Here is a 72,089-nt window from a genome sequence, read left to right on the forward strand (position 1 = left end):
AGTCTGAAGTAGGTTTTCCAAAACAGGAGGTCATCTCAGTACATCTCTTCTTGCGACTTGAGCTTGACCTCATGAGATTTGACAGTCCTTTTGAACACCCAATTTCAAGGGGGAAAAAAATTATTTTAGAAGTTGAGTTTACTCTCATGAACATTGACTGCCTTTGAAACCAGAACTCCCTAAAGGCAAGGAAAATATTTTGTTACTTTCACTGTAGCTTTACTCAATCAGCATGGAGGGAACTGCCAGACTTAAAGTCCTTGGCAAAAGGAATGAAACTTGCCGAATGAGATAGTAGAGGATGAAAAGGACTTGCTCTGAGCAGGCGGCAAAGATGAGAAGGATCATAAAATTGATTGAGGCTTGAAGAGACAAGAAGTTGGGAGTTCAGAGGAAAAGAAGTGTCTGAGAAAGGGACCAGAAGGAAATGTAGTTTAAATGCACCTCAGGTGTGGCAAGGTTCTAAAGGTTTAACCTAACTGATCATGCTCCTTAGACCTAGAGGCATATCTTAGCAGCTTTGTGTTCAAGATTGCGCAGCTTTAAATCACTGTACAAAGAAATCACTGACCATAGGCTTTTGTGATCAGTCAGGGTTACAGCCATACCAATGATCCATCAGACAGAAAATAAATAATTTTCAAACTTGGGTCAAAGCATAAAAACAAGTTAACATCTTCAGGTCAAGATATACTTAGCCTGAGTGGGATCAGTGTAGAAGACTGAAAAACATTTCTGTTTCTTTAAAGGGTTCTAAGATTTTTTTGGTGGGAATTGTCAGTTACTGAAACTTGTGGGTTCTCAAAAAACCTCCATTTTTTTTTCTCTTTCTTTTAGGTCCAAAGCAGAATCTGTGAGTGAATTTGATAATTTCTTGGCTCAGCTCCATTATTGGGATATTCCAGTATGAAAAGTGTGTTTATGTGACTCTTTTTTTGGCTGTTGTTGCTTCTAAAATAAATCATTTTATTAATATTTCACAGTATGAAAAATAATTTTTTATTTGATGTGATGCTAGATGAGAGGTTTGCATTGTCTTTGCCTTACAGAAGGAGTTAAATGCGAGGCAAACTGTCTCCACAAGGCAATTCTGCTTGACTAGGAAATTTCCAAATAAAACTGCACAGCATAGAGGCTCAGATAGGAATGATGTGATTTGGGTGTAGTCCCACTGAAATGGGACAGAAAGGGAAGAGGAAAGGATGTCAGTGGAGTTTGGGAGAGGGGTTATGGTCCAATGGCTGAGCAAGTTACAAGGCACTATTAAAAGCTTTTAAGGTGTTAGCCTATATTTAGGCTTAGCCCAGAGCCACTCAGGACTGTGAGCAGCAAGGCTTTGTTATTTCAGGAGACTTCAGACTTCTCTTACATGAAGAAGGTGAAACATAAAAGGATGGGGAAGTCAGTAAGAACATGTTAGAGCACTGACATTGTGGCCCTGAGGAAAAAAAGTCAGGAGACTTAAAACTCTGAAGAAAAGTAAATAACAAATCTGTCTCCTAACTGGATTATCTGTGTCTGATGGCAGGACTTTGCATGTTCTTTGAAAAGAAGCTGCCTTGCATCGAGGTATTTGGGAGTTTGATCTGTCTTAACAACCTTAGTGTCCTGAATCCTGGCCGTTTCAGATGAAACAGGGAAGCAGTATGAGTGAGCAATCTTTGTCAGATCTGCCACTTCCCAGCTCTGTCCTCTGTTCTCCCCAGAGGAGTTTTCCCTAAACACCCCCAGCACGCTGACAAAGTCCCTAATGAATCAGTTTGTCCATGTATCTGTTGGATCATTATCTCCTTCTGAACCATTGTCTATTGTCACAGCTTCCTTGTGGATTGCCCATAAGCACTTCTGTCTTTTCCGGGGGATCAATAATAAGGTGAACCCAAACCCCAATATCGAGGAATTCAGGACAAAAGTATCTGCAGTTTTTGATGGGTTAATTTTGTGTGAGGGTGCTTTTTGAGATAAGGTATCATCTGTGCATGTCACTAACTTTATGGTCGATGAAATATTATCTTCTGTAGGATTTAAATTAGTTCCACAATTCTTTCACTCTCCAAATGCTTTTCCTCAGTGTACTCATGACTTCAGAAAGATGTTGAAAATCTCTCTCTGAACTGCTCTGTAATTATTATTTACGTATTATTTACTCATCCCCACCTATTGGACCCTTACAAATAACAGGGCTTCTGGTGTTGTTTTCAAAGGAGGTCCTTTTCTAAGAAGCACTAAAAATATATTATTTGCCTAAATTTACACTTATTGTCTACTTTCAAATTTGAAGAACAATTTCTTTTATGATACTAACTTCAGGTTGTCATTTCATGCTTCCTGGTTTTATCTAATTTATTAGTACATTTTGTGCAGGCTTTTTCTTTCAGTATAAGTCAGTACCTGTAATTAAAGCTGTATTTAATTAATGAGTAATTTGTTGAATTAAAAAAAAAATGTTTCTGTTTTTTTTTAAATACTTGCATGGTGAATAGTTCTAAAACTACCTTCCATGCTATTTGCAAATGAATCATACATGTTTCATGACTCAGGTAGAGAGACATGTCCAAAAGAGGTCGGGTTTGATGGCAGATTGCTTGATTTCAAGAGTAATGCTTTGTCAAGTGTGGTGGTGTTTTTCTGAGGTGCAGAGCCTTCGATGATACCAAGTTAGAAAGTCAACTTTGGTTTTGGCAGCATACATTTGTTAAAAAAAAACAATCTCTCTTTCTGGAATGGCATGTTACCAATTTTTCTTCAGGAGAAATTTAATTTAACTTAATTCACATTAATAATGATTTTGCTATTCAACAAATATGTATAAAGTAATAAAAAAAAATGAACAAAATCATTATCCAGTTATCAGATGCAATCCCCTAGGTGAGGACTCATTCAAAGCATGTGTGGAAAATGCCACCATTTTTACATTATGCTGGTGGCTTCTTAATTATATTGAAGGATGAAGAAGCTCCTCCAATGATTGGGGCTGTTCAGTCTGCAGAAGAGAAGGCTCTGAGGTGACCTAATTGTGGCCTTCCAGTATCTGAAGGGGGCCTACAGGAAGGCTGGGGAAGGACTTCTCAGGATCTCAGGTAGTGATAGGACTAGGGGGAATGGAATGAAGCTGGAGGTGGGGAGATTCAGGCTGGATGTGAGGAGGAGGTTCTTCACCATGAGAGTGGTGAAACCCTGGAATGTGTTGTCCACGGAGGTGGTTGAGGCCCCATCCCTGGGGGTGCTTAAGAGCAGGCTGGATGAGGCTCTGGGCAGCCTGATCTAGTGTGGGGTGTCCCTGCCCATGGCAGGGGGGTTGGAACTAGATGATCCTTGTGGTCCCTTCCAACCTTGAATGAAACTATGAAACTATGATCAGGAACATATAATGTGTGTTCCAGTGCAGCGTTTGAGAAACTACACTGTCTTCCCTAGGAGCCTTGTGTTGGATGGAAAGGGTTTTGAAGAAGAACAGGGGTACTGGGAGAGGAAAGATGAAAGTTGACAAGAGATTAATTTTAAAAAGCAATGGTTTGTAGCAAAGACAGTAAGGGAAGTAACTAACTGGGCAAAATTAGAGATTATAAAGTGAAATGCTTTACAAGGAGCAAAAGTTATCAGGGAAAGTTTTTGTGGGTGAAGTGAAGATAGTAAATTTTTAGAAGCATAGCAACTAGCACAGTTGAAAGGAATAGTGTACGTTCTTCTACAGAATGGAAATCTGTTGTTATTTAAGGCTTTATTCCTATTAGTAGTTTTATGTTTTGTTTTGTTTTGTTTTTTTTCTGTCCTTAAACAATTGCAATGTATTAAAAACATTACCGCTTCCCTTTAAATTATATATACATTTTCTTCTCCAGGTATTCAAGACATTAACATACTAGGTGATACATTTTCTTACTGTTGATGTTCTAACTCAAAGCAAAATGAACAAACATAGAAAATGGCCAAAAAAAGAGCTAACAACAGCAACAAAAAATCTATTAGTTCTTTGAATTATTGTTCTGAAACACCTGTATTCAATATTTGATTAGTTCAAGCTTTAGAATCCATTTGCTTTTATGGAAGGAGTTGGTGTGTGTGTGTTAATGCAAGATTTATGAGAAAAATGAAGTTGAGTTTTGTAAAAAATGACTGAATAGAGTAAGTATAGCAACTGCTTCCCCAGGACATAAAATTTGCTGTAGATTTATAATTGAGCAATAGATTTATGGAAAAGGGCCAATATTTTTCCTTCTTTGTACAAATATTAAGGCTCATTGTTGCCTAGAATATAGAACCCTCCAGCACTTGCATGCTGTGTTACAATTTTAACTGTAAATACAAGATAGTATCCTATTTATGAATTCCAGTTGCAAAAGCTAATTTAATTGGTGTATGCCAACTACTATTGCTTATTTCACACTTCAATAGGTAAAGATGCATTAATAATCGAAGTTTCAAACTGTAATTAACGTTAGCTTTAGGCTCCTGACAATGAAATGATTACATTTTTATGTATGTCTTGATACACAGAGTTAATCTAACCTGTGGATGAATAACGAAAGGAAGGCACATTTACTCTCTAATGCAAATCCCTGCATGTAATTATGTGTGCTCTGCAACTGCCAAGCACAAAAAAAGTAAGATACTAGCAGCAGTAAAATCTGGATGGTTGTCCCTCATTCATTTACTTCAGCCCTGTAGGTGATAACAGTGAGCTGTGCTTGATGTGTTTCACCTCATTTGTTTCCACACTGCTACTTCACGTGTTGTTCAGTTACAGAAAAGGGCTGTTTTTTCTTCATTTATATGAGTTTGGGTAAGAGGTGACAGGGTGGTTGGCTAAAGAACAAAGATGTGATTTTTCCATCATGCCATCCAAGTTTGAGACACAATGCCCTACCACTGTACCTCCAGTGAGTCTTTCAGAATCCATTTTATGACCTTTCCCTTGAAGCTACAAAGTAGCCTTCCAATTACTTTTATAAGTACTTTTAATGTGGATCAAGGAACATGCAGCTATAAATCAACAGAAAGCAGGATCTGAAAACACGACAGTGAGGCAAAGAATCTGTTTCTAAATCACTGGATCAGCAACTCTCTTTCTTTACTGTGGTCTAGTGTTGATTAAACCAAGCTAAACATTAGTAAGATATTTTATTGCCCTTTATTGTCATTACAAGAAGTAAGTAAGCTAAAAGCCAAATATTATCCTAATGCACTTTGCTACAATAAGTGTTTGTAATGAAATTACAGTGGTGATGTTTATAGCAGGGCAGAAGTTTTCAGCAATAAACCAGGAAGAGGGTGAAATTGAAAGAGCAAAGCTACTGTGAGCCCTGTTGCTTTGGCAGGCCTGAAGCTGGATTGCTGGGCTCTGGAAGCCATGCAGCACTGCCGTGTGCCTGCCCCTCCTGCAGCTGCTGATGGCAACCTCATCATTTTGCCTTTGAAAGTGAGAAGTGTGCAAAGCAGCTGAATGTATTTGTCAGTGAAAAATGCATTTACTGCCACATTGTAAACAAATACAACTGAAAAATGTTCTGATTAATTGGTACTTATGAAAGAAATATTGCTCTTTTTAATATAAACTGGAAACCCCGTTTGGCTCTTTTAGTAGGAAGTGGGTAAAAAGTAGTTTGAGGAGCTCCATATTCTGTTAAAGGGCATTATGTTTAAGAGGGCAGTTCATATTTATTCTTTCATGCATAGTCTTTGTTCTTTTCAGTTCTTGAATGTTTTCATCTATATTCCCACTGACACCTTTTGTTCTCCCTTTAACTCCTCACCCAATCTTTGTACTCCCACAGACTTTCTCCCTTAACATTCTTTCTGTGGGGAGCAGTGGACACAAATGCTTTCATTTAGAAATTCCTTCTGGGACCTTCTCAGTTCATGACAGGAAAAAAAGGGGAAACTAAAGGGGAAGTCAAGCAGGATAATAAGCTGGGAAATTAACATATGTCCTGTGCTTCTGAATTCTCCTCACAAATGAAATGGTGCCCACCTGAAATACTGAAATGCAGCTCACAAAAGGCTGAGCGGATATTCAAAAATAAAAGTGATGCTAATGGTTTGTATTTGGCTCCTTTTTAGTGAAGCAGAAATGAATAGACTAGTTTGAATCACATTATGTACATACTGTTTTATCCAGGCTCCCCAAACCAAATCATAGGTAGCTGCATCACTGCAATCTTTTAAGAACCATTTCTGAGCTGCATAGTCATGCAGAAAAGTTTGGTGAAGGCAGTGTGATCCAAGAGTGATAGCTGAAGTGTCTGCCTAAACTTGCAACAGACAGAAGCTGCCCTGTCTGCTGGCCTGTGCTGATGCCTGCAGCAGGCTGCTTGCAGAGCTGTGTTCTACCAGGGCTTTCCTGGTTGTCTGCTTCTCAGGAGCCCATTCTCAGTGTTTTTCCCATTTAAAAATCTGTTTTATATATGGATTCGGTACATAAAAGCAGTTAGTGCCTGATGCAGAGCTGGCCAGATTTCCTTGCTGAACTGGACAAATGGCAAAAGCTTCCTAAAGAAAGGAAATTCTCTCATCATATATTGCACCAGAGAGAATGATGGGGAGTGGTGAGAAGCTCTGGGAACAGATTGCTGAGGTGACAGTACCTTTCCAGGAGTGCTGTATGGCCTTTCTTAGCATGCAGAGGAGCCTGTGAAGTTTGTCGAAGAAATCCCTATCATCTTATGTCTTGTTTGTAGTAGCTAGACCTCCTGATAAACCCCATGGCCTCCAGATCAGCACAGTCCTCTTTCAGATAGACGAGACAGCACTGATTTGAGAGACGCATCTGAATTTCTTGAGAGCCATAGGAAATTCAAGACTAGGCCTTCCTGAACTATTGTATGAACAGATCAATACCCTGACATTTGTTTAACTGGTGGGAATCTGAGTAGATGGTATTTGGTAACATGCGTCACTTTATCTTCCATTATTTACTTTTTCAGCTAAAACTACATTTCACTCTGTTTTGCCGGTTTCCAATTACATCTGATTCAAAACTACGTTACTTTAAATAGGGTAAATTAACTGATGTTAGTACAAAAGACAACCCTCTTTCTTCCTTGTATTGGCAGGGCTGGTGTAGTACTGATCCTCTGATGAGTTATCATGATATGGAAGAATGTTCTTGCATTACAGCCTAAGCACAGTCAGAGTTAGACTGGAGAAATGAACCCACGGCACTCGGATGGATGCCATTAATAATATATTATGCCAATTTGTAATCTTACTTTCTTCTCTTTTTCTGTGCTTCAAAGGATAAGAAAAAAAAGTAAGAATCAATACAAATATTATCGTGTCATGCCATACAGTACTCCATGGATGGCATTCACAGTGTGAATGCACAGAGAGTGTTCTGTGCACTGTGTAAATATAAATCTGGTATTAATGCTTCAGTTGTAGTTTATTTCTTCTTTTAAAAAAGATTTTCTTTTTTCTCAAAACCTTATGGACTAAAGGTTTTTACTTCTTGTGAAAGTCGAAGAGCAGAAAATAACATATATATAAGATGAAAAATAAAACCAGGATTGCCGTTTCTGATATCCTAGGGTAGCATTTGGTCTTTCTTCTAATTGTAGATATTGAGGAACACTGTATTTTAAAATGTGTGTCTATAGATATATTCCAAGGTATGATATTTAAGGTTATTGCAAATAATAATAATGTTAACTTAGGATATTTACCAGTTCATAATTAAAGAGATCTCTTCATCAGTAGAAATTGGAGGAAGCATATGATATATTTTCCCAATGACAGTAGTCACATCTGCCTGTGTTTGGGAGAATTCGTCTGCCTTTTGGGGATCAATCATGTAGGAAACTCTCATTTTCCAAAGACTACTGTGTTTTGCATGTTGCTGATTTTTGCTCATTTTGTTGAAGAACAACCTAGTTTGTGACCCAACCAGCTGTATTTCATTCAAAGCAAAAAAAAAGGGATGAGGCAGGGATGGACTAAAATGTTTCTGTTTGTATATTTTCACACCCTATCTGTATAAAGATGTTCAGGAGACATAATAGTAATTATTTTTGTCATTCTGATTTTGCTTCTTTACATTTAAATAAACAAGAAAGGGCTTTTACAAATTGAATCCTGTTCTGTCAGCGTGACTTGAGCCACTTTTGACCAAAATTAAATACAATTAGTATGTCTATCCTTCCTGACCTGGTCATGGACTTTCATCATGTAAGGCCCATTTGTAGAACTGAATGAACTGGTTTTGATGGAGGTTAAATTGACACTGAAAAATGCATTTTAAAAAGTAATTTTAATTACAGTAATGTGTAAAGGGAAAGAAGGCATATATCGCTCAGAATAATGCTGCTACTTTCAGATCTACTCAGATTTAAAAGGAAAATTCAAAAACTTGTGAAACTCAGCCTTTGTTATTGCTGTTTTCAGGTTTGGTGGTTTTTTTTGTTTGTGGTTTTTTTTTGTTTTGTTTTGTTTTGTTTTTGTTTCCAAAAGAAATTTAGTAATAATTGCCTGGTTAGTTATTCATTGCTGATGTGAAATATTTTATTTCCTGACATTTTGATGTCTCCAGATTTCAGTCCAGAACTGACAAGTGACAGATATTCCATGCCTCATTTGTACATTGAGCTCCCCCCCCCTCAAGCATGCCATTGTCTTAAAATACAAATATGGAAATCAATATACAGATGCTTTTAACAAAGAGAGCATTGTGAAGTATCTGCTGAATTAGCTTCTGTGGAATCATCTGTCACTTTACTGACAGCCAAGCTTTTAACTATGATGGCATAATCTAAAGTGTTCAGTCTAAAAGTTGTGTTAGATTTATAATGTTTTAATTGTGATCTACTTTGTTACATTTTGAGCAAGTCAGACCAGATGGTATGAGGAATATATTAATTAAATTAAGGAGATATTGTAAAGAAACACGAGCCCTTTCCATCTTCAGAAAGGTTGAACATTCCTTTTCATTCTTGCATTTATATTTAATCATTCCAAATGTCATGAATAATTGCACTTCTTTAACAACACTAAATACAAACACCCTGCTTTTTTGAACTGAAGCTTGCATGGGGAGATGCTTTAAAAAAAAAAAAAAAAACAAACAAAAAAACCCCAAAAAAAAGAGTTTATTTTGAATTAGATACTTTCCACTTTCTTTGTTTAATGAAGCTATTTGCAAAATGTACTTCAACTGAAAAACAAAGGTACTCTATGTAGTTCTATGAAATGGACTCATTTCATATCATGGCTAATAATAGATTCCTAGTCAAATAATTAAAGTTGTTCAAGTGAATATTTTGTTAGTGGGAGTCATCTTTTTTAAATTCAGTATGTGATTCCAGCTCTTTATACCAAACTGTTGCTTCTGTGGCTGTACAATAATCAGAGCTGTTGCAATTAATTAGCACTATCTACCTGTCCCTACCCTGAGGGAAGCCTGTAGCACAGACACATTCTAGGGGATTACGTAGCTCAACTGTTTCAGGATTTCCCTAAAGTCGGCATTGTTAGCTTTAAATCCTGGGCAGAGCTCTGTGTGTGTGCATGTGTAAGTATGCTTAACTTGATGTATAGCAGCGGTCACATCAGAGTCATCAGGATGGTTTACCTCTGTTGAATACTCCTGGTTTGCTATTTTTAGATCCTTCCAGCAGAATGGATCTCTGTGACCCTTTGTATCTGCAGTATCTCTAAAATGATTGCTGTTTTTCTAGTGCTACCATCCCAACACATTTTGCAGATGCCTCTTTCCCAGCCGTACTGTTATCATGAGATGTTGTACTGCTCCTTTGAGCCGGTAGCAGGAGCAAGGAGATAAGCAAGAAGATAAGGGAGAAAAGTTCCATGGTGAGCATGAGAAAGGAGTTTAATGTCAATATTTCCCCTCTTTCTTACAGTAGCTTATCTCTGTCACTAGTAAGAAAGTGCTTTTCTTTTTGTGCCCTTTCTGCGTTGTTAGCAGGGTCGTCTCTGGGCCTCTGTTGCTGCTTATACATACTGGCGTAAAAATGTTTTTATAAATTGGATAATTCTGAACCAAGTAACAAACTGGAAAGCCAAGAAGCTAAAAATGGCATTGGGAAAGTGAGAATGGAATATTTAGTGTGGTGTTTGCATTTGCCTTGTGTTTATTAGACTAAATTAGCCTGTGTTTGGGGGCTACATACATATATTTTTTAACAAGTGTCTTATGGCAGTTTTAAGACTGGTAGCCCCTAACGTAACTTTATGTCAGCATTCCTCTTCCTAATGACTGGAAACTGATCCTCTGGATTTTACACTTGTCTATGTAAAATACCCAGCCCTCCAAATGCTATGTTTTTATACTTGCACCATGGAGTATGCATTTGTTGTTTCAACTAATCAAAAGGAACATGTGTATACAGTCCAGAAAAATACATTCCTGAGATAATAAGTACTATATGCACATCATAAATCTGTCCTCTTAAAACAAACAAACAAACAAACAAAAAATAGGAAATGGCACAGAAGATTCCAATTTTCATTATGGCTTTTAGACTATAATCATTTCAGTCTATTCTAAAGCCACAGTATGGATGATGAGCAGTTGAAATCCAATTTGAATTCATAATACTACATTTAATTTACACTACCACCTGTCAATAGGAAATAGACTGAGCCCTATCTCCTGAGATATCTGTAGGGAATGCTCATTTATAATTAACCTTTCTCTTTCTTTTTTTCCCCCCACACCAAATGTTTGTCATTGCAGTGTATTGTTTATGCTATTTCCCAATTTTGTAGTAGTTCCTCACTAAAATGTAGGTTTTGTCTAGCATTTTCTGTGAAATGTAACAGAAAATGCTTGCTGACATTTTTTCTGTAGTTCACCATCCATTTCTTTTTCCCTTTATCTGTGCTCACATTAACAGGTAACCCACAGTAAAAGTGGAACAGCCTTGGCAAATTCTTGTAAGTCTAAGTAATATCACACACTTCTAGGTCAGAATATCTAGTAAAAAATGCTACTAGTGCAGCTTTGGGTTTTTTGGTGTTTTGGTTGTTTTTTTTAAATGATGTCACAAAGAGATGAAATGATGATGAAAGTGGTCATTGGCTCAGATTTCACCTAGTCATTATTCTCATTAGACTATAATTTTGGCTTCCTCTTTAGATGACAACACATGATGATAGGTGACAACTGTATTGAATTCATATTATCACGCTTAACACTTTCAACTAGCATTTTCCAACAGCTGAAAGAGTAAATGCTTGTCATCTAAGATGCTCATATAAACGCTGTTCATATCTATGTATCCACATATACTGTGGATAATACACATGTCTGGCAGTTAAAATCCAGGAGATAAAATATAAGTTCATCTGAATGCAAACATTTGAGATTCAGGGGGAAAGGAGCATACAAAATCAAACAGGTTAATAATTTTCCCTCCATTTGGCTTTATACTTAATTCCAGAAGCAATAATGTTTTTTTCAGTGTTGGCACATCTAAGAGGATTACACTAGGTTGACAAAGCTCCTGAGTCTTTCAGAATTTTTCTTGAAAAGCCATATCCATTGATGTTTTGTCATGCATTAACATATTTCAATGAAATAAGTAGCTTCATCAATAATTTCTTATGAGTTCTGTGATGTTTTACCCTTAACACAGGAGTCCAAAAAAAAAAAAAAAAGGCTAAATAGAATAACTCTTTAGGGAAAATTACTTCTGATTTTCCCTATAAAGCTTGGAAAAGAAATGAAGTTCAAATGGTATACAAACTGTCTTGGCTCCCTCTCAGCCTGTACTCTGAAGCAAACTGTGTTTTGCTCCTTAGAGCATTTTCATTTGAAATGCAGCATGACTTTCATAAAGGAATGCAATTTAAATCCAGCAGCTTCTCTTTATCTTGGTGTTGGGTTTTTTTCCTTCCCCAAATCAAGAAATCCTTCCAGTTGAGACTCCCTGTTAAGCTAACCACTATTATAGCTCCCTGGATCTTCTCAACCTATCTTTCAGTACTGCAGCAAAAGCACTACACAGTCCTTTGGATCTTTCAGATGGTTTGATTATGACCACTGAACATGGATTGTTGTTTTGAGATTATTATTGTTGTTCAGCAGTGATTTTCTGTCTATAAGTTGTCATTAGTAGCTAAAAAGTTGATTTGATGGTGTCCTGTGATCTTGAGTGAGCTTCCTCTTTACCTTGTGGTAAACCCTTATGTGTGTCATGTATAATGGTAATGATGTTTGCCCTTTGTAGTATGTAATTCTGAGAGTAAAGGGGAACGTGTCTGTATTTGGCACCTGTACTATTTATTGTGTTTAGGATGATCTGGTATCCATACAACCTTACAAATTCAAAGTGGATGCATACATACTACAGAAATATTTCCACCTCAGAATCCTGCTGGTAACCAAAAAGCTGGAGGAACTACTTTCTTTCCTCTGTTCTCACACACCTATTTTGCACTCAAGAAGGCAAAAAAAGGGCAATGAAGTTTTACTAGAACACAGACTTTAAGCCAAAAGTAAACAATTCCCCCACCTCCATGCCTCATCTAAGCTCTGGAATTTCGGTCTCTTGTGTTATTTCAATGGGCCTTGAAAACTGTAAATATTAGTACTGCAGTCTATATAATGCAAAGCAATCAGACAAAGGCAGTGTATCCTTCAGTTTTCCAGTATGGGAAATTGTTTTCCCATCAGCAATTATGTTAATGACATCTTTTAGGAATTGAAAAGTATAGATTTCAAAATTGTAGACTGTCTTTCTGAATATAATAGCTCTTCTACTCACATAATTGATCTTCTTACATTGAACAATGGTCATTTATCAGATACTTATCCAACTTAAGCTATTCTGAGTTTTGAAAGTAATTTTGACTCATTTATTTTTCTTCCCACTTCCTGGTACTGACTGTTGTTTGAAGGAGAACTAGCCCACACTGACTTTGTTACCTATTGTTGCATGTGGCTTTCATCTTTGAAATTGATGAATGAAGCTATTATCTTCAGATGAATCCAGATTCATCTGTGGGAGTAGCTGAGCACATATTCTGTGTCCTACACATCTGCCTTCCCAAAGTTCAAAAAATGCTTCTTCCATTGAATTTGAACTAAGACACCAATATAACAGGGCTTGCTTATGTGTGTGTGCCTTAAATCACAGCAGCTTGAAGCATTAATTGCAGTGTTAAGCTTTACAGAAAAAAGCAGAAACAAGGAAATTCAGACAAGGTAAATGATATTTTGTGTGAAAATAAAGGTTTGCTATTTTACAGCTTGCCAAATACATAGCTTTAACTTCTTGACCCACATATTAAATGCCTAGACATGAGATTTCCATGTTTGCCAACAACTATTAGAGTTAACCTGTGAAATTAGAGTAGTTATATATGCAGATGCATAGTTACACTCTTGTTACAAGTATTTAGCTTATTTTCTACTACTGTTACTTCATTGTGATCTGTTAAACCTGAAAAGAAAGAAAGCTGCAGCTCATGTTCAGTACATGATGGGTTTAGCTAGTATGCATCTTAAAGCAGAACTTCTCTCTTGGTGTCATGGATTGAGTTGAATCTGCTACTACTGTTTATAACATGCTGCAGTCATGCTGGCTTCAAAAATGAAAGTGCTAACTGGAACAGAATATTACAGGGCTTGAAGTTCAGCTTGCAATATGGGAGGCTTCCTTTTCCAGTTGCAGTTTCTGGGTTCCAGGTTCTTGGGTGTTGGCTCTTTTCTGCAGGGATGGAAGGAAGACGTGGGTGTGGCGTAGCACAGGTTTTGGTTTTCTGTTTTATGTATTTCACTGTGCTGCTTCTGCAAATAGGCTGAGCGAAGGTAATCATGCATTGTATTATTAGATTAATTAGATTATTAGCTAAGGTAATTATGCATTGTGATTATGATATCTTATGCTATATTAAACTCTCATCTCTTCATCTTAACCCTGAGTTTTGTGTGTTACTTTTTCCCTCACTTTCATGTTGGGGGAGCAGGTAGGCTAGTCCTTGCGCTAAACCATTACATTTGGCTTGACCCAGAACGAGCCTGTTACCTCTATGCACTGATTTATAAATAATGTATACAGATGGTTTTCTGCTGGTGGAAGAAAGAAAAACTGATTTTACTAGATTATCACTAGTGTATTTTCCTCTTGACATTCAGTATTACAGAAGAGAAGAAAGATGCCTCTTTTGTGTTGGGTAAGATCAGCACATCTGCTGACCAATAAGTTGGTTTTCCTCAGAAATTTCTTTTACCCTGAAATATCACATTTATTATGATTAAATAAGGGGTGAATTTCTCTCCATGATATCAGCACTATCAAAGATATAGCTTACAGTAGTGAGGACAGGGATCTCTGTGGGTATGTAATGGACCTAATGCATCAAAAGTAATGGTGTGAGTGATCTCACACAATTATTTCCAAGGGGTGTTGAGTCCACATGCTATCAGCAGTAGTGTGCAGATGCAACAAGAAACCTGAGACTATAATTTCCACATCCAATTCACATAATGGATATGGAAATAGAAGTAATTTCAGATAGTAGATAGATATTCCAAGCCAATAAAAAACATATATAGCTCAATTTCCTCTTCAGCACTGTAATAGAAGGTAAACAGCCATTCAGATACAGTGTGTTACTCACATTGCTCAGGACACATGCAGCGTTTTATCTTTGAAAGAATTAGAGACTGTGCAATGTCGAAGGAATCTTCCTAAACTCAAAAAGAATTCTGTCTTTTTATGCCCTGTTCTGATTTAAAATTTCACTGAGTATGTGGGGAGGAGGGCAATCTTCATTTTGATGAAATATTTTGGTTTGGGGTTTCATACTCAGTGATAGCTTAACAGTCTTCAACAGAAACAGAACAGAAGAAATGGAAAGAAGGCATCTGACTTGTAGAACCAAAACGATCTTGTTTACTGAAGTAAGCTTGATCAGAGAATGTAAAGCCTTTTTTCTTAAGGATAGAAAGTATTGCCTCTGGTTTACTTATTACTGTTGAGTGCATTTCTATCTTTAGCTTACTACTTGGGCTGAAAATACAGTATTTTTGCCATTGTGTAATAAAGTCTTCCTCATTGCAGAAGTGCACTACCTGATCTTATGGGCATTCAGTATTTTATGACTTGATCTCAGCTTCTTCATTACTTATAAATCACTGACACTTCATAATTAAACAATTAAAACAAGTAACAATTAGCTTATTACCCCCATGATCCACTGCACAATGATTGCACTGGAGAATTCATTTAACGTAATAAAATGAAGAACATTAGAAATCATTTTGTGCAGAGCTAGCATTAGTTTGACAATAAGCTTTATGGTGGGTTGAGTACCTTATTCTCTAATAAAACCAAATACATTTTCCATTATTGCAAGCCACTCACATAAATCCAGCAGGGCAAATGGTGATTCTAAGTAAAGAGTAAATAGTCATTGTGGCACAATGTTTCCTTTCGAGTTAAAAAAGCAAAACCAGTTATGTTTGGTTTTTTTCTTTCTTTCCCATCTTATGCAGGCAGAGAATTGTTTGTTAGGTATAACTTCAAGTTACATTAAATAACTAACAAACTTTTAAATGTAGCTCAGCATTAGTGTATCATCAACATTAGCAGTATCAAAATTAGTGAAATTCATTATGAGTCAGTGATGTACATAGAAATAAGCTGAGGGTCATGAAAATGAGAACCTGGTGTTGTATCAATGTCTAATTTCAAAGAGCAATTAAAGACTTTTTCTTATGTCTTCAATGGACTGAGAAACATTTAGATGAAATCTTTTCATATTTCAGCTAAATTAAGAGCAGAATCAAAGCCTGGTGAAGTGATTAATTTCAGCAGCTTTGGTGGGCAATATCTTCTCCCCTCTTGAATATAATACTCTCTCAATATTGTGTCATGGGAAACCATTAGTCAAGTGCCTTAACAAATAATGTTAACAGCCTGTAGTCACTGTAAGCTCTACTGACCTCTACCATCTACATTCTCCTAAGTGCTTTTTAGTGTGTGAGATCTAATGCCTCTTATTTCTTCAGATATTATTATAGTAGCATTTTCTATATTGTTTCAGATGCTTCACTGAAATAAGTTTATCATTTCCATGTCTTTATCTCCTGTAGTATTGTTTACTACTTTTCCATACCAATGCCAATGTATTTTATTCCAGACCTGACACTTACAAATTACTTTTTAGAGATGGTATATTTAGAGACCTTCGGAACTGGCAATTCCTTTTTAAATCTACCATTTTACTTATCCACTTCCACTGTAAGCAGAATCCAAAGTCAATAGATCTTGCAGATCCTTCCCAAAAATATGTGCATCTTGGAATTGATTGCCTTAAATTATTTATTTAACTATGCTAGGTGTGGAATTTATCCTCATATTACAAGGTACATGGGAAGTGTTTCTGCCAACTCCTTCAGGGAAATAAGACCTTTGCTTCTGTTCATGTGTGCTGACCTGTTTGGGACAGAGGCTGCTGCTGGTTTACTTTCAACAAAAGTGCACAGAATAATGCACTAAGGAAAGGTGAGTGTGTGGCTGAGCTAATATGGAGATGAAAAGAAGCTGCTACAAGAAAAATGCCAGTAGGGTTCACTGCCTTCTCTGTTGACTAGCAAGGAGTCAGAGGCTGAATTCTGATTCCATTTCAGAAAGAGTAAAACAACAGTTTAGGAGACAGTCAGGGAGGCCTTCGATGTGCCATGGCAGCAGGGCTGGTTAGAATTCTTTTCCAATGTATCCCTCACTTCCTGAAAACCATTCCCAGAATGTTGGAGTGTTTGTTGTCCAGAAATTTTGTTTCAAATATCTTACAGTCCTTCAGTATCTATTGTATTATTCTCCCCACCAGTCAACTGAGTTTGAAAGCTCTACCCTACACCATCCTGATACATAAAGTGACATTATAGGCGCAGAAGTGACAATAAAAAAGAATTATAAACACGTGATTGTAATTAGTTGAGGATTTACTGTAAAGCCTGCATTAAAGTATGTTGTGGAAGGTGTTTTGAGTGATTGCATTCTGAATGTTTTAATCTTGAAGAAAAATACATCAAACTATTATTCAATAAGCAAGACATTTAAATTGATTTGGTAATTGTTACTGACATCAGGACAAAAGAATAGAAATGTGGATGTTGAACATAACAGTTTATTCTAACAGTTTGTTCCTGTTAGAATCATTGTTGCAGCTTATTAGAAAAAATAAAGTTTCTCAACAATACTGGGAAGTCAAAACTAGATTAAAGGGAAGTAATTCCCCTTCTCTGACTTGTATCATTCTGCCTATTTGGAAGAAGGAACATTTAACCTCTGTGTTAGCAGTGATAATAATAGTGGGTAGTACATCACCATCTTTCAGAGGAAGCTCACAAAAAGCTGTTTAAAAATATCACAAGTAAATAATGCACAATCAGTCACATTTTCTGCATGCACTGACATAGAAAAAAAAAAATAATTAATGAATCTTTCTATCAGTTAGAAGAAAAAGCTGAAAAATTATTCTAGTCCTTTCTGCAATATAGTAGATGAAGAATAACTCGTGTCTTTTTGGATAGGACATGGAAAATGTGTGTATTTTTTCTTGCATATTCTCCAGACTCTGCATTTCTGATATTCTTCAAGTAAATTCCTTGTCGGGATAAATTACAATATTTATTGAAATATTTCCTGTTTTCTGAAAGCCAGGGGGTAATCCTGGGACTTTAATGACATAGGGTGAGCCCTGCTCTAATTTTTCTCCCATCTCCTGAGCAGGTGTTTGCACCTTAGCAGTAAGCTGCAAGTGGTTTCCCTCTCCCATTTATCAGTCCAGTTTTAGAGAACTACTCATCAGTAAACCCTCAATGGAGTTGTATCCTACACCTTGGATTCCTAATCTGTTTTACTTTTAGATGAAACAGTAATGTTTGTTTCCCTTGGGCAATGACAGTAATGGGAACTGGTTATTTCAAAACAGAAGCTATTTGGGGTGGGATTTTTTGTTGTTTTGTAGGTTTGGGGTTTGGGTTTTTTTTAATTATAAGATAAAAACATAGAAACCAGGAGAACACCTTTCATGTCTTTCTTCTAAATACTAATCCTTCTTTGCCCATGGAAAAACTCAGCTCTGAAGAATCATAACCAGTCCATCTTTCTTTATCAGAGTATCTCTCTGCATAATTCCAGGAAAATAATTCCATCTTTGGTCCAATCAAAAATAACTTCAAATCCTTCATTGTTTACTGATTTTTACCCCTTCTACGTATGTGTGGATCTTCATTTAGTCATCTGCTGAAAACTGAATTTCTGAAATTATCAGGAAAAAAAGGCATGCTTGATTTTATTTTTTAATTTGCGTTTGCTAAAAATTGAATAGTTTATTAGACACTTCTCAATTTGTGGAATAAAATTTCAATTTGCTGGCAGGTATTGTTTGTGGTTATGCATCATGTAGACAGCTTCAAGTGTTCTCATTACATAAACCATTATATCTACTATTTTACAAATCTCCAGTTCCTCAACTAATAAGTTGTGAGGTCTTCATGTTTATCTTTGAGGAGTCATAGCATAGATTATTCTTTTATATGTCTTGGTTCCATAGGATTTTATCATGTCCTTCTGCATACACGTAAAACTAACCATAACTATGGAAGAGACTGTGCACAATTAGACCAAATGTCCATATGGCCAAGTCCAGTACTTGTAAGTGGTACCTGTGTCTAAGTCTTATACTTTGGTGGTGGCCAACAGCTGCGGTTTGGGAAGAGCATGAGCACAGGGCACGCATGTGCCTGTAGTTGTTCTCTCCAGAAGCGGTCCAAACTCCAGCCCTCCCCTCGAAGATGCTTTGCTTTTCCTCAAAGAAAACTTGAACAACTTCCCTAAAGAATTAGCTGGTTACAGGAAATACCTGAAATGATCTCTTTAGATTGAATTGTACTTTGAACTGTGACATTTCTGCCTTCCAATACATGTCAAGCTTTAATGAACAATTATAGCTTCCCTCTGAAATATTTCTAGGGTTTGGAGTTAATAGGTGTATACGACTGTCAGCAGATGAGTTCTGTTAGCACCATTTTCACCAAGGAAGCTGCTTTTAATTCTTCATTGATTTGAAGTATCTTAAAGGTTTTATCCTCCTTGGTTCATTACAGCAATAGAGATTCCAGGAACACATTTGTCATTAATTTGTTTTATGGTTTTGTGAATAATGTGGATGAATGAGCAGCAGATCAGGTCCTTGAATTAGGTTTTTATTCTGAATGTATATATAACTGCATTAACAAACTCACTAATCTGCACTGAACCTTCTCATTTCTCTAGTGTGTTACATATTTTACTAAAAACTTCATTTTTTTTTTCTTTGTATTTGCCTTGCAAAAGCGGTGATTGAGCATGGTCTGACAAACCCAGTTCTATATACCAGCCTGTCTTCATGTAGTCATAGGCAATATTTGAAAAAAAGACTCTGATTTCCAAGCAGAAGGTGCTCATTAGAAACATTTGAAAGAATTGTAATACTGTATTATTTGGTGGTGAAATACAGAAGTCACATTCGATACAGACAGTATAATCAATTTTTCTGTGGAATGTATATCAAGAGAATCAGACCAATCACATAACTTCTTCTTTTATCTGTTTCTAATAATAATATTTCCTCATTGAGCTCCAAAAAAAAGCTCACAAAATAGCTAGAAAGGACAATTTTCTGAGAGTCCATTTCATCCCATTGTCCAGATTGTAAATAAGGACATTAAACAGTATTGGTGGCATCATCTGTGAATGACACCAGCCATCCAGTGCATTTTCTGCCAGCAACCAAAATCTGACCCTTCCAGCCTGATAGTTCAGCCAATTTTCATCCATTTATCCCTTATTTATCCAATCCATATTTTGCCAGTGTGGCAGCAGGGAGTCTCTCAGACACTTTTGTCAAAAGCCCTGGTGAAGTCAGTCTGCATAACATCCACTGTCCTCTCCTTGACTACTGTGTTTTTCAGGTTGACTGGGCCTGATTACTCCTTGGGTCAACTGTCCAGCTCCTCTCACCTCTCTCTTCCCTGTCACCTGCTATATAGTTCTGAATATTTATAAAAATGAGAGCAATATTTTAAACTTTTTAGATTACACAGTACTGTAGTAGGGTGGGGTTTAGTATGACTTCTCTGCTTCATGCTTCAGCAATACATAGTTTAGCAAGGATCTAATAATGTATAACGGCGTTATACAAAATTAATGTAATAAAACCTTGGAGCAAATTGTCCTGCCTATGTACAATTAAGAAGAAGCAGCCTTCAGAATGCTAATGCTGTTGGAGATCAGGGATGTGTAAATGGGTTGTTAAGCTTTACCTAAAATTGCCTGTGAGTCTTAAAAAAAAACAACACAACAAACTCACCAAAACCTACACTTAACCAGACTTAAACAGAAATAAGGGATATAAAAAAGGATGATAAAGCTAGCTATGGAATTTGTCCTATTTCTTAGATGATTAAATTGAATTTGATTTACTCATTAAAGTTGCTGAAATGTGGTTGATGTAAATCTTTATGATTGTCTTTACTAATGCTGTCCATCTCATTTTCAGAGAAATTTGGAGGGAAACATGTTTTGTAATATCTTCTCAATCAGTGAAGCTTTCTTATGCATTCTAAGTCAGTCGTGCAGCAACCCAAGCAAATCCAGTGCACTTAAATGCCAACATACAGGGTTTTTTCAGATCAGAAATATTTCTTCTGTCTTTTTTAAAAAAAAAATATATTATTAAAGCAATATAAGCAAAAATATGCTAGTAAGGTTATATATTGACCTCCTAAACAACTGAAAATGTTTGTGTTCTGTTAAATATTGGAATTGAACAATCCAGTATAATTTGTCTTTGTGGATGCTCTTCAGCTGGAAATAGTAAATAGTAAGCTGCCTCAGCATCTTTCTCTAGTTTTTAAAATGCTGTGTTCATATTGGAACATTACAAAGGTAATACAAAATGTTTCAAGCTGTACTTTGAAGCTGGTATTTCTTTAAGTATGATTTTTGATTATCCTTACAAAGAAATTTTTTAAAGTACTCTCTCAGAGGCAAAGACTGGTTGTACTTCCCTACATTTAATGAAGTTTAAATGATAAGCCTTGAGAAACCCTTGCTCTTCCAGCTCAGTACAGTGTTGACCTGCACTTAGAGCTTTGCAGGGTACAGTAGCTTCATCTGACCAGAGTGGAGTTTGTATTATTTAACTCAGGGGACACAGAAAAAGGGATGTGAAGGAGCAGAATTCGTTTTGCTTTGATTCTTTTCCTCCTCTCCACTCTGTGAACACAGTGTGATAAAAAGATTATTCTACTCAAGACTGAAGTAGGGGTTACTTTTCATGACCACATAGCATGAAAAGTTTTTCCAGTGCTACAGACTTTTAATGTTGCCAGTGACAATGTTAAGTCAGTGGATACTGGCTGTAGCCAAGCATAAAGCAAGAGTTCGATGTGTCAAGATGTCCAGAGTAAATCCATATGTGTGGATAAAGTGTCAATAAAGTTCTGTTAGAATTTTAGATTAGTAAAATCTATCTGCTTTTGGAAATCCTTTGAAGATGATCTAGGGGAAAGATATGATGCAATTTTAAGTACTGTAATTTCTTATGAAACTATGGGGTAAATCATGAGGCATGGGATGCAAACAAGAATCTGAGATGGACACAATAGCAGGGCTACCAAGATGATGACTTTCATAATTACTTTCTACAATGATCAAGCAATTGAAGCTATAAAAGCTTCCTTTGACACATCTAATGCAATGTTCTTGGCATAAAAATGAGAGTGAGATATTTTCATTTACCCTGTGAAGCCACAAGATATTGCAGAACCATAATAAAAATGTTAGTCCTGTGAAAGCACATCACAACAGTTTAATTTGATAAAATGTATATGAGCTTGTTCCTCCTTTTATCAATACTATACTGTTTTGATGATTTCTCAAACACAACTGTATAATAATTGCATGTCTGGAATGGTTGAAAGCATGAGACAAATATAATATATAGCAAGTTTTCCTGGAATAATTGTATACTGCCATATGTAATTGGTTAAATGTTCTAGAAAGCACACAAGACATAAGCAAGCAGACATCTTTAATTAAATAAAAACACTACCCTGCTGATACTCCTCTTTTCCCATGAATTTTAGGAGTTCATTTTTATGATTGCATTGTGAATGCTTTTTCCTCTCAAGGATAGATGTAGAACTAGAAGCACTGGATATCATGCTGTACAGATAGCCCAACTCTGGAAGCAGAGCTCTTTCCCCAACACATTGTGCCTATGTTTTGTGTGGCTATAGCTCTGCTGTGCCTAGATCAGAGGTGCAGTGTCTTGAAATGTTCTGTACCTATACTTACTAATTCAGGAAACTCTGTGGTGTGTGGCATTGCTGAGTGTCACCTATGGATGCCAGGGTTCGGTGAGTTAGTTGCATAGTGTCTGTCTCCATTCCCTACAACCGTCTGAGCAGTGGAGAATTAACTGACTGAAAATTCTTGTAGCCTCAGTGTGTTTCAGAAGGATCAAAATCAGAATTTGTCAATAAACAGAAACTATCACTTAAAATGAGATGAAAACTGTATGTTCCTACTTTGTGAAGGCAAGCCTCATATTCACAGTCTTGATTTGGGGAGAAGGCAAAATGCAAAATCTGACGTGACTTTAGCATGAGTGTCAACACATGCCTGTGTAACATAGCTGGAATTTGGTATGTTAGTGTAATGGGGTGCCAATTGAAGCAGCTGTCCACCCAAGTACTCCACCTCATCTTCCTTGTAGAAGACAAAGCTGACATACAGAGTGAGAATATGAGAAGTTTCAGTTTCCAGCTAGCACAGGAACATTTTGGAAGAACACCTCTTTATTTCTTCCTCAGTAAAATGAGAATTGCCATTTATCTTTTATGAGAATTGTGAAGATAAATTCACTCAAGGTTTTAGGTGCTTGGAAATTTTGTATAAATACCCTGGGAAAAAAATCATTGAAACCAATCTATTAGGACATACTTAACAATGGCTTACAATGGATAATTATCTGTTGCTTCACTGCTACTGGGCAATTACATTGCCAGTAAACTAAATGAGTCCATCTGTGGATTATGTGTCTCCAGGATATTCAGTTAAATGCATAACAGTATATTTTTACTCATGTGAAGCAGAAATACCTAGTGGTTAAAAGACTGAATAATGTATTTAGAGGTGTGGTGTAGATGCAGTTCATTGCATAACTTTCATCATACCATCTTGTCTCCCTTTAGCTGAGGTTCCGAGTGAGTTAAACACTGTGATCTTCAGTACACACTTTGTGATTAAGAGAACTGGCATTGCCTCCTTGTAGATGAATGCTTTAGATTATTTTGTGTGTGTCTGTAACCTAGTTGAGCAGTCAGCATGTGATACAGAGCTTTATGCAGCAGGAAGAAGTGGGTGCTATATCAGCATTCTGAAGAAGAAAACCTGAAATCCTTTTAATTTGCCTTAAAATTTTCAGAAGTGGGTACTTATCTATCTAGTTGCATAACCCAAAGCTGAGACTTCAAAATGTTTAGTATGGCTCAAATGTGCATCAGTGTAGAGGTAATTAAAACAGTCAGAAGAAAATTTCTGACAAGCTGACATTTTCAAAACAAATAAAGATTCTCCAGATATTTATAACTTTATGTCAATGACAATTTATAGTCCATGTCATATTACAAGATTTAATTTGTTTTTGTTGTCATACTATATTAGCTTGAAAAGACTTAATATTTCAGCAGCTGCTCCATTGCTCCAATCAGTACTGAGAAAACATTCACTACGGAGTGTAAGCAATATGCCAAGCATGTCCTTTGGATTACTCGCTGCTCACCCCTAGGTGAGGATCTTTCTTGTGCACAAAGTTAGCTTCTGGAAGTAACAGAACACCTGCCAGTGAAATTTGGAGGAACAGTGCGGGGAGCCTGCAGCTTTGGTTGCTGCCTGCAGTTGTATCTAGTAATGACCTATGGCCCTACTGACTGCTGAATTGTGGTGTGTATTGTTAGCTGTATCCTTCTGTTCTGAATAATTAAAAGGGCAGGACTTGTCCCTCTCAGGGAAAAAAAAAAATTCCTATAGCACCAGGAATCAACCTTGAATCATGGTCTTGAAAGAGCAGATCATAGAGATCATTGTGGTTTTTATCCACTAGGCTTCTGTATGCCCACCCTGACAATGGTACACACTGTAGACTTCATCGGAAATTCTTTCTGGTGTCAAGAATTGGCAGACAGCAACACTGCTGTCTGTACCTTGCTTCTAATATATATTTGTGTGAGAGTTACTCAGTAAAACCGATGCTTTGGGGTCAGATTTATTCTTTTTTTTTTTTTTTTAAATCTATCCTGATCATTACAGATTTCTTAATTATTTAGAAAGCTTAATTAGAATATCTTTAATTTTGAGTTCTAATTTAGATACTCTTGTGATGGTTATGAAATATTCGATTGTGTTGAACAACCAAAACATGTAGCATTCCAGGATAAGAATATGGCAATGTTACAGGAAAGATCTGATTGTGATAGCATTGCTAAGCCTTTGCTTTTTTTCAGCCCTCTAATTATCAAGATTCTGCAGCAGTACTGAAAATATGACACCACCACTTGGATTGATAAATCGGAAATGACACAATTCAGAACAGTGCTTTGAACCTGTACCAGAGGTTAAAACTATTAACAGTGAAGTAGCTTACTGAAATTAGACTCTACTTGAAGTAAATTGATGTCATTGATTTGTATGACAGGCTATAGTGCTCAGCCTTTAGTGAGAGTCTCTATGTTAAGCAGAGGGTACTGTCACCTTCATATATTTGAAGACTGTCCCAGACCATTCCCACTGTTAAATTTCAATTAAACAAATTTGGTTGGAAAAAATGTTCTATATGTCTTTTATCTACCCTGAGCTACTGGCAAAACAAACTGGCTTTTCCATATTTGGCATTTATTAATAATATTTTGAATACCACTGTGCTTTTTAAGCCAAGTGTGGTGGAATTCTCATGTGGGATTATTAAATGAGTCGATTTGCATTCTAATGAGAACAAATGTTTGGGATTGCATTGTTAAAATGCTAAAACGGTGTGTGTATAATTATTTTGCAGCTTACATTCGCAGAACTCATTTCCCCAAACTCTTTTTTTTAAATAACTAAAGAGACAGAGCATACTGACGGCTGGAGGGGAGGTGATTAGGGTAATTTAAACTGTTCACAAATGACTTTGCTACTGAATGAAAGCATTTCTTTGGCTTTTCTGTGCTCCTTTCATTATCTGCAAGCAGCTGCAGTGTTAAGTCCCATAAGAAGTCTCACCAAGCTCTCTTTCCTTGTACAATTTCTCATTTGTATTGATTAATCATTTTGTAATTCCATTCTAGGTTGCCTTGCTCATCTTTAAGGCATGTGCCGCTTTTTCTTTGCTTTGTCTATCCTGTAACGGTTATGTTGTCTCTTCTAATACCTTAGCTTTATCACTGCAAGTCAAGCTTTAAAACATTAATCCCTTCATGCTTTAATTTCATATTCTATTACCAGAATGAATGCAAATACTGTTTCCTTTTTGCTCCTTTTTAATCATCTTCACTACAGCTTTTGCAAATGGTCCAAGAATAAAGTAAGCTTTTTATTACAGAGTCAAAGATTTGTTCAGCTACTCTTTTCATATTTTTTTTCCACAACTATTGCCAAACAAGAATTGTTTACTGCAGGCTTCTGAGGTGTTCTGCTGCCTTTCTATTCCCCATCTCGTGCACAGCAAAGCAGCATTGTTTAAAATACTGCCTTCCAAAGAAAAGCTGTGTGTTGCTCAGGGCAAATTACCATCAGATGCTGCAGGCAGATTTTAATAACGCCTTGTCTTCCCCGCCCCCACTGTGTTGTCTTGGTGTAAGCAATTGTGATTGTGAGGTGTGGGTAGGGGCTGCTCTTTGACTTGCTGTGTGAACCACCAGGCACCACTCTGGCATTGTAAACTTATGTAAAATTTATAGAGAGAGACCTTAGCAGCTCTGTAGTTAAGCTCAAGTTACACTCTTCAAGCAGGTTTTAAATTCCTGAGATTGACACAAACTTTTTTCAAAGATCCCATCAGAAAAATTGTACTGTTGTCAATAGGAAGAATACATGTGGAAGTTTCTAGCTAAAAGAAGTCCGTATAGTCTGTCTACAGTTCAGAATTTTGAGTAATTCAGAGTCCTCTATGCAGCCTTTCTTTTCTTGGTTTTTTTTTTTTTTTTTTTTTTTTTTTTTTTTTTTTCTTTCTTTTTCTTTAGGTCTTGACCTTTGGTAATTGTGGCAATTGAAGCATCCTATTTTCTTTAAGAGCATAATTCTAGTGTTCACAGAATCACAGAATGTTAGGGGCTGGAAGGGACCTCAAAAGATCATCTAGTCCAACCCCTCTGCCAGAGCAGTGTTATCTGAGTGAATATTCCTGTTCTCATTAGCAGTAGCATCTTTTGCCAAAAACCCCCAAATCTCTAATTCTCAAAGCAAGAGGCTCTACTGCCTCTTTTGCTGGAAACTTGAGAATATACCCTACATACATCTTCCATAGTGCATGGTCTGTTTTTCTATGCAGTCGAAAACAGACACAAGGTTAAGGTATGCTAGTCCTCCTTTCTAACAATATCTCCCCCAACACAGACTTTCTGTTGTGGAAGCCTGGTCTTTTTCAGCACAGTGAACTTCTGAAGAGAATTCAAGCAAAATAGTGGTATCTCAATGTATCTTCATGGACATTGGTACCTTCAGAAATATTTTGGGTTTCCTCATTACAATTTGCCCTCCATTTTCAGCCACCCACAGTGTATGTGCTGAATCTTCATGTGCCAGTCACACCTTCATGTTTACAGAAACAGACAATGTGCTTTTAGGAAATTATGAAGAAAAAATATGAATGTGTCTTCTAAATTATGGAAGATCTAACTGGATTTTGTGTGTTCTTATGGTAACATGATAAAGCCATTAATCATTATTAAATCTCAATGCTAATCAACATGTATTTACAGCTTAATTAAGAACTCTGCTCTCTAAAACTGCCAGTTAATTAGCAGAAGCACAAACACCTCTCCACCCACAATCTGTTAAATCATCAGTTATCGTGACCTTTTATTCTTTCCATATCTTCACAATATCCTTTAAAATATAGTATGTGCCAAGCTTTCCTTAGAGGCTTTCGAGTTCAGGTATGCATCAAAAGCGTTACCAAGAAGATATGCATGCATCAGAAGAGTTGTTCAGTAGCTCCTGGTTTGTGATGTTTATTAGCAGTTAGTTCACCTTTACACCCCCAGTGTTTTGAGCTGGGGCAATGCTGTTGTCCAGCAGAGGGTAAAGCACAGCATTGATGGTAGACGGGTTCACCCCATTTATTTCAGCAGGCTCTAGTTTAATCATGGCTATTCAGAAATGAATGTTCTCTTATCTGTTCTTCTATTTTGTACTCAGCAAAGCAAGAACTGACAGACAATATGCTACATTTGATTTTTGATTCCATTTTTTTTTAAACTACAGCAAAATTTAGAGCATTCGTGCCCTCCTCAGTCCACTCACTAAGACCCTGCAGGGCATCTGCCTGCCCGTGTAAACAATTGTACCTGTGCTTCAGACAACACATGCTGCTCAAGAGCAATGTGTCATCTACAGGAGAAGTCAAAAAGCATTTATATTTAAATTTTTGCAAACGTTACGCCTGGCACTAAATTGGCATTTATGGAATGTTTAGGTGTTTAACATGCTCAGCAGCAGCTGCTGGACATTTCCTTCTAGAAGGTTTCTTCTGGGACCTTGGCAGCTTGAATCCCTCCTGCTGGCTGAGGGAAGTCACGAGGATCACAGAGCTGTTTAGGCTGGAGAAGACTTTTAAGATCAGTAATTCTTAGTTTATGTTTACATTAATTGCATTTAATGTTACCTTGCAGCAGTCACTAATATTGTTCCACTAAGTGTTGATCTAGTCAGAGAGGAACTTCTCTTTTGCAGACCTACCAACCACACCCCTTCTAATATGCCCCAGGATGCCACTGACGCTCTTGGCCACAAGGGCACGTTGCTGGCTCACAGTCATCCTTCTGTCCACCAGGACCCTCATGTCCCCTATGCTGCTCTCCCAACAGATCAGCCTTCTGAAAGGCTATACTTCAGCAGTAAAAATAAAGGAGATGATCTGTTAGAATGCACAGCAAATACTAATGCTTTTATAGCTTCAAGAGTGTTATTTATCTGTATGAAGAACAATTCAAGATTATTTTCTCCACTATCATTAAACTGTGTATTACGTGAGCTGAATAGTGAAGTTAAATTAGAAAATATGCTCTGACAATATCCAGATGCCTAGAATTATGATTTTTCATGGCCAATTTGAAGTCAATGATACAAGGATTATTTCATAAAATATTAGATAAATCTCCAGCATCCTAGTTTCAAGCACATTTGCCAGTACCACACAATGATCTCTTCATGACAGTAACTGATACAGCATGAGTTTTTTTTCACGTGTGGGCTAACTGAAACATACGGAAGGAAGCAAAACATATTTTTTTGTTTCATAACTAGTAGTGCAAAGTCAACACCAGAAACTGCTTTCCTAATATGCAGACTGCTTAGGAACACTTGAATCTATGTGAAGACTAGACTATGCTTCTGCAACTGGAACTCTGCCAGGATATGAAAGTAATGCTGATCTGTAAACCCAAATTAGAACTTTATTTTTGGTGTTTTGAAAAAAAACAAACTCTAACCAATCTTTACAGGCCTTGGCAGTACTCAGTGACAAAGTTCACATTGGGAGGTCATGCATGCTAATAAGTTAATGTGCAGAGTGAAAAGCATAGTGTCTTGGACATGGTATTTGCACTAATATGTGTTGTGCAGAAATTACATCCTGTACAAATTCTAGCCTGGTTTCCTAAGTGAAATATTCAGAATGGGAAGGCTTTACGTGTCATTCTGGAGCACATCTTCTATCTTCCTTTCAGATGAGAGGCATCCTGTTTGTGCACTCTGTCCCCTTATTGTACTGTGGTTCATATAATATTCCAGACTTAATTGTGAAATTTGCGTTCAAAACAGATAAATCAGACTTCTGACCCAAAATAGATTCCTAATGTATGCTCTCCCAGAGATGATTTTTTTTATGCCACTACTGAAAGTCAGGGTGTGTTGCTTCTTCTAATTGCTTTTCATTATGGGGGACACAGCTCATTACATTTAGACCCAAAAGCATGGCCAGGTTTGTTGGGGGTGAAAAGAGCTCACTATTGTCATTAAAATTTGATTTTATTAGATATGTGGAACCACAACACTGAGGTTATTCAGAAAGTCCTCTGTGTTACATTAAATGGGAATAAATCCCAGTATAATTTTCAAGCTACCTGCAGTGAGTGTGTGCCCCCTATTTGAACACTGTCAGGTGGAGAGGTATCAGCAGATGCTAAACCTGTCAGTATAGTTAGAGTGCCTCAGATCTACCACAGATGTAATGAAAAAAGCTGATCTAAAATTCAGATATGTCAGTAAGTATAAGGTGGTATTTTTTTTATTCACCATGTATACAGGTAGAAAAGATATAACTGTTAATTTAAATTCAGAATACAAGATAAACACAAGCTCTATTGAACAAAATATTAGTGAGAGTTATCTTGATAAATTGTCAGTTTCATGAAGCCAAAGAGAAATATTGATGAACTGAAATTCCAGTGCAGATGTGTTTGAGAGAAAGCAGAAAAAAAATATTATGAAACTCCACAGTAACATTGATGTTGTTTTTCAAACTCTAGCTCGTATAAATATCTTTTGTTGTGTGTAAGTATGTTGATAGTCTCATGAACACCTATCAAGAGTGGAATCACTCCTGTCATTTTAATTCCCAAGTCCTGGCTGCACAAATGTGGGGGTATGTCTTGAGTTGTGAGGATCCTCTCTTTCCTTCCACTTCTTTGAAGGAAAGTGTCACTTTCTCATCTCAGAATGCCCTGCTTGCTTGCATGAGATCTCTGCTCAGTGTTGTTCTCTCCACCCCAAGTGATGAAGCTGTTTAAATTTCTGTTTCTCTTTTGCTTATCTGACTGAAAATTCAAGGTTATTTAATTTATCACCCTACCTTGTCCCTGACAGAAAGAGGTGGAATCTTAGTTTGCACATAAATAGGAAAGGACAGTTATAAAACTTTTGTATATTAATAAAAGATGGTACCAACCTGGTAAAACACTAGCCTTTCTTTTTTATTTTTTTAATTTTTTCTTTTCCCATTCATGGTAGGAAGAAATGAAGGGGTCAAAGAATGAAACCAATTACAGACTATGGTAGGTTTTTTCCTAAGGCCGAAGTTTTACTGTTGTTCTGAACACCATCTTAAGGCCGAAGTTTTACTGTTGTTCTGAACACCATCCTTTTCTGAATATGCATTACATTCATTTTGGATTATTTAATTTAACTTCTTTCCAGATGAACTAGCTTTATTAAATGTTTGCCATGGATGAGCAAACAAAGTTTGTGCGAGTTCTAAATATCTATAGTTTGTCTTACGCAGTATTTTGTAATCTAAGGTTTAACAACCACGTATAATATTTTATCCAGGGTTGGTAATCCATTGTGGGAAGGAGAGCAGGCTGAGTCAGGGAGAGGGAGCAGTTTAAAATCCATTAGTGAAACAGAATCAGAACACTAATTACTCATAAAACAATCTACAGTCAGACCCTAGGATCTGCTGCGCCGAAGGGGTGAACTTCCAAGAAACTCCATCAGATTCTTAGTGCAAGCAGTTTAAATAACGAATGGCTTTACTCCTACTAGAAGAACAAGTTTACTCTAAGGCATGCAGCTGCACTCTGAGTAGCACAAATGAGATAGTCTCCAGATTTCCTGGCCAGTTCATCTTAGCTTACCTGAGGTAGTAGAGAGGCAAGCCACATTTAAAGCCAGCTTGATGAGCAGAAGTCAAATGGCTACATTCATGTGTCCGTGCATGCGGCTTGTCGTGTTATTATCAATCTCTTACTGCCGTGGAGGTGGAGTGTCACTGACACATTTTGAGGTTTGTTTGCACTCAACAGAGTGTACTGTCAGCAAGTTTGCTGATGACACAAAACTGGGTGGAGTGACTGATGCACCTGAATGTTGTGCTGCCATTCAGTGAGACTTAGCCTGAAGAGTTAGGCAGGGAGAAATTTGATGAGATTCAACAAGGGAAAGCATAGAGTCTTGCACCTGGGAAAGAACAACCCCATGGATCAGTATAGGTTGGAGACTGACAAGTTGAAGAGCCGTGAAGGGGAAAAGGACCTGGGGGTCCTAGCGAATGGGAGGTTGACCATGAGTCAGCAGTGTGCTCTTTTGAGGTCAAGAAGGCCAACACTATTCTGGGGTGTATTAGAAGTGGTATGGTTAGTAGGTTGAGAGAAGTTCTCCCCCTCGACTCGGCCCTGGTGAAACTGCGTCTAGAATATTGTGTCCAGTTCTGGGTACAATAACTTCATTAGTTATTCCATTTACAACTTCATATGGTTGGAAAGCTCTCTTCACTATCTCTATATATCTGGAGAAGTACTTAGTAAACACCTCTTGCTCATATTCAGCAGTGTTATAATTCAGCAAAATAAAAAGGCAGTTGTTGTTTTGATACAGTTTAGATTCAAGTCACTGATCTGGAGATGAAATACTCTGCTCTGAGCTGTGTGGTTTGCCCTCTTCTTTCAACTCTCAAGTTAAATAGATTCCTTGCCCCTTCTTTCCCAGTTGTAGATACTGACAAACTAGATCTTTCTTAAGTGAATATTAATGTGACTTGAATGACTGTAACATTGAATCAAGGAGTGAATGATCCCAAAGAGACTGAAATGTTTCTTTCACCATGACTGCAACAGGCAAAAGATCAGCCTTTTGGAGAGTCTACCTCTGATATGCTGAGAAGGGATGGTGAGCAGAGACAGAAGATAATTATCAAGTTAAGAAAGATTACTTAATAAATACACTGCAACATTGATTCTTTGTGCAGAGGTTGTATACTTTTGGTCTTTCATCTCCAGTGCTTGGTGTTTTAAGTGATTTCTAGACTTTTACAGACCATATTTCAAGAGTTTTAAGTTAATTAAATATTGCTTTATTTATGTGCTGAAATACCAAATGACAAAGTTAAACTCCAGCACATGGAATGGAGTTCATTTGTGCAATTAAATGGTATGTCTGAAGTTCCCACTTAATTAGTTGTAGTCATGAGTCTGAAAGCTTGTCAAGCTGATTTAAATGACTGATGGTATTTCAGTTTGAGATGGTTTTATCTTGGAGTTTTATCTAGATATTGAAATGAATTACACAAATAATCCAGCAGCTGTATTGATTACCTTGTTTTGATTTATGTATTGGTGTTCTGTTTATCTGAGACTTGAACATATATTTCGCAGCTCTAATTACCACTTGCATTCTGACCAACTGGAACTGGCTTTTCTATTTGAGGATGTCATTTCAAGTGTGCTATGAGAAGACTCAATGTTGCAAAGCTTAGGATGATGCCTCTATAGGGCAATTTCAAGAAGAGTGTAAGTAAAAGTACATAATAAAATACTTAAGCAAGGGAACAGAATTAAGGCTGCTCTGAAATGTCTGATGCCTTTGTCATAAGTAGAGTCTCAATTCTTTCTTTCCCAATCTTTATGTCATATAACAGCAGAAGAGTTTAAAACTGCTGTGGTGTATCATAGTTCTCTAATGCAGTACAGACTTCTAAAGCAGCAAGAGAAAACTGATATCTCTGTCTTCTGCTCCATCAAAGATCTATAATACATAAATGTTCTAATGGTTTATGTCTGCAAAGTCAGTTCCTTGTATAAAGTAGGGCAAATATTTAATGGATGTTTTGAGAGACATTATTATTAAATATGAGATTCAAGGATGTAATATTTAGAGCATTGAACTCTTGCTCGATCCCACACTCTGTGTGGCCTCATTTGGCCCTAAAGTGCTAGGAGTAAAGAAACATTGTTAGTGATAATGAAATGCAAAAGAAGATTAATTTTTTTTGTTTCATCAAAAGAAATACTCATAGGGAAAATATAGTGGGAGACAAAAGTGTGACCTGACTCAGGGGAATTCCTTGCTTTAAGACAGATGAGTGAATTAAGGGCAGTACCACTATTGTGCTGCATTTTGAATTGTAACCAAAAGAAATTTTACTTTGTTGCTGAAATTGCTCCTCGTATGTTTTTGCAGCAGAGGAAAAAGGAGCAAAAAAGCCTTAGCTAAATCTCAGAGGACAGTTCCAGGCAATGAAAATGCCTTTAAAGAATTGTGATATCCATGTTGCAGGATAGAAGTGTTGCATCCACATACATAATTTGTCATAGCAAAGTTAGTAGCCAAAGTCGTTTGGCACAGTGCAGTGTCCTAGTGTATAGAGTAGAGCAGCTGATTTTGGCCTCTTGGACTATTTTATATTTGGAAAACCATAGCTCCTGTTAAGAGGGTGAATGTGGATAAACAAGGCTGAGCCAGTGCTAGAAGTTATTTCTGCAGTAGCAGTATGGACAGATGGAGGATCCGTGGCATTTACTTCAGAGTAGAATATAATTGCAGTACTGCACCAGATCACTACCCAGCAGCAAGTTTCAATATTGTCTGCCAGGTACCAAAACCTAGGATATTCCTACACTGGAGATGAGAAGCTGTTTTTTCACCTCTTCATAAATATAGACCTCATTTGCATTATCATCTAGTTCTCTAAATGTCATTTTTTAAATATGAATTTATTAAATGTCAGTTGAGCAGGGTAATTTGAATAGCTATTTTCTCCTACCATTATTCTGTTGCCACTAGCCTATTATTAAGGACATTTTAACTGTTGATTGCTTATATTACTGATTGGAACCTTTGTTTGTCTATGTTAAAAACAAGGGTTTTTTCATGTGGCCTGATTTTTCTTTTCCTCCATCAGAAGCCAATGCAGACAATGGAATATAATTGCAAAATCGTAGTGCAAATTCTGCTTTGTTGAGAGGAATTTTGTCTACACTAAAGATAATTCCTGCCTTCTTTTCACCTCAGGCTGGATCCTGCCATCCCTGTGGTTTCTCTTCTTTTTGTCTAGTCAGAAGATTTCCATAAAAGACTGAATTAATTGCAGCTGCAATTGTCACTATCAAATTATCAGTCTTCTGCAAATTCTGCTTCTCTAATTAATGCTGTAGCATATGTGCATTAATCTGCCTGCTTCTCCTGCTCTCTAACAAGACAGATACGTACAATGCTTTCTTAAGACATACTAATAAACTGACTGGCTGTACATGACGCTATTGGGTAGTAAATAAGGTAGTGGCAACTTTTGTGATCATCCCTGTTCTTCAACTCTTTTATTGTCAATGTTTCTACTCGTCACCTCTTTAGATCCAGGTGCTGGGGATTCAATATGTATTTGAAATTTGGAAGTTACTCATCCCCGGCCGAATGAGCAAGTCAATATGATTTGAGAATGCCTTTTCTTCAGTTTTATTTAAGGAAAAAAGAAAAAAGGGGGGAAAAAAGGTAATAAAGCAGAATACTCTGTAAATTCAGCCTTAGGAAGGTGAGATTCGCAATGTTCTGTTTGCAGTGACATCTAGTGGTGCGGGATTCTTCTGACTAAAGGGGAGAACCTGATACAAACGTGCTGAAACGTGGAGAGTAAAATGTTGCATGAAAATTAGTGAATTAACTCACTGATAAGAAACCGTACTGACCTTAGAGCTGTGCATTAGTTTACAGCAGACGTGTTGTGAAAGTCCTCTTTAAAAGAGCACTTGTATGATGGTTGTTACATGCTTTTACCAATAATCTTTCTTACACCACCACTGCCCTCCTCCCCTCCCACCCCCAACATAAGACAGTAGCTTGGGAACAGAGGTAAAAGAGGTTCTGGTTTTGAAAGGATAACAGTGCTAGATGGGTATGGATCAGTATCTGCCATATGGGTCAATGGAATGAAATGAAACTGCTGAAAAATACATTACTTCTTACCATCACCAAGATGCTGTGATGCCACATTCAAGATTGATTTTTATATTCGTTTCTTTCAAAAACCATACTTACATGGGGCTGTGCTGATTGCAGTAGCTTAGATCCAGCCAAGTAAAGGCCACAGGTCATGACTGTGGCAAATTGGCTGAGGTTTGGTGGGTTGTTTTAAATATGTTGTTGTTATATGAGGATCAGGCATTGACAACTAGGATGATTCCAGTTCATTTAGCTTGAGTTTTGTTTGCTGGAGATCTGGTCAGGAACAAGCACTCAAAGTGCTATGCATTCAGGAATTTTGCCCTGATTTAGCCAGGCAAGCAGCTTATTTTAAACAATGTAGCTAGCTTTCTGGATAGGCTTTTATTTAATCCTTTGAAAGGTCATTTTGTCCATTCCCTGACTTGCATTTTTTGACATTTTTGTATGCTGAAACATGATATATGTTTCTCTATGCAGATCAAAGAAGTAGGAACCCACATTACAAATTGCTTTTAAACTGTCCAAAGTGTTCAGAAAAATCTAGGATTTGTTTTGCTGATAGTCCTGTTCTCATTGTTTCTCTCTGTATCTAACCAGTGGCATATTTTTTTATCGTTTGGTGGAACAGTGTTAATTGAAAGACAGGGTGTTGAACTCTGGATCTGACAGAAACATAACTGGGAATTATATAACAAAATTTAATTTTTAAAAAGCCTAAACATAATATATGTAACATTTTAAGTCTGTAGAAAGATATACACAAACTGGAAGTGGATATGTAGATACAAAAGATACAGTTCACTAAAATTTCACAAATTAAGTTTTTGTTTTCTGAGAAATTCTTTGTTCTTGCCCTCATTTCTATTCTATGTGCTTCATGTCATGCTCCCTCTGATGCAGCTCTGACTACATTGGAGGACTTGGCTAACCAAATCTACAGCTGGAAACTATAGTTGGGACAGACAAATATAACTTTCGTTCTAGGAATTTGTGGGTTTGCTGTGGTGGTGGGAAAAGGAATGACATGAGGAATATATGTGAATTAGTATCTTTATCCTGGGACAAGTATTGATACCCTTAAATGCACTATTAAAGTCTCAAGATGCACCAGGGGAAGTTTAGGCTCGAGGTAAGGAGAAAGTTCTTCACTGAGAGAGTCATTAGCCATTGGAATGGGCTTTCCAGGGAGGTGGTGGAGTCACCATCCCTGGAAGTGTTCAAGAGGGGATTGGACGTGGCACGTGGTGCCATGATTTAGTCATGAGGTCTGTGGTGACAGGTTGGACTTGATGATCTTTGAGATCTCTTCCAACCTTGGTGATTCTGTGATTAAGCCTTTGAAATTTGTTTTGTGTGTGAATATAGTATTTCATCTTTTTAAAGTGTTCCAACAGTTTGCATTAGAAAGTAAATATATGTGCATTTGAGAAAGACTGTGAGAGAATTCCTTCTTCCAGATTTCTGACTAGCTTTAATTCTTTTTCAGAATTGACCACTTGTTCCTGCTATGCACACCTGAATGTGATACTCTAAGCTTTGTGCTATGTAATTCTGAGCTTCATTAATGACTGAGTTTGGGATTGGCTTCACAGTGTAACAAGGAAAGGGAAATGCTTTTCTTATAATCAGGGAATAGAAGCAGAACTTCTACTAATGTAAAGTCTGTTTCCAAATGGCTATGCATTATATAACTAGTTCTCAATGCTTAAACAGAAGTCTTTCCACACACAAACAGAAGGAGCGTGTGTGTAAACTGGTCCTCAAACTCATGAAAGTGGAGCAATGGTCAAGGCTCATTAACATGTGTTGCTAAGGCTTGTTTCCCTGGAGCTGTGCGCTGGTAAGCAAGCTTGCCTCAGATTTTCCAAGAGGTCTGGGAAAAAAAATTACATAAAAATGAAAAATCATAGTCTGCTGGGCTCTGGCTTATCCTTTCAATCCACATTCACAGCTGGGCTCCAGTAGGTATCAAAGTATCCCAGCTGCTCAGTAGAGCCACCAAACACCATCTCTTCATGCAGGACTCCTTTGAAAGTCCTGGAGGAAGGAAAGTAAAAAAAAAAAAAACCTCAAGTCCTAACTTGACATGCCAGAAATGTAAAGTAAAAGGGGTGGAGAAGAATGCAGTTCTGGTGACTGGAATCTGTGGCAAATGCATGTTTGATTCCAAAAGCACAGCTGTGCTTTAGGAGTCTGGGTTACTAGCAACTCATTAAAGTAATATACAAATATTGACTGCATTGGAGAGCAACAGCTGTGAAGTCACACTTGTAAATTCCAAAAAAGTAAATCTGTCCTCTGTGGATTACGCAATATGTATCACTGAGAAAGGCATTTCAACTAAAATACAGTTTTTGATGGTTTTGATATTTTAAATACTTGGTTCATGCATTCCTGTTGCCATTGCTGCTTAGAAAGAATTGTGCTTACAACAGGACTTTCAGAAAAGATCAAGGCATGGGACAAGAAATTGTCAGTTATAAGTTCAATTTCATTGCTATTATTAATTGCAAAAATGTAATTAATAGCAATACTAGCAGTGGTAGGACAGGTCTGCACTGCTTTTCAAGATAGATGAAACTTGATCAGACACATTTAATGGCCCACAACATAGTTTTGGCTATAAAGTTGCCCAGAACATTGAGTATATGATGATGTAGCATACCTGAGCTGTAAATTGTGCTGCTGTGATTATGCTGCTGGCAACTCTGAAGTCAGATAAGAGCTAGCTGAGAAGTTTTTATGCTGCTGTGGACTCAATCAGACATCTTTTTTCCTGGTTTGCTTAGTTCTCTTTAGGTAAAATAGGGAAATATTTGCCTTCTTGTAAGCCCATTTACACTTTCTGGGATCCTTTTCTTCTTTGAGTGTATCAATATAAAATTTACCATCTGTGGATCTGAAACTGTTTGACCCTTCTTCTGATAGTGGGGAATTTGCTTCAAAGTCCCATACATTCCTGATAAGGAGCCACATTTCTACCTGGTTCACATATGGTTCAAATTTGAATTAAATACTTTATTGTCAAGTATATGGTGTTAAGGTGACTGATTTAATTCAGCTGCTTTACCTCCAAGGCCTTGTTCTGTGTGTCACTGTCTAAATGTTTACCTACCTTAAAAAAGTGTAAAGTACTTGCATGTCTTTCAATTGTACCCTCAGCAGAACAGCAGCCGGAAAATCAATAGGGAGTCATTCTGTCCAACACTTCAAGAAGCAGTATTGAACAATTTGTCTTCCTCCTTTGTTCAGTCATCTAGAAATAAGAGGTATCAAAAATAAAAGGTAATATATTTGCACATTCAGGAATTTGCTGACATTTTTTTCATTATAATTTTGTGATGTACTTGGAACAAACTCTGCTTTGGTAACACTTGTGCAAATCTACCAAAATTAACTAATTGCATTATGTTGTTTGCTTTCACATATGTTTTTCATCTTGACAACAGCTGATACTGTTGTAAAAAGTGTAAGGTTTACCTTTGAACTGTGAAGTAATTAGCACAGTGAATTCGTCTGTGCTCCATCATTTGCTAAATACGAAAGCTTACCACTGAAATTTCTGGGTTAAAATCATGTAATACATAGTTTAATAGTGCACTATGTTTCCTTAGGGTCATATTCTTCTGCTCTCACACCACGTGCAGGTTCTTTGACTTGAATTTTTTAACATTATGCCTGAACAGTATCTCTGCACTAGCTAACAGATATTCTGGTTCCCACTCTTCATTTGGTTATGAAATGACAATAGAACTAATGTCAATTACAGACTCTTGTCACTACACTGCTAGTTTATTTTAGTAATGTAAATAGCTATTGTTAAAGTTTTCTGATGATGATCTTTCTCTTGCCACATAATAATTGCCAACGGAGAATATCATATCAGGAATTACTAGTTTAGGATGCTAAGAAGTTCTTAGTGTCATTCTGCCTAGTCAGGCTGTATGCTAATTTCAGTAATTTTTAAGTATTGGTATTTAGTATTACCCAAGCATTTGAATTGTACTATTAATAGCAAAGATAGAGTGACTTACAAAAGATAATTGTGTTTGATTCCTTTTTAATAATAATAATAATAATAATAATAATAAACCAACCCCACCAAAATCCTAACACTTGTTCTTGATCATGAAGCTAACCCTCATCAATTTTTTTTCAGTATTATAAACCTTAGTTACATAAGGTTCTATTTTGACATAAAACATTTTGCAGGATATTAAAATATTTTAAAACAGAAGTTCATAAAGAAAGGTGTCATCATTTAAAGAAGTATAAATAGACAAGCGCAAATCAAGGTTGGAATGAAGGATTTTGGTGTTTCTAGCATGAAGCTTCATATTAGTTGCTCTGTAATGGTTTTTTATGTGTTTTGCTTTGGCTTCTGAAACTTCTCGACACTATAAACTGTCATAATTATCCTACAGGAGTGTTCATGTTTCTGCCTTTCCTGATCCCAAGACTATGAATCTACACATGCTCAACGTGAGCAGTTAGACTATGTTAACAAATCACATTGCATGTTCAACTGAAGAAAAGCATGGAATGCCACTGGTGTTTTCTCCTGCCTTGATGTACTCATTTTCATTGTCATATCTTTAGCATATGTCTTAGCCCCATGGTTTTCTTTGCATTTTTTTATGACAGTATCTTTTCTTAGGGAAAAAAAAAGGCAGTAAGAAAACAAACATTAGCTGTTTTCAAGGCACTCTAAATGCTTGATTGTCAATCTATAAGGGTTCTTTGAGTTTGATTGTGCTCTGTTTACTGAAGTATTTGAAATTTTTCTTCTATCTGATCTGTCTGTAGTCCTAATGAGCCAAGAGGGTACCATATAGTGATGAAACATGAAGGTCAAGAACAAAGAACATTTTATAAATAGTACCATTCTTTCAGAATAGACAAAAGCAATAAACTGATATCTTAGTTTCAGAATAGATTTCTCCTTATTGTTTCACTACAAAGACAAGGAAATGTACCTCCATGGTCTAGCTATCATCTGCATTCCTAAATGTGTCTTCTGCCTCTCTTTTCCCCTGACTTTGCCTTTTTTAATTATCTAGACAGAAGTGATGAACGTGCAAAACAAGTAAAAGAAAGCTTACACAAGGGCTTACCAACTTAATTGTAATATTTTCTAGAATAATAGCTCTTAATAGGAATGGTCCATGGTACTTGATCCATGGGTTTCCAGTTGATGGCAGGTGCTGTAGCATTCATAAAAATACCTCCTCAAGTATATAGCGATACAAAACCAGCAGCCCTTTCCTTGTCAAAACCCCTGTGCTTAGTGAGAAGCTCAAGTATTTTCTAAGACACTCCAGTATAAATTAGACTGTCTCCAGATGTTTTGGTACAGTGAATGCTGAGGCTCCAATTCACTTTTAATGAACTGTATTTTAATGTCAGTCTCTCCTGTCTACTTAAATGACAAAGAGCTCATCTGACTTTGTAATGAATTCCGCAACTGTACCATTTATTGAGCCTCTGTCTCAGCATTGTGCTGGCCCACAATAACATGGGTTGGCAGTCTAAGTAAACTGCATTGAAGGTTTATTACCAAAGCTACAGAACTTGAAGAAATGACATCTCACACAGCAGGAGGTACTGGAATTTCTACAGAGGAGAACTGTAGCTGTAAGGGGGTGATAGGTTAAAAGGGCTTTAAAATGATAACTTAAGAGCATGACAGTACATGAGGAAATATCCAGCAGAAAATCTAATAAATGAACTGTGCAGTACCTGATTCAGGCAGTAATCAAGTCTGATTAGACTATATATGTGCTTCTTGGTAGGGTGCAGAAGACTAGTATAAATGATCAAGAAAGTGTGTAAATCAATTGGCTTTTAGAAAAAGGCATGTGAAAAGAAAGATGGGACTATTGATTCACTTCATAAAAAGTCTAAGATATACTATTATATATACGTATGTATAAGGAATAAGAACACAGAAGAGAATGCAAGGTGTAATGAGTTGCACACAAAGACTTAAATGCTGTCAGTATGTCGTCTCTGTAGAAGCATATGCTATGTAAGAGAAAGAGACAGCTTGGAAGGAAGTAATAAAAAAATGGATGTGTATAGTGAAAACTGGCAAATCATAAAATGAGGCAAATTCTACCACGTACTTTGAAAGGAACCACCAAACTAAAAATCAATGCTGATATGTCTTTTGTAAACGAGTAGGCTTTGGAGCAAGCTAATCAATGTCAATATTTATGAGAGATTTTAAGGATGTACAAAGATTTGCTTCTAGCCTTGTGCTTAGTAGTGAAGCAGAGATCAGAAGTAAATGCTAATTGAGGAACCCATCTGAAATGAACAAGTAATGTGATGTACTTTTTATCTGTCTCTGATTTCTTTTAATTATAAAAAACTTAAAACCAAATCTTTCCACTTTATCCTATTGATAATTTTAGTGATCATCAACCCACATTTCAGATGCTCCAAGTAATCATGGTCCTGACTGTGAAGAAATCCTCTCTTAAGGTGTTAGACATGTGCTTTCTGGATTTGTTTTAAGAGAAATGTTGCTCCTCCTCTGTCTGGATACTGAACTCTGGACACTGGATTTCTCACTTCAGTTCTCTCTGAAAGAATATAAATTTAATTTAAGTCTTTGGAGATTTAATATTTTTTGTGGTCTATGTACTGACAGCTCAATACAGTGATGTAGGACACTGACCAAAATGTGTTGCATTTTATTCACCTAGTAGAATATGAAATAGTGGAAAGAATGAACAGGGGTGAAGTGTTTGTCCCATTTGGCATTGACTGAAGTGTTCTGAGTGAACATTTACATCAGCCTTTCCTGTTATATCAGTGTTTTGAGAATTATTTTCTCTCTCAGATCCCACAGGACCTGAGTAATATCAGATTTATCTGGTCTTCTGGCTGTGGCTGGTTAGAGGCCTGTTTAATTGGTTTTAACAGAACATTGCTGTATCTTATACAGAGAAAACCTCCAAAGTGCAATGAAGGTTTTAAGTAAATTTTTTTCCCCAATTGTCAAGCTTCTACTGCTTAGTAAGATCTCAGCCAACACTTGAAAGGAAAATTTTTGTAGCTTTTAGGCATAAGAATGTCTGACAATATAAACTGACTTGAATTTTTGAGCATTAAAAAACCAAAATAATAATCCGAGGAAGTTTCTGTCAAACTTGAGGCAAATTGCCATCTACCACAACGTGAGCCTCTCTGGGGAGTCCTGGCCGACATCTTGTTGCTTTAAGGGATGACAAACTAGGATGAATTTTGTACATAGAGTACTAGATAATCTAATATGAAGGCATGGGGATTCCGTCTGAACTTCAGAATGGTTGCTTTCAGGTCTTAATTTTCTTTAACTGTTGTTTGAAGACTGCACAGATGGCTCATTCCAGAGGTGTCTTCAGCCGCCTGTAGAGTTCCGGAGCCTGTCAGCAGGCCTGGAAGCTCAGGCATCCAGAGCTGAGAGCAGTCAATATGGGATCGCGTTCTCTGCATATCAGAAGTGTTGAAGGTTGTGCTGCTTGCACTGTGGCTGTGTTCCATGGGAGTTTGGGGTGCTCTACATAGGATGTGCCTCTGTCAGCTGGGGGAGCTGAATGAAGGCATTGTGTCTTCTCAGGAAGAGGTGGCTGGTTCTGAAGCAATCTTTTCATTTCCTCTGTGGGAAGGAGGCCATTGCATTGGATTGGAAGTATTTTGGACTGACTAGTTAGTTACACATGCCAGCAGCTATCTTGAGTACAGAAGGAAACATGGCTACTCAAGAACATCTTTCAAGAGCGTCCTTCTTGAGCTCAGAATTTTGTATTTTTAGGTGTAAAATAGAACTCTGAGTTAAACAGTGGAAATATTGCTGCACAAAACCTTGGTGTCCACAGAAGACAGAGGAGAGAGAAAGGCATGCCACATAAGGGCACAAAACCTTGGTGTCCACAGAAGACAGTCAGAGGAGAGAGAAAGGCATGGCAGGTATGGGCACAAAACCTTGGTGTCCACAGAAGACAGTCAGAGGAGAGAGAAAGGCATGCCAGGTACAGGATGTGTACAGCAGTCACAAATTTTTGAAAATTCTCTTATATATTAGTGGGTAGCATCCAAAAATATTTGCTGTCTGTAGACCTGACCGACTCTGTACAGCCAGTGAGGTTCACTTTCCCATACATATAGTAGCACTGCATCTTTAAATGCAGTGGACTTGAATTACAAGAAGGATGAAAGCTACAGTATGTTGAGGCCCTTTGCTTAGAATAGTAAATCCAGATCTTTATTTAGTAGCTTCTGCTTTTTTGTCCAGTTAATTTTCTAGTTAGGTGCATCTGCATGTATTTGCCTTATGTTTGTAAATGTCCGGGGGGGGGGGGGGGGGGGGGGTGGAAATTGATAAGTTTTGAACAGTAACATCCTAAAGAACACAGAACATCTACACCAACTAGACATCTATTTCTTGGTTTCAGAAGCCTAGAGGAAATAGAAATAGCTTTTGTTTACCTGGTATTTATTGCCTGTCTTGTGCTGCTTTTATGAAATTTGTATCTCAGATTCAGTTGTCTGTTCAGTAAATGCTAGCGTTAGTCAGATTTCTTGGATGGTATAAATATTGATTTACTCTGAGAAAGAATAGAATCAGTTTCTCCAATGTATGCGAAAATACTGTTAAAGATTTTATTTTGTAAGCTTCTGCTTGTGCACTGCATGTGCCTTTGAAATGTGCTATACATGGGGAGTGAACCAGGAATGTTTAAGCAGTGAAAGCAGTCACTTTATTTCAGCACTTACTATCTTCTAGAGTACTCTGTGTACCAATGTCAGTAAATATCTCATGCTGAATGCAGATTCCCCAGCTGCATTCAGTTGAATAAACAAAAGTTGAGTAAATAAGGCTATGAAAAAGAGTGCTTGGAATGTCCTGCTGTACTCATTAGATGCAAGGAGAAGCTAAAAATGTCATTTCTATTGTCATAGGGGGGAAATAAAACTACACAAGGATACAGTGGTTCATACTATATTCCATTCACATTCCAATTAGCCTTAGAGATTGTTTTTGAGGGCTGTACTCTTCAGCGTTTATAGCCACATAAGTTAAAGGAAGCTAATGGCTGCCTTGTAGATGTACTGCTGCTTCTGTCATGCTCTACTTTTATTTTCATAAGATCTAATGCAAAAATCTTCTCATTCAATGGAAGACTACATTTGCTGCAGCAGTAAGGAAAGTTTTGTTCTTGCCCAGGCAGCATGCATCATGGAGAGATGCCATATGGGGAATATGTATTTTTAGTGAGCTCTGAACTTATTCCAAACTTGTGGAAGTCAGATGTTGAGGGAACGGCTCCTTGACTTAGAATTGATGGCTCCTCTACGGCTCAGTCTAAGAAGATGAAACTCTGGTATTGATAGTTTGCTGTAGTTTCACAGTTAGGTAAAACTTTGGATTAGTTTTGACTTGGTTTTAGCTGTCTTAGATTTTCAAGAAGGAGATGTTGCTAGAGACCTGATTTGACAGGACTGGTGTGTCCAGTGATGGACACAGTAGCTGATGACTTGAAGGAATTTATTTCCAAAGGAAATAGAGCTTGGGAGATAATGGTGTCTCTGAATGCCTTTTGGTGTACTTCATCCCTTCTCAGCAGCTTGTCAACAGGTGATTTGTTTTCAACCAATTTGGTATAAGAGTATTAGGATAGGGTGCATGTAGGAATTTGGGAAACTTGCATCGGGCTTCTTAGGAGTGAAAGACTGCTGGTACGTTGACTGCGTATGCCGTACCCACAAATGTCCCAAATGTTGGATGAGTCTGTGAGATTTTGCACTTTAACTGAACAACCTATACAACCAGAACAGACAGAAAAATAGTAGAACATACTTTTCTTGCCATGGAACTAATAATTCCCACTTCAGAATCTAATAGGAATAAATTTTGCATTATTTAACTACTTAGATAAGTTACTGTTACTTCCATTTACCTCTACATTTAATGACTTGGTTCAGACCACAGGGACATTAGATGGCATTAGTATCTGATTTCTTGTAGACAGGTGAATGATGAGCAATGTTGTTAGGCACAAAGTGACCTTTCTGTACCAGCAGACCAGCCTTACCCCTTCTTCTATAATATTTCTTCGAGGAAAATGTTTCATCAAGAACACTGCAAACAAGCTGTCCCACCTATGTTCCACATTCCCTAATCAGGTGAGAAGGTAGAATTAATTATTTTGTGGTTTACCTACTGAATTTAATGTTTCTTCTGGTTTGTGAGTCCTTAACAAAGTAGAGAGAGTTATATTCTTTCCACTGAACCCAGAATAGACCTTGCTTAGCAACACTGCCATGCATGCTGCTTTCAGATGTTTGTGCTAACCCTGCTTCCAATGTGAGCAGCCATAGTTGAGTTTGTGCTAATGACAGTTTTCCTCTACAGCTTGTCTTTACACTAAAATCATGGAGCTGTCAAATTAGAGCTCACAACCTATTGCAGCTAGCTTGAATGGGCTGCTTTGTTGCATGTCTGTGTTCTCTTTTATGGGTCTGTTTAAGAATCACAGAACCACCAAGGTTGGAAGATATCTCAAAGATCAAGTCCAACCCGTCACCACAGACCTCATGACTAAACCATGGCACCAAGTGCCACATCCAATCCCCTCTTGAACACCCAGGGATGGTGACTCCACCACCTCCACATTCCAATGGCAAACTACTCTCTTAGTGAAGAACTTTCTCCTCATCTTGAGCCTAAACTTCCTCTGGTGCAGCTTGAGACTGTGTCCTCTTGTTCTGGTACTGGTTGCATGAGAAAAGAGACCAATGGCTACAACCCCCCTTCAGGTAGTTGTAGAGAGCAATGAGGTCTCCCCTGAGCCTCCTCTTCTCCAGGCTAAACAATCCCAGCTCCCTCAGCCTCTCCTCATAGGGCTTGTGCTCGAGGCCTCTCCTCAGCCTCATTGCCCTTCTCTGGATGTGTTCAAGTGTCTCAATGTCCTTCTTAAACTGAGGGGCCCAGAACTGGACACAGTACTCAAGGTGCAGCCTAACCAGTGCTGAGTACATGGGCGTAACTGGAGCTGAAATTTAATTTGGACCTCTTATTAGTTACTACTGATAACTACTGATTCCCAGCTTTGTCAGATGACAAAATCTCTACTTCTGATATACTACATATATAAGACTGAATCAGCATCTCCTGGGCAGAGCAGGAATATGTATACTCTTTATGGCTATTCAGCTTTTAATGTGACAGATCTTTTCTATGAATATTTATATAGCTGTTTTGTGTCTTTAAATAGTGGCTATTTCTCCTGAATCTTTTAAGACCATTGAACTTATTGTAATCCTCTGTCCATTCTCCCTTCCCATGAGGTAATAATGGGCTCGTTGTAATGGCTTCAGCATTCTGTTCTACATAATCATCCCTGCAAGGCCATTGAATGCACACTCAGTTTTGGGAGAAGTGAGAGTTCTCATTTGCTCCAGCTCCTTTTTGGGTTTTCCCCCCTCTTTTTTTATGCTTTACTTCTTTTTATATACTTTGCTCAATTATCTGTGTTGCATGGCAGAGGTTAATGCTCTGTTTGTGATTTTGGATATTTGGGTCAAATCTCCTGTCCTTCTGATGCTTGATATTTTGTATTTGCCAGAGTTATGTTTTACATGGGTATTTTTTGACTTGTTTGACACATTTTGTCCATGTTTGCTGTTATTTTTGTGTGCTGTTTCATCTCCAGTTACTTCCAATTTTGTTTCCTAGCAAAAGCAGCTTAGTTTGTCAGGGCTGTGTTTCCTCTATTGTACTTATCTATATTGACTATGACTCTAAGTGTAGAGATGAGCTTGATTCCAGCTCAGTCTCTACTCAAAAGGAAGCATTGGTAAATTTACAGCTAATGGTACTTGTAGTTATGTTCTTGCTGCTCGTATCTCCCTCCCCTTAGTTCTGTTACCTTTCTGTAGATTTTTTCTAAGATCTTCAGATAGAAGCACACAATTTAGAACTTGTATCATGCTTCACTTCCACAGTTCTTTTCTTATTTTCCGTATATCACTGTTGGTCTAATTAAAGATACTATTTTTATGCACAAGTCTGATATGCCTAGCACAGTATCATAAAAATGTACAGTGTTAGCTGCAACTTTAATAGTATTAATAAGTGTATTTAGGAGAATGTAATAGACCTTTTAAATCTCTTATATCAAATTTATAAAACTATTGAGAACAAGTTCTGCACTTTCACTGCAGTAAGTGGCACGCAGTCTATGAAAAGCAACATGGCACGTGGCGTGTTTTATGTGTAAGTCAGGAGGAACAATTTTATATGCAACTTGTGAAAGCAGAATTAGATAGCAGAAAAAAGAAGGAAAATGTCTTACCTAGCATGATCAGTCATTGAAGGGATTACATTTTTTACAAGGGGAATATATCATGTCATATGATGAGATCATGTCATACGATGGAGAAGAAATAAAAAATGTTGCAGGAAGGGTATTTATACATTCCTACTTCCATAGGCATTCTTTTGCAGTCTATCACATATATGCTTGTATAAGGAAAACTGAAAGTTAACCCTGTGCTGCAAACCAGTCAATTTCTGAACAAGTGGAAAAATACAGTGGTTTTTTAATTCATACATTGTTGTGTGGTATACAAAGTTTACACCTCCGACAAGGGAAGTCACAGTTGAAATATTCATCTGTAGTGTTAATACTACAGACCTTAAGGGGATGTCCATACATGCATATATGGGCATACTGTAGGGTATGTATACCTACCTGTGTATGTGTTGGAAACCTCAAGAAAGAACCGATGGTATATAGGCAATACAATGCAGATATAGTGACTTGTTCATCTTTGGGATCTGGTAAAATAGCTTAGTCAGTCTACATAATAATACAGTGATATTGCTGCTGAAGAGGATACAAGTTAATGCCTGTGTTGAGCATGAAGTACCTATAATACATTTTTTCATGGGGAAAATATTGAGCAATATAGTTTGTGCTTGTTTCTCGTTCTTGTTCCTGTGCTTTGCTCCTTTAGAAGAAAAGAAGTAACTTCTAAAGTAGCAATGAGATCTAATGGTATTTAATAAGGAAGTAATTGGTAATCACAGTATCACAGTATCACAGTATAACTAAGGTTGGAAGAGACCTCGAGGATCATCGAGTCCAACCTATCAACACAGACCTCAGGACTAAACCATGGCACCAAGTGCCACGTCCAGTCTCCTCTTGAACGCCTCCAGGGACAGTGACTCCACCACCTCCCTGGGCAGCCCATTCCAATGACGAACAACTCGCTCGGTGAAGAACTTTCTCCTCACCTCGAGTCTAAACCTCCCCTGGCGCAGCTTGAGACTGTGAAGATGGTTTTAATCTTTGTAATCTTAACTTCATGATTATGACTTACATGAAAAAGTTAAGTTTTGTTTTCAGTTTTTCTGTAGAAGCTTAGATATCACTAAGTGAAATCACATTCAGTGGAGCTTTAGGAAAACTTGCCCAAGTGCTTGTTCACAAGTTATTGCTGACCAGGTAGTTTTTCCTCTATCAACACCTTCACAGATGTGGGTTTTCTTAGTGCTTTTCTGCACATCAGAAAAATCATGTATGGAAAAAGGGAACTTGTCAAACTGTCAATAAAAAATTAAGATGTCATGACAGGTAACTCTCTCCTGAAATTGCAGGCAATGGTTGTCATTGTCACTGCCTTTATTGTGTAAGTCTAACCATTGTTCCTCTCCTTTCTGAGTCTCAGGGAAATGCGGCTTTCAGGATGTGGTTTGGCAACTCAAATAGTTAAATTGTTGGTACAGCAACAATAGTCATAAATAAACTCTTTCTCTTGTCTAAAATATAAGAGCACCAACATATGGAGAAAACAACAAACACTAGGAAAAAGAAGGTTATTTTTCTTGGGCATTTTGTGGTGTGAAGGATTATTTTCTGAATGTTCCCTATAATGCAAGTGAGATGTGTTTATTGTTTTCTGTCTTCTTGGTGGTGTTGGAGAAGGCATGCTGCTATAATTTGGGAGATTTTCATAATTTGAGACTATGCTTCTCATGGATAATTGCTCTTAGCAGGGAGTCTTGTTTGTTGAATTTGATGTACTGCTTCACAGTCTTCTCTCCACCAGCTGCCTTTTTGTTTTTAAACTTCAAGTCTCTGCCCTCTTGAAATGGTAAGGAATGCAGTATATTGCAAGGTTTCGTTGGAATAAGTTGCCTAATGATACCTAATGATGTTGTGGACTTGTTTTTTATCTTATTCTGGAGGCTTGCTGTTGGTGCGCATTCTTATCTGTTGAGCACAACTCTTGTGCTTTACAGTGAACTAAGCAAGCAGGTAAAATCCACATGGAGTGCTCCCCATGTTAAGTTAGGACAACTGAGGTTTTGACACTCAATTTAACATCCACGAAGAATGTCTGTCCCTTCTTATAGAAAGGCAATTTATGTACTGAGAAATCTGTGTCCTTTTTGAACACATTATTGAGAAATGTTAAGATTCAATATGAAGTTGTGTTCAAGAAAATGTATCTGCTGCTGACAGATTGACAGAACAAAGGTATTTAAACATGGAGGATTCTGATAGCTTGCTAATATCAGCCCATCTGCTTCCTGGGATAGTAAATCAATTTGTTAAATATATTGACAGTCATAGTGTTCATTTTTTTAAATATATTTTTAATATATTTTTTTAGCACCGACTAAATGCCTTCTGCTTTTCTATCATTTAAGGAAAGTGTGGATTTGTAATTTAAACTTTTGCTTTTTGAGGATGTGGAAGGTGCTAGAAGTCTGTCTTGACAACAAAATTATTTTAATTAGTCTCTATTAACATTCCTCTTAAGGAGTTTTTTACACTTTAAAGGGTTGTGGAAGGATTTGGTGTGGAGAGTGGCATGTGTGTGACAGCTGTTTTAAGGCATGCTTGCAACACCTGTTGCTTATATAGTTAGTTATTGGAAGATCTTTCAAACAGCAGAAGTGAATAGTGGAGGTTAATAACATTAAATAGAAATAGAAGTTTTCTAAAATAGAAAGGTAAAAATAGAAATGTCTTGCTGTGTTCTTGTTAATACTTTCTTGCTTTTTGTTTTCTTGCTGATTTTAATTCTAATTTATTTATCCCTTTTGTAGCATGCTCTCAAAGAAAGTGCTAGTAAAACAGACAGGCAGCGAGCCATATTCTGGAGCCAGTTTTTCTCAGCCACTTTTGTCTACGTAGAAATGTGCTATGTATTTATTTCTCTTGTTTAACATACACTGTAACAATAGATTTAGGGTTGTAGTATCTGTCCTTAGTTTCTTGAACTGTTGAGTTTAACCCAGCTGCAAGTGCTTTGTGGTTTTCTTTCCCCAGAGTGCTGTCAGTGCATGAAGCTATATTGTTCCTCCTCTAAGCAAGCAATAGAGTAAGTGACCCTTGTAATATTTAACTTAGGAAGAGATAAGTCAGTCTTTGGTGGTTTTCTAATTGATCCAGTGGTTACTAATGTTAAGCATCCCACCTCCAACTTTTCATCATTTGGTAGCCCTTATGCAGTGGATTCAGGGTAAATTAGTAACTTTCCTGCATATTTGAGCTTTTTGACTTGCTTATCTTTTTGTGTAAGTTTGTGTTTGGCTGAAACTTAGTGTGATGCAAAAATGATCTTTGTTAAAATCTTTCCTGCTGACTTCTGTGGCTCAAGAGCTTCACCTTCCACAGAGCTTTTAACTTTTATCCTCTTATATGCAGACCCTTTTTCCATATTCACTTTCTTTCTAGCTTCATGTGTTTGCTTAGTGTTTTAAAAAGTTTGCAGGGACTTCACTTAGCAACAGAAGAAAGAAGAATCAGTGATTCTCTGCTCAAGCTTCATAGCTGTTAGATTTCATTATTAATTAATTACGTGAATGCTTTTGCATTGTATGTTTAGGTGACCCATGTATGTGCCTCTCATAGACTAGCTGGATTATAAGAACATTCCATGGAACAGAAATCTTCTTAGCTTCTGTCTAGCTCTGCAATTTACATTTAATGACAATAAATAAGATGCTAATTAAAAAAAGAAAAAAAACAAACAAAAAACCCACCACCTAACCCAAACATCAAAATCCCGTAGAAAACCCCATTCAAAAAGAAAAACACCAACCCAAACCAAAACTTAACACGCACATTAAAACAAACAAACAAACAACACCTTCCCCTTTCCCACCTGCAAAATAAAAGGCATTCTGTAATTTATGACTTCAGTTGAGAGTCAGGGGCTGATGTTTTAACTCTGGATGATTCCTTCTTATAAGATTGAAATAGACAGCAACCACTGAACTGTGAAATCCTATGTGCATCTGAAACTATTGCTTTAGAAATAAAAATTCCTCACCAGGGGAGTCTTGTTATAGTTAAGTGCTGGCTTATACCATGTACTAAGAAATATCTTGGTATGTGCAAATTAGTCCTCCTTGAAAATATTAATTTTCAACTCCTCTGACATTATTAATGTTATGTCACAGAACACCCTTTTGAATCTGAGCTAATATTTTTTTTCCCCTGAACATTTAGCTGAAAGGCTAATATTTTAATATAAATCTGTTGGTTTTTTTTCCTGAAGAGGGAAGAATGAAACTCAGCTGTTAATGATTAGCACATCAACAACACAAAACAACAACAAGCACAAAAACCCCAAACAAATACAACCCCCCAAAAAAACCATCAAAAGTTGAGGGGTAAGAAAGGAATTAGAGCAAAGTGCCTGTACAGAATGAACATGATTAAAAAAGAGGGGTTTCAGGTGCAAAAGAAAAATTCTCTTTATATCATGTGGCCTGATGTGCAATGAAAGGGATTAAATTGAATATTGATTTTTTTGAAAGGTATGACTATACTGTTAAAATGATAAAGATAAAAAAACCTTCACAATCAAAAATCCCTATACAAGAAAACAATGAGAGAATTGATCACCAAGAAGAGTTGCAACAGTGGGCTATGTTCTGGCTACTAGATTCTCAAGGGAGTCATAGTTTCTGTAACTGGCAGAAATGCATTAGGCTGATGATGACCATGGGGGAAAAGGTATCAAAGTAATTCATAGGGACAGGGAGAATGTGAAGCTAATGATGAAGAATTTCCACCTGAAAACTTCAGCAGTAGTAAAGGACTAATGTCCAGTATGATGTAGGATGAAGTGTAAGGTGAAAAAGAGTGTGGAAAAATTTGGCCATTTCTCAAGTTTGCCAAAAATTAGATAGATGGAAGACTTAGTCTCTCCTAGCTCATGTGCAATTTACTTCACTAGGCTGAAGCTTAAGCAATTGAAGTGATTCTTTTCTAAAACATAAATTAGTTTTCAAGTGGTTATAGAGAATTAAGAGATTAAGATTGATATTACCCATGTTGTGGAAACCTCAAAAACATTCAAGACAGGAAGATCTGATGTCTTTAACAGCGGTCTCAAATATGTGTAGAAATGGTTTAATTTCTTCATTCCAAGTGGGGCTTTTCTCTATATATGCATTAGAAAAGGTTTATCTAACATTGTGTTTTCACTGTCGAGAGTGAGGAATCCATTTTATAAGAAGAACTAGGGGGTATGGGAGGGAAGAAGGAAGATCATAGAATCCCCTGGCTGGAAAAGACCTTAAGATCATTGAGTCCAACCATAGCCTGACATCTCCCTGTACATAGCTGTTAGACCATGTCCCTAGGTACCTCATCCAAGTGCCTTTTAAACACCTCTGTGGTGGTGACTCCACCACTTCCCTGGACAGCCCTTCCAGTGCCCAGTGACCCTTTCAGTGAAGAAATTTTTCCAGATATCCAATCTAAATCTCCCCTGGTACAACTCGAGGCCATTTCCTCTCATTCTGTCACACAGGGAGAAGAAACTAGTCCCCACATCAATACAACCTTTGCATGATGTTGGGTAAACCAGGTGTCTTTATACCTGCTAAGAAATGCCTGTGAGGGATACTTTAATCATGGAAACTCTTTATTGTCTTTAACAGGCAATAGTGCAACAGTAAATACTGCAGGATATAGTTGTTTCTGTGATATCAACACCAAAACTAAGGATTAAATTAGATGCAAGAGGAATATGAGATCTGTCTTGTGAAGATGTAACTGCAAAGAAAGATTCTTCTGTCTAATGTGTCAAACCACTAAAAATTTAAAACTTTACAATAATTTAAAGAATGACAGATAATACTTAAGTCTTGCTAGATGTATTGCAAATTCTACTCCCTAGAAAGGGACTTATTGTTCTTGGGGATATCTTTTTCATTGTTTTTGAGTGGTGTTTATTGAGTATTGCATTCACGTTTGGGAGGCACATTCAATCAAACTGGATAACATACATGTTAGTATGGAATCACTCTATTTTATGTTGGTGTTATCAAATTATATGCAAACTGTCCCATGAAACCTTTGCTTTAGAGGATCAGCATATTGGAAAACAGATATTTCTGCCTTCCCCCCAGCCCTCTCCTCACCCTTTCTGTTAATGGTATTTGAGCAATCTTGCCTATTGACTGGAAAAGCAAATTTGTTTTATCCTTTATGGGCTGCAGTTATCCTTCATGTATATCCACAAAATTCACTGGGGATTTGGCCAAGAAAGTTGGATCATTCCTCCCAGAAAATAAATTTGTAAATTTGGGGTGGGTGGTGCTGTTTGTACAAGATCTAAAAGAAGCTTTCAGAATTTGCTAAGAGAGGCTTGTGTAGCTTTAAGTAAGGAGATTATGTAAAATGCTGACTAAAGCTGAGAGCTAGCAAAGGCTAGCAGCAGAGCTCTGTAAAAAAATATTAATAAATAGCTTTTGAGTTCTCCCAAGGCTATGACTTCTCATTGTACCATATTTCAGTTTCATTGTAGTAGCCAGTGTCAACCCAGCTTTCCTCATTCCTCAGTCTTGTGTTCATGTGTCATTAATACATTAAAACTGGCTCAGATATTTATTTCCAGGTGTTTCTTATATGCTCTGGGCACTAGAGGGGAACATCCTTACCCTTATGAAAATTAAAAGATAAGTATTTGTAGTTTGTTTTGGGTGTTCACTTCAAGATTAACATGAAAACAACCTCTTCTAATGGGTTGGGGGGTTGGTTTTGGCTATTTTTCTGGGATGCCTTTACTGATTGAAAAATTATCATCTTTTAAAAAAAGTTCAATGCAAGGAGAAAAATTAAAGGAAATTGTCTTGATCTGTAACAAAAAAGCTCCAATTGAAATTTGAATAAAACTTTACCAAAAGTATTTCAGGTAAAGTCAAGTACTTCAGTGGAGTTCACTTCAGTGAAGTTATAGTGAAGCTTTAATATAAAGATCTGGCAGACTGCCAAAATGTTCAGAACATAGTTTTGTGCATTTTTTGTTGCATCTTTACTTCAGGACTAAATTAACAGTTTTCCACAGAAAAAGGCTTTGACATTGTATCTAACCCTCTAACCATTTGGACATTCTATGTGTTGCACATGTCAAACCCTCTAGCATGAGTTTTCATTGGACCAGGGTCATTTATACTTCATTCAAACATCACCTATAGCAGTGGCTGATGAATGAAAATAACATCACAGTATCACAGTACCGCTAAGGTTGGAAGAGACCTCGAGGATCATCGAGTCCAACATGTCACCACAGACCTCATGACTAGACCATGGCACCAAGTGCCACGTCCAATCTCCTCTTGAACACCTCCAGGGATGGTGACTCCACCACCTCCCTGGGCAGCCCATTCCAATGACTAATGACTCTGTCGGTGAAGAACTTTTTCCTCACCTCGAGCCTAAACTTCCCCTGGGGCAGCTTGAGACTGTGTCCTCTTGTTCTGGTGCTGGTTGCCTGGGAGCAACCAGTTTAATGCTTTGCAACAGTGCTAGGGTGGAAGGGAACCCAAAACTCTGCTTTAGGATAAAGCTATTCTGTTCAGATGTAGCTGCAGCATTGCATATTGCAACAATGGGCAGGAGGGCTAATCTGAGCGCTGTGTCTTGGAAAACTGTGTGCTGCGCTGAACAGGAAGTCTTGGACATTCATTCCTGTGTGGGCGAAAAGACTGCACCTTCATTAATTGCTCTTCTCCAGGGATTATCCTGGGCATAAATAGCAGAGAACTACTTCTATTTCTTTGCTTTACTTTGAACTTCAAGAAGTACGATTTCAATAAGCAACTGCATGCTACAGGTAGATTTTTGTCCCTTAACTGGTATGGTTGAGTAGGATGACTGAACAGGTGATGACCTGGTATATCTCTGTTTATATCTGACTTCTGCTGTGAGGATCAGGTTCTCATATTTCATTACTATATTTTAGACTTTTTTTAATGAGCTACTGTACAAAGTCTTGTTCTGTTGAATTCAGACACTTGAAAAATACACTGTCTATAAAAATGGGGTTGGGCACAATCCTGTCTTCAATAAAACTTTTTTTAAAAAAGAGATGTTATTGAAGTAAAGGGGCACAAAAGCATTCTCAATTCTTTACTGAATGCAGTATATTAGTTAGAAAAGCATGGATATAAGAACTGCTTTTTGATCATACTTCTTGAATAGCAGCTTAGTTTGAATGTATGGTCCCTCTTTTTTATAGCTTTCATGACAAACATCAAAGAAATGACTGTTTCTATAAACTTCTATTTGCAGGAAGTGTATAGAAAATATCCCTCATTAATTCAGAACCACTGAATCAGTTGTCAAAGAGAGCAGCTGTAAATTCTGATAATTGCCTAATTAATCTAATGATACATTTTTCCTATCATGATCCATCTAATACATTGATGTGCTGGAGTTGGATTCTGCAGCTGAGTTGTCTTGATACTGGTTTTGGATAGTGACTTTTAAAACTGAAATATGCTTAGATGTATTAATAAAGCTGAGCGAGTAAAAGTCATTTTCCAATAACTCAATTATTCTTAGTCAATGTTTAGTATTATATGATCTCAAGAATTAGGGGGTTTTATTGTCATTCAACTGGTAGGATTCTAATTAACTAGTAGAATTCCTTTTTTCTCCTCTTAATCGCCAACCTCCCTGGGGTATTGAAATGTAAGGTGCCAGTCTTAGGAGATTCAGTATTCCTTGAGCTCCAAGGGTGGCCAAGCTGCATAGCACTATGTGGGGATTATTAGTCTGATTTATATCAATACTCTCTTACCTTTTTCTTAGCCTGAAAGAAGTATTTTTTTGATAGCTTTGATTCTAGGCAGTTGTGCAAATCACTAAACAGGGCCTCAAATGTATCACCCCAAAAGAGTTCATAACAAATTAACCTGTCAAGCATACACATGCAGATAATCAAACTAATATAGTCTTGTTTGGAAACAAAGCAAACAAATATGTACACCTTAATTCATATGTTAGTGCTAAAATTTAGGCTGAAGGGAAATGGTGCAGTTACAAATGCACTCTTAATGGATAGTCACTGCAATTTTGTAGGCTTAAGTTGGTATTAATGCCAATATTACTACTTCTGTGAGTAAATGGGAAATTGAAAACAAGTCAGTGGCAGCAATTTGGCATTTCTTTTCTATTGCAAACTTTTCTCACCACCACCCCCTGCACTCTCCGTAAGCCCTAGTGTTTAGAAGAACCTCTTGCTTCAGGGGAAAAAGAATTAGGCAACGATTTTTAGTTTCTGCTGTACCAAGAGCTTCATACATTGATCAGGCTACTGTCACTTGAAGATGCTCTTTGCTTCCCCATAGAACTAGCTTTGCACATTTTCTTTCATTTCAACCTAAGCAGTGTCTTTCTGAGAAGAAAAGCAGCTTTGAAGCCTATAGTTAAGTATGCAATTTGGTTCTTTTCACCCTATCCATGGTTTAACTGTCTACTGATTTATGCCATATATGGATTATGAAACTACATTACTTAAATTGCAAGAATCAGAAGTAAGCTTGATACAGAGTTACAAGGATTAGCTTCTGGTGGTAAGCAAGTGCCTGATACTGCATCCTGGATGTCTTAATAGAACTTAAGTGGAATTAGTTCTCTGTGCTTATGAAAAGAGAGTCTTTCACAGGAGGTGTCATGTCCTCATCTGTTACAAGAGGTTATCTATACAAGAAAAGGGATGTATGGAAACGGTGGGTCTGTGACTACAGTGTTTGGTATATTCTCTAATTACTGCCTGTGCTTCAAGTGTCTTTAAGCAAATACTCTGGGTGTTTGACAAGGATTTCAACTTGTTCTGCAATTTATTCTTTTTTTTAGCTTGCATTAAATGCAAATGAAATGTAAATTAATGTAATCTTAGTCTGTACAACTGCATCTGAAAAGGTGAAGGCTGTGTCTTTCAACTCGATGATAGAAGTACTGGGGACATGAGCTAATACTTTAGTGATCCTGATTTGTAATAAAATTGACTCATTTTAATGGCTAGAGGCAATGAAAAACTACATGTGTAACTCACTCCTTTTTGTGTAGGAGAGAGTGGAATTGTTCTATGGGAAGAAGTAATGCTGATAAAACTTCTGTTGCTTTTAAGATTGTCTTCTTCCATAAAATACTTTTCATGTTAAATTAATGTTCATGGTATGTAGTACTCTCCTTGATAACTAAGATCCAAACATGTTAGAATGATTTCCTGTTGTTAAATGAACAGAAGTTGTTAAGGCATAATGAGGAGATTAATTCAAGCAACAAGTACTTCAGTGAAATGAGAACATTTTTGAGTGTCTAAGTCTGCAGTCAAGATTAAATGATACCATTTTCTTTCTTTATCACCAGAGATGATAAATGTGTTAGGTTTCAAGAATTTCACTGGCTTCTATTTAATTTCTCTAATCATAACCAGCAGCAATGGTCTGGTCCTGGTACAGGTATTCAGAAGGGAAGTGCCATGTACTTAGAACCGAAATGCTGTGAGGGTATGTTTTAAGTGATGGTGAAGGCTGAGGTATATTTTGACCTCTCTTACTGTGTTTTGGTGTGAACTTTGTGGTATTTATCTACCAACTTAAATTTCAAAATACAAAGTGGAGTTTTCTGTCTTTAAAATCTTTGGCTTGTTTATTTGCAATGTATGAGAAAAGAGTTTTGTTGTTTTTTGTTTTTTTTACTGTATCTTTAGTGATGTCCTAAACTGGGTATTACTGTAAACAAAATTGTTGATATTAGTGTCTTTCTGCTTTTTAAAAATTTCTTGCTGTATTTTGTAATATGCTCAGTAGCATTCTCCTCTTGGTGGTTTTTGATGTGTTTGGGTTAAGGCTGCCTGGTTTATTTTAGCTACAGACTTCTAAAAGAAGCTCTCTAGCATCTCTTCTCAAGACAATTATAGACAATCTGATAACCTGTACTCACTATAGCTGCTGAAATCACATTTCTAATTTGACCAAGGGTCAAATAACTTCCAGCCTTGAAAACTCTGGTGGCTTCTGTTGAAGTCAACACACTCTGAGATATTTTAAGTGCTTTAATTCAAGCACTACACCAGCCCCGCATTATTTTCATTAATAATAAAATACTGGATTTCTTCTATTTCTCCTCTTATTTCTGAGATTTTGGGAAGTAATTTCACTCAGGTTTTCAGGATTGTGTTTCATACACAGCTACATTACTAAAACCAGTTTATTGAGTTGATTTCTTAAGTATAAATGAGGAACCATATTTATGGTGGTACTTTAAGGAGACTGCTACCTACCATGTGAGTCAGCTGAATTAGATTGGGAGACTTCTCCTGCTTCTTCTTTGTCAAGCAAAGGAGTGTGTGGTGGGTTAAAATTGGCCCCCAACTGATTTGAGAGAATTACCCCCCAAAATAAAATTGCCAGAGTAGCTCAGTTTGGGATGGAAGCAAATGAGGCTATTTTTACAAGCAAACTAGAATCTAGAAATATAAAATGCAATGAATATGTACGAAGTATACAATATATGTACTATATCTGTCTGTCTGTCTCTCTCTCTCTCTCTCTCCATATATAGATATATATTTGCAATTTATAAACAACACAGAAACTCCTCAAAACCCTAATGGATAGATCCAGGGGACCTGTTCACTTCCTCCCCCACTCCCTCCCTCCTTCCTGTTACATCACTCAGTAGTCAAAACAAAGATGCCCTGGCAAGGCCATGAGGAGAGAGGAAAGTTGCAAGCAGAAGTGACAGAAGAAGGAGGAGGGAGAGAAGGAACTGTTTATGCCTCTTCTGTGTATTCCCATTAGCAATCCAATGAATTATATAGACCTTATCATTATTTTCCTTTTACATCCAATGGTAATTTATTTTCAGTCATCGCAGTCAGGATCTAGGCTCAAGTTCCCCCTTCAGACTGTAACTGTAACTGTAAGTGTGGTCCCTTCCAACCCTGAATGATGATACTAACAGAGTGTATTGGAGACAATTTAAAACTTAACTTGAATATGACTGAAGAATCAGGTTTTAGTTATATTTTGGAGCTCTGAGTCAAAGTACACAGAGACCAACATAAATGAAGCTGTTCAGAGAACAATCTGCTCTCTGTAGGAACAAAGACGTGCAGGGAATTGTCCAAGAAGAAACTGCTGATTAAAGTTTTGGCTGATAATCACTTTGTGTATGCTTGAATTATGCTACTAAAGCCCCTTTCTGTTCAAAACCATCTGCAGGGATTGTATATTGGTAAACAAAGACTGATTAAGATAATTTATTACTTCTTTGTCTGCCATCTACTTGTTATTTCTACCAGAAGAAGTATCTACTTCTAAGCTCCCAACCATGTTAACCTCTGAGCACTGAGACAACATTTTAATTGGCTTATAAGTAGGAATCTGTTCTCATCCCTATATGAAACACTAATATTTCTAAAGCTAATTCATACTAGGAAATACAGTACCCACATGCTTAGAGTATGAAGTACAATGAGTTAACTGGGTACAGATGTGCAGGGAGTCCTGTAAATTAGGCACAATTCCTTTTCGTGGACGAAAACTTCCAGTGGGGGAGGACAACAAGCTTATGTGAAATGTTACTGAGGCTCTCTCTGCCAGCTCTTCACAGCAGCATAGGTTCTTAGACTCTCCTGAGTGAATGGCTGGGCTTTAGATTTGCAGATAGTAGGTACTCTAACTTAGCAATTAGCCACAGGAAAGTAAAGCTGTATCTTATGTGGACAGACAGATGAGAGGTTGATTAATTGAACTTCTCCTAAGTGCCAAACGTTGAGCAACACTGAGAGGCATCCTGTCAATATGTGTTTAACATTATCAGAGAAAGAAAGCAGAGAACATCCTTTCTACCAATTACCTATTAAGGCGCAGTGGAGCACCACATCTACCAGATCTGCCTAGGTCTATGAATTAGAGCATCTCAGTTGAATGATTTTTTTAGATATATATCCAGAGTTGAAAAGATCAGGTGCATTACATATGGACAGGGCAACAATAGCGGCAGCAAAAATTCCCAGTAAGGCTTTTGTCTCTTTCCTTTGCTTTCTTAAATGGTAAGTTTCTGTATTTTCTTTTCCATTCAAGTCTGGACTCATATGTTTTTCCTTCCGAATCACCAATGTTATGAGAAACATTTTTTAATATATTTATTTAAATATACTGGTATGTCTAACTGATTTTTGTAATAAAGCCTGACTTAATCTAAATCTGTAACTATCCAACTATTCATTTCATTATGCAAAAATAAAAATCTCATGATATAGTAAGTAAATCTATGAAACATTATGGATATATATATATATTTATATATAGTGTGCTAGTACATGCATATATTTATATATTTCTATGCACAGATGTGCATAATCTGCATAACATTGATAATCAGATCTGTATGTATGTGTATACACACATACATATCTATGTAAAAGGGTCTATGCTCTTCCAAGTAAGCTTACACCTATTTCTCACACCAGCACAGAATGCAAGAGTGCTTTAGAGGTGTGAGGACCATTCCTGAAAATGACCTGCTGGCGATAGGGAAGCCCCTTCAAGTGCCTCAATTTCAAGGGCTTTTCTGTTACACTTCATGGACCTTGGAAAGTTGTTTGTACCTACAGTTTCTTGGAAATAGTAAAATAGGCCTCTTACAAACTCTGTTGAGGTTACTACAGTGGATGATAGCACTATGATTTTCCTAGTTTACCCACAACCTGAACCAGCAGAACTTGGCAATGAAGAGCCTGTGGCTTATTTAATGAAAAGTCAATCTGTAGTGAAGTGATGCAAGAGTGTTGATGTCACTAAACTCTCAGCTTTGAGCAGCGTTTTGAAGCTGGCATGATGGTAGCGTGGTACTGAATATCAGCAGCAGATTCAACTCAATCCATGACACTAGGCACATGCACTGCACTAGCAATGTTTGTGCCAGTGGCAGAACAACTAACTGCTAAATCTGTTTTAAATTGCTTCATTACAGATGGCACCATCACAGGCAATAAACATGTGAATGTAAGAACTACAAATCAGTACACCTGTAATGACTAATGAGTTCTTCATTCTCTTGCTGAGATTTTGGTCAAAGGATTTTGCAGTCTCTTTCTGTTTCAGTGCCTTTGCAAATTTAATAAAAGCAGTATTGTTTGAGAATCATAATGAGCATATTCTTCCTTTCTGATAGATAGTCTTTGATTTCCAGTGTTTGTACTAATTTTTCAGTATAGACATGTCTTTCACAATAGCACCTTCACCAGGCATACGTGGTGAAAATTGTACTGTAGTCTTTCCTGGAAAAGCACCATCTCCAAAGATGAACCCACTAATGAAGTCTCTTTCCCAAATTAAGTGCTGTCTTCTGAAGGTGGTTCAAGGGATTTTCTTAGAAAGCATGGTGTTTGTACTCTCTCCTGACTTGATTATTGGTGTAGGAATGCTATCTCTGTCCTCTAATGCTTGCCATCAGGTATATTTCTCAAGACCTCTCCTAAAGCAGCAGATACTTAGTATGCTTCAACAGCCACAAATACCTCCTGAGCGCTAGTGTAAAGATCACCTCACTCAGTGAGTAGATGTTAGCTTTTCCAGACATCCACTCTACTTTCAAGTGAGTAAAATAGCAATGGTATACAGAGTGACTGTGAAACTGCTGCGAGAACAGGTTGCTTTTGTTGAGGACAGTGTTCTATCCTATGCCCTCTGTGATTAGGAAAGGAGGTCTGCAGCAGTAGAAGATGATTTCTCTTTACTCTGCAGCTAATCATACCAAGTACAATAAGTGCTGAATAACAAGCAGTAGGGTTATATTTAATGTTCTGTAATAGCAGTGTTGAATGGTGTGAAAAGTAACTTCAGAGCTTCTCTCCTTTTTTCCTTTCTGTAAGATGAGTTTCTTCCTAATCATGTAAAGGGCTAGTTAGCAACTGCACCTCTTTTACAGCATCTTATATAATTAGGACTTCTACTTATCAGTGTGAAGATCCCTAGTCACAGACCAGCTTCAACACTGTGCTTTAGTTGATTGGGGTGGAGGGAAACAAGTGGGAGTTGTGTGAAGGAACGTGCTCCCATTCCAGTTTAACTTTAATTACAGATAATGTTGAACAGCAAGTGGTTTTATATTAGCTTTGATTTACTTGGTTTGTTCATTATCACAGACATGTTTCTCTCTGTTCTGGGTCTGCGAAGGAGATGTGAAGGGGATTGAAGTAATTTCCTGCACAAAAACTTTTGTCTTTAACTATTCTCTCCATTATGTGTAGGAGGCACTGGTTTGATATCAACTATGTTCAGCTGGCTATAATGTGTGCTTTCAATATAGGCACTACTCCAATATACCTGTTAGTACACAGATTACAAGTGGTTTCAGCTGAGAGTTGCTCCAGTTTCACTCTGTGCCAAAAAGGTATGCAAATTAATGGTCAAAGGCCACATTAGGAAGATTTTATATCAGTCATAATTTTGAGTCAGTACTGGTCACAAATTTGGGTTGGAGTGAATAGTAACTTTTTAGTGTTTATTTTGGAAAAGTGTTATCTAAATAAAATGTATTCTCAAATTACTCTGTAGCTTTTCTCTGCTCTTGGGGGACTACAGACTCATGTTATCCTTTTAAGGATGCAGACAAAAGCACAGATGATCTGAGTTTGTGTGTGTGAAGTTTGGCTGAAGGTATACTTTTAAGGAGAAGGCAGGTGGATGATTGTGTTAGATATAAAAGAGCATAGAGATGCTATTTGTTATCAGCTAATTTTTTTTATGTTTGGAGCTATTTGCAGTTTTTAAAAGTAGATTAACCTGGTAAGCATTTGTTTCATCTTGTTAATGTATTTCTCTTAAAGGATATTAGAAATTCTGTTCTTTATATTATCTACTGTGTTAGATGTTGTTATTGAATATTAAGTAATGAGCTTAACATCTTACTCTCAGCATGATCTGAAAGGCTCCTTAAAGTATAGTGTTTTTTGGTGTTGTATGTTGATTTTTATGTTGAAATTGAGGTTGTGTTATTTTAAATGAACTAGAAGAACCCTATCCTAGTATCTATACTCTCTTCTGTTATCCCTGAGGTGACAAGTTGTTAGCAGTGTAATAGACTGGAATTAAAATAGTATTAAAGTAATGTAATTGGAGTTTAAGGCAGGCAGGAATCTAAGAGAACCTTTTTGTTTCCAATCTACTGTCAATATTGGTGGTAAATTGATGAATAGGGGTCCCATACAATTAGGATGACTAAACATAAGAGGTCACTGTGTTTCATTTTTGTAAGGCATGACAGTTTGGAGGGAAACTGTCTTAAAAAGAAGGGCCCATTTTAAGCAGTTGCAACAATTGTAAACAGAAATTCAGTTTTGTGGTAATTCCCTTTTATTACTGCGGGTAGGGGGAATCTCTGCTGGCATGCTTTTGGATCACTGTTCAAGAATCTGTCCTACAGCTAACGGAGCTGCACAACACTGTTCTCACTAATGATAAAGCTCCTACTGACTTCTCTCAGAGCAGTTCTCTGTAGCAGTTGCCATAGATATTAAATAGCTGGTCTGCACTAAACTCTGATTTCTAAATGTCAAGCTATTCAAACACTATATAATCACCATTTGGGGCATAACAAAATTTCTTGAATGCTGCTTGTGACATGTTAATTTTGGAAGTAATACAATACTCACAGGATGAGTGTGTAAATCATCACTTTGCAGATGTGGTGTTTAATTTAAGACATTTTTTCAAAGCAAAAACCCAGTGAATTAGCAGACACATATGTCTCCAGTTAAATGCTGCATGGTTCTATTGTTTGGTTTTGGTTTTGGGTGCGTTGGTTGGTTTTGCTTGTTGGTTGTTTTTTTTGTTGTTGTTGTTGAAGGAAATATGCTTTTATTGCTCATAGCTACAGAGAATATTCAGCTTTATATTAGTAGGTTTTGTTGTGGGCTTTTTTTTTTTTTTTTAAGGATTTTTGGATTGTTTAACATATTCTCAGGAGTCCATGCTCCAAACTTTGCCCTCCAGTTGGTATTATGGTATCAGTAATTGCTGCCTCATGTTAACATTTATTTAAAGCTGCTGATTTAACATTTAAAAATTCTGAGGTTAATGGATCTGTGTTCACAGATCCATTAACCTCAATAAAAACAAATGGGACCTTTAGTGAACTAAAATAGGTGCAGATCAAGGATACACTTTCACTAATACGTACTGATAGCATTTAGATTGTACTGTTAAAATGTCAGGTCATAAAAAGGGCTAGTAATGTAGTAATATTCAAGGTGAATTTCAGTGTTTCGGTCATTTCTGTGACCCAAGATAGGATAGTTTAAGATAAAGCAAGCTCAGTGTTCTAATTGCAAGATATTCTGGATGGATTGCCCTGTAGATTGCATGTTAGTGGGGCTGAACTGGGTTTGCTTAAGAATGAAATTTGTTTGAATACACATTCTTCTACAAGCAAATTATGATAGTGTAGTTAACTGACAAACATTTATCTTACTTTATATAGGAGTTGAATTCTAGCTTGCAGCATGGGAGGAAGCTATAATACTCAAGAAATTAATAAATAAAGGAGGCAAACCATTTCCTAAGAATTGCTTTCCATTAGTGCTGCCATTTAATCTAACGCTGCCATAAAAAAATGTGGAGATCTAGAAACAACAGTTAGAAAAGAATATCACTTCCCTGCTTTATCTCCTGCATCACAGTCCAGCAAATCTGCTTTTACAATTGGCATTCTAGGAAATGTGGCGTAAATCCTGACTTGAATTCACTGCCAGACATCTTTGCTTTTGTCCACATCTGTGTTGATCTTCAGAACTTATCCAAAAGGTGTTACATGTCAAGCTCTCAAATATGTATTCGTGTGCACTAATACGTAACTCAGGAACTTCTAAGTTCCTTAGGGCTAACACCACACATGGACCTGAGCAGTAGGATTGTAAAACACTAAGAGTGCACATTCATGCTTTTAGTACTATCCTACATTTGTGTATAGTGAAAGGCTGCCTAGACCTGTTAAGAAATTAGACTAAATAATAAAACTATATTGCTAATATATTGCTTAATTGTATTTTCAGCATGTAGAAAAGATAGACAGGAAATTGCTTATCAGATGACTTTGAGCATTATATAGGCAGTTTGGAACTATATTAGACTGAACTCCAGAGTAAATGGGTCAATATAAAGGTAATTTAGTTATATGGACATGCAAACTTTTACTGGATGGTATTAAAATCATAATATTGTCTATATGACAAACAATTAGAGGAAGAAGGGCATTTGGGGAGTTGGAGCATTTAATCATTTAGAAACCAAAGTCCCAGGTAAAACAGTTCAGCTGGCTTCATTTGCTGTCTCAAACAAGGCTACAATACACCTTTCACAGTACATTTTTAGAAAATCAATTAAAAGAACTTGAAAAGCATTTGAAAGATAAAATTGAGTTCAGTTCCAAAAATGTGCATCTTATGCTTTGGATTTCTGCTATTATTACAAAAGACTTCAAACTGTTACAAAGGCAGACCTGTAAACTAAATTTTGGTTCTCTATGAGCTTGTTGTAATTCAAAGTAACCCACTTTTTTTGTTTGTCTGCATTTCTTAATATGAATATTGATTAGTCTGCACACATCACAACAAACAGGTACATTTTCAAACCTCATAAAAAACAAAACTAGAAAAAGAGATTGTGATAATTCTGCAGATGCCAGAGTTAAAAGCTTTCCACAGTGTAAATGTAAACCAAACTAAACTACAGTTGTCAAACAAAAGTACATCTGAGTATTGGGATTGCTTGTGAATAGTTTAGATCTACTGTCATATGTATTCTGATAAATAAACCCAACACTGTTTAAAAACTGAGAAAAGCTATTTTTAAAGTGCTTCTCTATTTAGCAAAATAGGCAATGTCAGTTTTCTGCTGCTGTGATTTTGTTTCAACTCTACTAAACATCAAGTAGATTGGATTCTCATGTTGGAAACCAGAATGCATCACTGTGTGAATAGCAATGCATTACTCTGTGAATTGGAATGAATTAGGCACACTCTATTGCCCTATTGTCCTGTCATATTTCTGCCTTTCTAAATGATTGTTGTGAGAATTCACTATTAAATCTAGGACAATATTTTAAACAAAATTTACTGGAGTCTTTCATCTGTTAAATTTCATTGTAAGTAATATTAGTTCTTTTTAACCATGGAAATATGTGTGTGTTTGTTTTTTTTCTGAAAGTTACACTTCAAGTATTCACCAATTTGGCTGAGGTGAATGAACCTTAGAAATGGTGTGGTTTCTAAGCAGTATTGTTTGGCATTAAAATCTCCAACTGCGGTCTTAAGTCTGTTTGAAATGTAGGGGGTTTTATACAAAAGGTTATTAGTAGGGTATTCCTGCATTTCCTTTGAATTGAATAACTAGCTTTCAGGGAGTTTTAAAAATCCAATTCTAAATTCTTCATTCAGGAGCTATCAGCACAGTTTCCAAATCTAGTATTTGAGACATCAGCTAAATCTTTTTTCACTATCTTGGAATCAGGCCTCATGAATATTTTGGAATAACTTTTCACTTAAAAATTAGTCTTCTTGCATATATCTCTTTACTTATGTTGTCATGACAAGAACATATTGAAGAAGTAATTAATAGAATGCCCATGCCGTGACACCTTACCCAGAATTACAAACTAAGGAAAAGCAATACCTGTGGCTTGTGGCATGCTTTCTCCTCTGTAACTAGGCTACAGCCATGTTTAGTCTGTTTCATTTTCTAAGGGTCTTTCCTGTGACCCAAATCTGCTAATAACACAGCAGCAGGATAATAAACTTACCATTCAACTTTGGTACTCTTTTATTAATGGACTGTCCTGATGAGAAGATCTGTTATTTATTATTATCTCTTGGCCCCAGTTCAGCTAAGTGCTTCAGCACATACCTGACTTTAAAGGGAGAAGTGTATTAAGTACCTTTGGAGTACTGACACAGTCATACTGGGGTAGAGTCCAAGAATCTCAGTGACCTTTAATGTTTTAATAAATAACAGAGTGAAAGTAGAAGAAAAATATATCACAAGACAAACATTAGTTCATATCTTACAAAATGTGTGTGTGTCATTAATTTGGGATCTTGCTAGACTACTTTGTGTCATATGCACGTATTCTGTTGTAAGAAAGGATGAAGGAAAATACTTGTAGTGCTGCATTTACGTACAAGGCTGTGTATAAATCCTTGGTTGCATTTTCTCAGCTAAAGGGAACAGTTGGAGCAGGCTAGTGCAAGTCACCCAAGGGAACCAAAACAAAGAACCCCCAAAATCTATGTCCGTCCCAGAAACTGAACTGGGTTTAGCTATGCACTTAGATGTATCACTGAACAGTATGAAATGCATAAACATTTATTTTTCGGTTTTGAAGGTATTCAGTCACAGAACATCTCTGTTAACTACAAGCTGTGTTGCCTCTTCTTTACTGTCTTTGATTTTTATAATACACTATATGTTATCAGGAGTATGGAAGCAGAATGCAGCACAAAGCAAAAATTTACAAAGTGTCTAATCCTTTCAGTAACAGATCTGTTTCCTAAAAGTATTTTGAAACATGTTTCTTTATGGATTTTCGGTACATTTGTCTGACTGAGGTCCTCTGTTGAAGAGACAAAATCCCTGTGTGCTTTACAAGCTTTGTGCATGACTTGTGGAATTCATTTTCCTTTGTAAAATGGAATTGTGAAGTAACCTCTAGGGAGCCTCTATACAGAGGTGTCCTGGAGCATACTGAAATTGTGGTTTGGGTTTCATTTAAAAAATGCAAAAAAAACCCCCCAACAAACAAACCAAAAAACCCTAAATGAACCTAAACAAAAGAAACTGAAAAGCCATTTTTTCTTGAATTTAGATTTTCTTGTATTTCACTTTGTGCCCATTATTTCTTGTACATTCACTTGGCCACTCATTTACTTTGTGTCTGTCAGAACCAGGTTAATTATGCAGTTCTAATGGTACATGGTGTAGTTGTATTTCAAGAATGCTGTTGAATTTATATATATTTTTTTAAATTATTATTTTTTAAACACAGAGAAGGAAAATGTGGGAGACAATTGTTCAGGGAGATTTTCCTTGCACCTGAGATGAATGCATGGTCTGTTACTGTAGTCACACCTCTGTTTTGTTGCTATGGTTCTCTAACATAAAAAGCAGTAGTGAAAAATAAAGAGGTTTAGCCTGTGGGATATCTGATGGTCCTTAAACAAAAGTATCCAAACAGTGACTGGATATTAATAAGAAGCCTTTTTCTTTCCTTTTCTCCTTTTCCTGAAATATATTTAAGGAAATACAAAGCTTTTTCATTTGCTGAAATCTCTTACATTGTTTGGGGACAGACAACCCCATCCTACCCCCAACCCCCCCACACACACACACCCCCTCCCCCCCAAAAAAAAAAGCAACCAAAACCACAAAAAGAAACCCAAACAAACTATTCTGAAAATAATCAGATATTCAGCATATGGCATGCATTCAGAAGTCTGATCGATGGGACACCTAGAATGGGTACTGTGAGCCATTATTCCTTGAACATGATTTAGGGAAGCACAGTTTAGTTAGTAAATTGAAGATGCTGTACAAATTGCTACCACTGACCTGGAAGCATGCTCAAGTGTGAAATATGTTGTAATGAGTTTTGGTACTTCAGTCTATAACTTCATTTATTTAATGTTACAATTATAAGATTGGAAGACATGTATCTAAATATTAATAGTTACTTTAAGAAATCTGAAATCTCTTTGTTTCCATTAGTCTATGAGAAAGCATAATACAGAAGTGTCAACTATGCTTTCTTCCACTTGGGAACCTTTTAATTGCAGCTCCCCAAAATGTAAGTTGACTATTATTAATATAGACTTGCAAAGAGTTTCTCTTTTGTGAAACAGGTGGAATATTCCCCAAATAGTGCTTCAAAATCTCCAGTGCTCTGTGGTTTTGGTTTGGGTTGGTTTGTTGTTTTTGTTTTTTTTCCCATCCCAAAAAAAGGATCTCCTGGCTTGTTTCTGACTGATAATCCACTCAGAGATGGCAGCTCTGAAGTGTGAATGTGCACATTGTCGGAAAATACCTGTTGTGCATATTCCAATAAGGTGAAAACACTCCTTCCTTTGTGTGGATTTGTGAACAGAAAATATGTAATCATATATTTCTGATGCTGCATTCAGCTTCCAAAATGGCCTCTGGTTCTCATTATGCTGCATTGCCTGCAAAGTGAAGGACCAGATCTGTAACCTGCAAACACCACAATGTTCTGGTCTCTGTTACATTGGTTTTTTTAGAGCTATCGTAGGTTAACAAATTTTAGAGCTATAGAGCTATTATAGATTAACAAATTGTGGAAGCTCAGAAGAAAGCTGACTATTCATCTGCAGTGGCAGTCATTTGCTCATCACAAAATCAGTACTGGTGACTGGCTGCAACAGTGTTTTAGAGTACCTTTAGCAGTTTTTGCCATTACAGTTATAGCTTGTGAATTAATTACTGGGCCTGGTATTTGAGGATTTTCTTCTTTTCCTCTTTGCCTTATGAAGATTTGCTCTCTTTCTGGGCCTTAAATGCTTTACAATCTGAAGGGTCCATCTCTAGCACTACCATCTTTCCAGATATTTCATTGAGTGAGAGCCTGATTTTGCTCTCACTGGAGCTTGATTTAGGACCCATGTATTTTGTTTAGTGTGTATTTACGTGTTGTTTTCAATTGTAATGACTGTAGTTGAAGCATCTAATTCCAAATGAGATTATTAAGTAAATAAATTAATCAGATTGCATTTCATGGTAATAAGATGATATTTCCCTAGTAAAGTATTATCATTTTATAAATAGTTCATGATATCTGACTGTTTACATATATATATTCATGAATATATTAACATTTAGGAAAAGTATTTCAACAGAATTCTAAAGTAGTCTATTTTCCAGCTTCCCTTAAAAGAAAAGGCAGCATACCCCAAGCAAACAATAATATACTAGTTTATATAATTATTTTTTTTTGTCTCCCAGAACATGGTAATCCACTATAGACAGTTATGGAAAAGTGAAACTATGTTCTTTTAAAAATGCCTCTTTTGATACTACATCTGCTGGTGTATTTCTCAACTCCCTGGATATCCTGGGCTTCAGTCTTATGTAAACAGAATGACAGATTATGAGCTTACTTATTACCATTCTGTTTTTCATGAACCTAAACAAGATCAGTGGCCCTCCTTCTCGCTCTCCACAAGTTGTGGTAACTGAATATAACTAACCTCATAATTAATCCCCATATATTTAAAATATTTCAATAAAAATATCAGTATTAGCCTACTTTCTGCCATGCAACAGAAACAGAACAGGAAGTTGGGTAGTCTGTACACTACACCCTAATCATTAAAAAACAAACAAGAAAAACTGAAATTCAGCAGTGGTTCTTACCCCTATAATAGTAGCAAAACATAACAAAAATGGAATGCTGACATATTGAGAATAATTAAGCAGTAAAAGCAGTTGGTTATGGCAGACACTGTATGAGAAACTTTTTCAAATATAAGTAGATAAGTGTGTGCTGGCATAGAGCAGGAATAATATTCCTGATCTGTCTTGGTTCAAATGACACAGGTGTACTCATTTTCATCTGACCAGAGGATGTGGAGCTTCAGCTGATATAAATCAGTGCAGCTTCCCGAAACTCACCAGATGAATGTTACTGTAAGCACTGCAGCTAAGTGTAAGCACCTGCTGATGGTTGTTCCTGAGTATCCCTTTTCCATAAGCAAGGAGAACACAGTGCTGTTTGGAGAAATGGAAACCACAGTTTGGAAAAGAGGTGTGGTTAGTATTACATTTGTTGATTGCAATCTGTGAATGTCATCCTACACAGTGTTAGTCAGTAGTTGTGCTTGATAACTGCTGCTAGTAAGTTTTAAGAAAATTGTTCTCAGGTAATTCATGCTCATACTTGGTATTTGACATGAGCTGGGCTGAGCTGCTAATGTTGATAGTGTGTGGAAGCTTGCTGTGGTGGATGGTCTCATACTGATTGAATCCTGGTTTTGTCATTTAGGTTATTTATTTTTCTTCATCTGCAATACATATAAAACTATCGCTAGTCTTTGCTAATTTAAAACTTGTCTTTTAAAGAATAGTCTTCAGAACATCTAGCATCAAGTTTCTGTATTATTTGAGCTTTGCACATTTGTATGAGCTATATTCTAGAAGTCTAAGAAGTCTATCTGAGCATCCTTCAATCTCTGGCACTTCTGAGTATTGATCTCTTTTGTTACTACTTCAGTTCTCTGGAGATGCTAAACTGGTACTGATGCTAAAGGAAAAAATGTGGGTCTAGAACTTGCATTTTAGATCTCTGCTACTCTGTGGCTGTTCAGGAAATTCAAGTAGAAAAACAAATGCATAGGAATGCAGAGGCTGTTAAGCGTTCTATATGTGGAAGATGTTTGAGAATTTCAAATGAACTCTACTCAATTTTCTTCTCAATTGTAATTCTTTCACTCCTTCCCTAAGATGCCAAGAGGGCAACCTTATGATAAAGGCCAAGCTGTCCTGAACTTTGAGTCCTGCTGAAGAGATGATACAAAATTAGAGCCTGTCTCTTGGGTGGATGAATACATCAAGAATGTTATAGTTAGCCTTTTGTCTCCTTTGAGTAATGAGGGGGAAAAAATATCAGAACAAACTACTACTAAATTTGTGAATTCATAGTATTTCATGTGAGATAACATTCAGTGAGTTATTGTGGAACAAATATGTAAAGATACCGAAATATTTTAAATCACTGCAAAATACTTTATATGAAGTATTTGAAGTATGTAGATGCCTAAGCCTATGGAAATTAA

The sequence above is a fragment of the Melanerpes formicivorus genome, unplaced genomic scaffold (assembly GCF_026170545.1).
Source record: "Melanerpes formicivorus ecotype bairdi unplaced genomic scaffold, bMelFor1.0.p_v2 SCAF_2, whole genome shotgun sequence".
Lineage (NCBI taxonomy): Eukaryota > Metazoa > Chordata > Aves > Piciformes > Picidae > Melanerpes > Melanerpes formicivorus.